This window comes from Bos mutus, chromosome 1 (genome assembly GCF_027580195.1).
Source record: "Bos mutus isolate GX-2022 chromosome 1, NWIPB_WYAK_1.1, whole genome shotgun sequence".
In the NCBI taxonomy this organism is placed as follows: Eukaryota; Metazoa; Chordata; class Mammalia; order Artiodactyla; family Bovidae; genus Bos; species Bos mutus.
In genome coordinates this window covers 126,835,728-126,907,816 of record NC_091617.1, presented here as the reverse complement: position 1 = coordinate 126,907,816, position 72,089 = coordinate 126,835,728, and the positions used below count along the sequence as shown (strand labels likewise).

The following is a 72,089-nucleotide window of genomic DNA, read 5'->3' as shown; positions in this document are numbered from 1 at the left end:
CTTGCAGGTGAGTCAGCAATGGCCTCCCTCACACTGCCCTTTTCAGAGGGCCTCCTGGTGACAAGACTCTGTGCTGGACATCCTAAGGGGCTGATCAAATGTGACCTGACATTGACACAAATTGTTTATTCACAAATATTCACAAAAGTCCAAGACATACTGAGTCTCTGCTTTCCCCGGCAACTTCCCAGACAAGAAAGAGAACAAAACTCAAGTCATGTTCCCATAGGGGCTCCTACTTGTGTGATGCCCAGGCCTGAAAGACTCATCAAGAAGGCCTGGAGAAGCCTTCAAGAAGGTGGTCCAGGTTAAGAATCCACCTGCCAATGCAGGGGGCATGGGTTTGATCCCTGATCCAGGAAGATCCCACAGGCTGCAGGGCAACTAAGCCTATGTGCCACAACCACTGAGCCTATGCTCTAGAACTGCGGCACTGCAATAAGAGAAGCTACCACAATGAGAAGCCCACGCACCGTAACTAGAGAGAAGCCCCTACTCACTGCAACTAGAGAGAGCCCGTGCGTGGCAACAAAGACCCAGTGCAGCCATAAATAAATAAGTAATTGGAGGGGCCTTCAGTGTTGGCTGGGACCCATTGAGAGTGGACGCAGGACTTGTGGGTAGGAGCATCCCACAGAGTTCAATCACTCCTGAAATTTCTCTCCAAACCTGACCCCTAGAAACAGAATCTCAATGGGATTATTTGGATTCATTTCCACAACACCCCAAACTTTACCCAATAAGGCTAGTTTCTGTATGACATTCATTAAAAAATTTACCAAATGCCCAATGGTTTCTTTTACATTTATACACTCATCTGTTCTTCCCAACCACCCTATGAGGGCTAGAAGAGTTATTGTTCCACTGTAGAGAAGAAGAAACTAAAGCTCAAGGATATTAACATGACTTGGCTAAGAGCTCACCACTGGTGACTGGAGGAGCCTGGACCCAAACCTGGACCTGTGCTCCAGGGTCTCATATGATGCTCATTGGCAGGGAAGGCTGTCACCACCCTGGGTAGGACTAGGCCACTCATAAATGCCTCCCCCACTGGCCTGTCCCCAGTAGTCAAATTTGCACCCCTAGAGAGTCACCCACTTTGAGTAACATAGCCAGGTTGTTGTACATGGCTGGTGTGAATTCACTTACCATATCACCTCCTGAGATCACAGCAAGGATGTGGGCACCTTCCAGAAGGAAAAGAAGGTACAGACAGGCCCCAAGTGCTTGTGGAAAGGGGAGACTTGCAAAGTGGGCCCTCCTGGGAGACTGAACTCCTTAGGACATGGGGATTCTGAGAGGAGAAGCAGAACCTGCAAAGGGATGGTGAGAGTTCCTTCTAGCTATGTCTGGATTCTCTCCTCTCCAAATAGGGTCAGAGGTCAGAGGCAAGCATGACTCCTCTGTGCTTGCTGCTAAGTCGCTTCAGTTGTGTCTGACTCTGTGCAACCCCATAGACGGCAGACCACTAGGCTCCTCTGTCCCTGGGATTCTCCAGGCAAGAACACTGGAGTGGGTTTCCATTTCCTTCTCCAATGCATGAAAGTGAAAAGTGAAAGTGCAGTCGCTCAGTCGTGCCCGACTCTTAGCGACCCCATGGACTTCGGCCTACCAGGCTCCTCCGTCCATGGGATTTTCCACTGTGCTTATCAACCTGCAATCCCAAGTGAACATGAGAAAGGACCTCTATATGAGGTCATCACTGACTCTGGTTCTCTTCCCTAAATTCACTGACTTGACTCTGTGATGATTTTAAAGATATATAAATATTCGCCGTGCTTCCAGCCATCCATTCATTCATTTAAACACCATTGCCTAAGCACTCCCTGCTGGCTTCTAGAGAGCCAGTGAGACATGACCATATTCTCCAGGTCACCACCGATTTTCCAGCTTCTTCCCAAAACCCCAAACTCCCTGGTCAACTTGACCTAGAGTTTCTTAGCCTAGGATCCATTGACTCTTAGAAGCAATTAGTGGAAACCTTGTGTATTTTTTATTTATGACTATGAATTTTTCTGGGGAACAGTCCCTTCTTTGGCTTCATCAGAATGCCACAGAATGACCCACAGCTCAGGTTATGACCTGAGCAGTGCTGCAATGTTATTTTTCTGTGGAATTTTCCAGCAATGCACAGTGTGCTGGAGATCCTTCCCATCCACAAGAGCTGTTCCTATACAAGGAATGGGCACCCTAATGAACAAGCCCTGTAATTCAACTTTATATAGTAAGTTCCTTCTTTAAATGAGGACAAATTTGATTCACATTTCGTAACAGGAAGCTAAAGCTGTCAACACAGACATTTATACATGTCACAGAGGCCCTAAAATAGCACCTGAAGCCAGCCACTAGATTCCATAAAGCTGATGCCTTAATGGAACCATTCTTCTCTTATTGCAAAACAGTCTCCATGTTGATAAACATGTTGTCAACTGTGACAAAGAAATCTAAGTTGGGTTTTATTTTGCTTTGTTTAATAGTAGCACTTCTGTCTTGCAGGGAGACATGTTTATATTTTCAGATTAATACTACGCTGGTTTATCTGAAGCTGAGTTTTAAAGGATGAAAGCCTGTTTTCCCCTGTAGAAGTCGAATTAATTCACATTGTTTTAAAGAAATGAATACAAACTGGTTTGATAGCTACCCTGCTAGTGGCTAGCTGTACTGAGAGTTTTAGCAGTTACTTTGGAAACCCAACAAAATCATAGCAAGTGAAATAAAATACAACACTTCACATGCAGAGATTTCTGATAGCATCTATACTTAGCTACTCATTCCTCCTTCTCTTTTCTTCACCATCTAAAGTCTTCTGAGCTCAAAGCATGGAATTTACTCTGTAGCCAGCTTCCTTTGAACACTCAGTATCTTGAACAAATGTCAAGTAAGAAAAGACAGAATCTAACTGTGAAGACAGGACTGACACAAAATAAATAGGAAGTAATGTCAAATGATAGGTAATTAAGCGTGATGAAGTGCTGACTGAGATGTTATCTGAGCTTAGAGAACAGAGAAGGCAACACTGGTTTGATTATGGTGATAGATTTAAAGTAGAGATAAAAATTTGAGTTGGACCTTGAGAGAAGATGGTAGTGATAGGACTAAAACCAGTACCATTAATAGAAAAAATATAGTGCCAAGTTTTACAACCTACTGCCAACAAACGCTTTGTGTGAATTATCTCATTTGATCTTCAGAGTAAGCCATTTCACAGGTGAGAAAACAGGGCCAGCGAGGTTAAGGACCTTGACCAGTGAGGGAATCAGGCTTGCCTGCAATCTAAGCCTCTGTTCTTTTCACCACACTGCATATACCACCTCTCCAAGATGTGGGCAACAGCACCCTTCCTGTTCTCTTGAGGAAAGCTGTGTTTTGATATTTTGAAATGGTAAAATCAAAGCAATCAAACTTAATAAGATCCATCCTCTGGATGCTAGCCATCCCCTAGACTCTCAAAAAGTAGTCAGAGAAAATCTGGTCATGCATCTGACTCAGCATGTCCTAAACCCCCAAAGAGTAGAGCGAGAAGTAGGGATTTCTACAAACTAGAAACAAAAATGAGAGGCCAAAAGGAAAGCTTCCACACCCCAAGTAGGAAGAGGCAAGGAAATGTCTAGTTTTCTAAGAGACTCCAAGTGAAAATAAGGGGCCTCAATGAAGTCACATGGATGTCTGAGAAACTAAGTTTACCTGCTACTACACCTAAGATAACAGGTGATGCAATCCAGTTTAACCATAGGATATGTGATACCCAGCCTCCAAGATGGCCCCATTTATCCCATCTCCTAAATGCAGTCTTGTGTATTTACATATTAATATGTAATGCATATTACACCAAGGTTGTACTGTGTGATCAAAAGCATGTGATAAAAGTGATGGGATGTGTCTTCTGAGATTAGATTACAAAGACTCTGACTTCTTTCTCTACTGCTTTCTCACTGAAGCTCACCAATGTATTATCCATGTTATAAGCATCCCTCTGGAGAGACCACATGGTGAGAAACTAAAGTTTGACAATAAGCATGTGAATGATTTTGGAAGCAGATTCTCCAACCTGAGTCAAATTTTCAGATGACTCTAGTCTGGGATAGCTTCACTGCCACTGCATGAGAGATCCTGAGTCAGAACCACTGAGCTCAAGCTGCTACCAATTCCTGACCTCAGAAACTCTATGTGATAATAAACGTTTGCTGTTTCAAACTAAATTTTATATTACATCTTAGATAGCTAATCCAGGGTAAAATGGGCCTTGCAAATGGATGGAAGAGTGGCTCCTGACAAATATAGCCCGAGAAAAAAGCAAGCTCCTGCCTCTGAAACCAAGCAGGAACCTATGGGGCTCCTAGACACAGAAGCCTTTCCGTGTCTCCCATTTCTTGTTTGTAGGGAACAGACTCCAGTCTCCAGGACCTTTGCTGTGTCCCAAAGGGTAGATTCAAACAATTGCTAATCAGGAAAGGGAGAGAGGGCAGAGACAAGGAAAGAATATCCAAGAAGCAAGAGTGCAGCCTTGGGGCAGAGTTCTGATTCCACCTTAAGCAATGTATACCACAATATTTTTAAGCTCTCTATAGAATTAAAACACCCAACAAATGGAAGCTGTCAGTCTTGTTAATTCCAGAAAAGACCACCTAAGGCCAGATTAAAGGAATCAAAGAAGCTCCTCAAAAGATTACCTAAGGGGGATTCCCTGGTGGTTCAGTAGTTGGGCCTCCATGCTCTCACTGCAAAGGGCCTGGGTTCAATCCCTGGTCAGGGAACTAAGGTCCTGAAATCCTTGCAGCCAAAAGCAAACAAACAAACCTGAGACCAGGGAATTCCCTGGTAGTCCAATGATTAGGACACGGTGCTTCCACTGCAGGGGGCATGGGTTCAATACCTAGTCAGGGAACTGGGATCCCACAAGCTGTGAGGACAAAAAAAAAGGCTACCTGAGACCAGATTAAAGGAGAGCAGGCCCTGCATGACCCTAATCTTATCAGCATCCGCACCCTTGAAGTATTGCTATAAAGTTCCTCACCAAATCCTCCTGGGTTGGGACACACAATTTTCAAGGGTAGGAGCCAGCTATATCCCCCTTTGCCAGGCATAGCAATAAAGCTACTCTTTTCTGCTTCACCCAGAACTCTGTCTCCAAAATTCAATTTGGCACCAGCGCACAGAGGCCAAGTTTTCAGCATCACCTCCACATTCCAAAGCTCACTCCCGTTTCACGCCTCCACACAGGCTATACCTTCTGCCCGGGGCATCTTCCTGACAAGGCTTTCTGTCCACCTTTCAGATCTGGGCTCAAACATCACCTCCTGTGGGAATCTGATCCTTTGATCTCCTCAGCTGGGTAAATCATGCTGTCTTCTAGGACCTCACTGTTCCTCCCCACCCTGTGCTTCCCTTTATCACAGCCATGATTTGTTATAGCCTGTTTACTTGACTGACTACCCCCACTAAACTGTGAGCAACTTAGGGCAGGGCTGACCTCAGCATCTAGCTCAGTATGGTAGCTAAGTACATAGCAGGTACCCAGAAAGGTTAAGAAGGATTTCTGGGAGCTCCGATCTGAAACAGGAGGGAAGAAGGCAGGGAACAACTTTAAAAGAATGACATAGCCACAGGACATAACTAAAAACTGGTTAGAACTAAGTAGGTCCAAGATGCAAAAGATTCAACTTCCAGTAGACCACGAACCTCATTATATGCTCATGGGTAATATATTAGTGTGTTAAATGACACCCATCAGTGCCAGGATAGTTCCAAGCTAGTCATAAAAGGCCAAAACATGAGCGATGGCCCAACTCCTGGAAGTCCCCATCCATTCCCTGCAATAGTTGGAATAATCCTGCCACTCATTAGCCTATGAAATTACCCAGGCCATAAATACTCACCATGCCATATTTTAGGGCCTCTTGCCTTCTGAAATGTCCCACACTCTGCCTGTGGAGTGTGCTTCTCTGAATAAATCCACTTCTTACTTACCACTTGTCTCTCACTTAATTCTTTCTGTATCGAGACATCAAGAACCTGAGCGTCATTAAGTCCTAAGACCAGGTATATGATCTCAATAAAAAGACTGTGGGTTCAAGCCCCAGTCTGAGTTGCATGGTTTCAATGAGTTACACAGTTTCAGATCCATAGCTCCTGGAGAAGAAAAACAAGCAACTTCAAAGCGAATGGTGAATGGCTTAAAGAACAAGGGGAGGATCTTTGGGACACACAGAAAAGGGACTTCCTCTTAGAGAAGCCAGGGGCCAGTGCTGGGATGAAGGCCACCATGCAGCATGCCTTAGAGTGGAAATATCAGAGTAGGCTGAGGGGGTGACTTGAGGCCCAAGGCCTGAGACCAGGAAGCCAGTTCTGGGCAGGACACAGCATCCAGCCAGGCTTGGATTGTATGCCAACCCGTTGACCTTGGCCTAGAGGCCAGGCTATCTTTATTTAGGCTTCAGACAAAGCTGCCATCAGGAAAAGGAGCCTGGGGCCAAGTGTGAGATTAGCAGGGTCAGCCAGTCTAATCTGGGACCAGACTGGTTAATCAGAAACCAGGTTTCTCAACAAAACTTAGATGCAAGGCAGTAGAGGAGGGGAACAGTGCCCAGGAGAAGTTTTCCATTTGTTTCCTTTTTAAGATTTCATTTGGGAAATTAGTCCAAACACATAAGAAAGGGATTTTTCCTACATCTTAATCAAGACACAGGAGTAGGGGAAAAGACTGGGAATAAAAATCTTCCTAGATCCCAATGCCCCCCTACCCAATCTTGATCCGCATAAATATGCTAAACGCAGGCATGTGAGATCATTTATCACCAGCAGCAGCGGCAGTTGCAACATCAGCAGCCCACTAGTAGCCTGAGACCAGTTTCATGGTGACGTTATGGTCGTATCTCAGTTTCAAGTAGGAACTTCCCAGATGGGATAGGCCCTGTTACTATAAATCATTTTCCACAGGGAACTCTACTCAATACTCTGTAATGCCCTGTGTGGAGAGAGCAGAGCAAATTAGCCATGATGGCGTGTTCAGGTGTTCATGTTTTGTAAATAATGACTGTGTAACAGCTGAGATCATTTATAGCATTGCACATGCAAATCATGAGGTACTCATTTGGATACGGACTACTTTTGTTATATGTGCTTGGTCACTCAGTCTTGTCGGACTCTTTGCAACCCCGTGGACGGTAGCCCGCCTGGCTCCTCAGTCCATGGGGATTCTCCAGACAAGAGTACTGGAGTGGATTGCCAGGCCCTCCTCCAGGGGATCTTCCCAATCCAGGGATCGAATCCAGGTCTCCCACATTGCAGGCAGGTTCTTAACCTTCTGAGCCACCAGGGAAGCCCTTTGTTATATGAAAACGTGCAAAGTAAAATTTCAGTCGCTCAGTCGTGTCCGACTCTCTGAGACTCCATGGACTCCTCCATCCATGGGATTTTTCAGGCAAGAGTACTAGAGTGGGTTGCCATTTCCTTCTCCAGGGGATCTTTCCAACCCAGGGATCCACCTAAAAAGCAGCAGAATTACTGTTGGGTCACGGCTGTATCTGTTGGGTCAACAACCACAAGTGGAGAGAATACAGCATGTCTGCTGCTATGGCTGCTGCACCATCCAGGAGAGAATAAACTAGTCTGCAGTTCCTACGGCTCCTTCCCTGCTTGCACCTTGTCTACCATGGGTTCAACGAACAGTGTACACAGTGAGATACCACAAGACAACTGGCGTCACATACAGGATCATCGATTCAGCCTACATGGGGAAAAAATATCTGAAAAAGAATAAATATATGTATATGTATAACTGATTCACTTTGCTGTATACCTGAAACTAACACAACATTGTAAACCGAGTATACCTCAATAAAATTTTAAAATATGTATGTATGTATGTGTGTATATATATATATGTCATTTCCTCCAGGAAGCCAAGCCCTTCACAATTAACCTAACACAACTGCAATCACCACCCATGATTATCAAAACATGTATGCCCTTATATCCCTTACCAGGCTCAGTTTTGAAACAATATTGGCTGTCTCAGGTGGCACAGTGATAGAGCATCCACCTGCCAATGCAGAGAGCAAGAGACGTGGGTTCAATCCCTGGATCAGGAATATGCCCTGGAGTAGGAAATGGCAACCTATTTCAGTATTATTGTCTGGAAAACTCCATGGACAGAGAAGCCTGGCAGGCTACAATCCATGGGGTTGCAGAGTCGGACACAACTTGGTGACTGAACAACAGCAACAACAGTAATTGATTTATAATTTTGTGCCAATCTCTGCTGTACAGCAGAGTGACTCAGTTATACATATATAATATAATATACATTATATTTATATGCTTTTCAAACTATTCTCATGATTTATCCCAGGAGATTGGATATAGTTCCCTGTGCTATATAGTGGGCCCTGGCTGTTCATCTATACATAATAGCTTACATCTGCAAACTCCAGCCTCCCCACCTCCCCTTGGCAACAACAAGTCTGTTCTCTATGTAAGTCTGTTTCTGTTTTGTAGATAGGTTTATTTGTGCCATATTTTAGATTCCATGGAAAAGTGAAATCATATGGTATTTGTCTTTCTCTTTCTGGAAGTCTCATATATTTTAACATTTTTAGGGTTTCATTTTTTAAATCACTTATACTGAGGTGTATAATTTACATACAATAAAATGCACCAATTTCAAGTATACAGTTCAATCTCGTTTTGACAAATACATGCAGCCAAGTAACCAGCAATACAGTTAAGAGCACTTCCATCACCTCATTGATTGAGTTCCAGTCACTGAATCCCCTCCATTGTGTTTCCATCCCCTTTACAGTCAATCCCACCTCCAGCGCCCACCCCAGCAACCAGGCATCTGCTTTCTCTCCTTCTAGATTAGTCTTGCCTATTCGAAAATGTAATATTGGAATTGTATCTGGCTTCTTTCACAATGTCTGTGCAATTTACTCATGTTATTGTGTGTACCTTCTTTCTTTTTTATTGTTCAGTAGTATTTCACTCCCTGGATATTTTACAGTTTTTTGGTTATTATGCATAATATGCTTGACTCCACTTTTTTGTTTTGTTTCTGCTAGCTTCATTTTTTTAAGTCTTTATTTTTTAGAGCAGTTTTAGGTTCACGATCAAATTGAGTTGAAAGTATAGAATTTCCATTCACTCCCTGACTCCACACATGTACAGCCCCCTTAATATCAACATCCCAAGCAGAGGGACACATTTGTTACCTGTGATGAAGCTACACTGACACATCTTTGTCACCCAAAGTCCATAGTTCACCTTAGGTTTCTCTTGTGGTGGTGTACATTCCATGTGTTGTGACAGATGTGTAATGACCTGTATCCACCACTATAGCATACAGAATAGCCCCACTGCCCTAAAAACCCTCTGTGCTTGGCTTAGTCATCTCTCCTTCCTTCAACCCCTGGCAAACACTGATCTTTTTACTGTCTCCATAGTTTTGCCTATTCCAGAATGTCATGTACTTGGAATAATATAGTACAGATCCTTTTTAGATTAGCTTTTTTTACTCTTAGTAATTATTTGTTTCAGGTTCCTCCTCCACATCTTTTCATGGCTTGATTATTATAATATATGTGTTTTGCAAATACTTTCTCTCGGTATGTGGTTTGTCTTCTCATTCTTTTGACCTGGCTTACATTTTTGTATTTAAATCTCTGATCCATCTGGAATTTATCTTGATCTAAGGAGTGAGTTTAGAAGTCCAAGTTTTGTTTGTTGCAAATGGGATAACCCAGTAATCACAATATGTTTTATCAAATAATTCATTTGCCTCCACTAATTTGAAATGCCACTTTTGTACCAAATTCTCATATGCATTTGGATCTAAAAAACAGAATTTTTTTTTTTTTTATGTTTAGGTCAATTCATCTTTAGCCATCCAATTTTTTTTCGACATTAAAAAAATTTTTTTTTAATTGAAGAATAATTGCTTTACAGAATCTTTTGGTTTTCTGTCATATATCAACAAGAATCAGCCATAGATGCACCCATGTCCCCTCTCTCCGGAACCTCCCTCCCTTCCTTCTTTCTCCCCATTCCACCCTTCAGCCTGTCACAGAGCCCCTGTTTGAGTTCCCTGAGTCATACAGCAAATTCCTTTTGGCTATCTATTTTACACATGGTATTGTAAATTTCCATGCTACTCTCTCCATACATCTCCCCTAAAAAACAGGGTAGCTTTTAAAGTCTGTGTCTAATGGTTACTTCTTTGAGCCCCTCTTTTGGCTAGGGGTGGGGGGAGGCAATAATACTGGAATGGGTTGCCATTCCCTTCTCCAGGAGATCTCCCTGACCCAGGAATTGAACCCGGGTCTCTGGCTTTGTAAGCAGACGCTTTACCATCTGAGCCACCAGGGAAGTCAAATGCTCAAAATTCTCCAAGCCAGGCTTCAGCAATACGTGAACCGTGAACTTCCAGATGTTCAAGCTGGTTTTAGAAAAGGCAGAGGAACCAGAAATCAAATTGCCAACATCCGCTGGATCATCGAAAAAGCAAGAGAGTTCCAGAAAAATATCTATTTCTGCCTTATTGACTATGCCAGAGCCTTTGGCTGTGTGGATCACAATAAACTGTGGAAAATTCTGAAAGAGATGGGAATACCAGACCACCTGACCTGCCTCTTGAGAAACCTATATGCAGGTCAGGAAGCAACAGTTAGAACTGGACATGGAACAACAGACTGGTTCCAAATAGGAAAAGGAGTACATCAAGGCTGTATATTGTCACCCTGTTTATTTAACTTATATGCAGAGTACATCATGAGAAATGCTGGGCTGGAAGAAGCACAAGCTGGAATCAAGATTGCTGGGAGAAATATCAATCACCTCAGATATGCAGATGACACCACCCTTATGGCAGAAAGTGAAGAGGAACTACAAAGGCTCTCGATGAAAGTGAAAGAGGAGAGTGAAAAAGTTGGCTTAAAACTCAACATTCAGAAAACTAAGATCATGGCATCTGGTCCCATCACTTCATGGGAAATAGATGGAGAAACAGTGGAAACAGTGTCAGACTTTATTTTTGGGGGGCTCCAAAATCACTGCAGATGGTGATTGCAGCCATGAAATTAAAAGACACTTACTCCTTGGAAGGAAGGTTATGACCAACCTAGATAGCATATTCAAAAGCAGAGATATTACTTTGCCAACAAACGTCCATCTAGTCGAGGCTATGGTTTTTCCAGTGGTCATGAGCGCCGAAGAACTGATGCTTTTGAACTGTGGTGTTGGAGAAGACTCTTGAGAGTCCCTTGGACTGCAAGGAGATCCAACCAGTCCGCCCTAAAGGAGATCAGTCCTGGGTGTTCTTTGGAAGGACTGATGCTAAAGCTGAAACTCCAGTACTTTGGCTACCTCATGCGATGAGTTGACCTATTGGAAAAGACTCTGATGCTGGGAGGGATTGGGGCCAGGAGGAGAAGGGGACGACAGAGGATGAGATGGCTGGATAGCATCACCGACTCGATAGACATGGGTTTGGGTGAACTCTGGGAGTTGGTGATAGACAGGGGGGCCTGGCATGCTGCAATTCATGGGGTCAAAAAGAGTCGGACACGACTGAGCTACTGAACTGAACTGAATGGTTACTTAAAACAAGAGGTGTCTATATGTCAACTAAAACTTCTTCAAATGTGACAAAGTACCTAAGTTATTTTCATGCAAGTGTTCACCATTTCCTGGACTTTACTGGAAATAGTGGTTGTGTAAACTACATTGGAATTTGCCCAGGGACGAATTAGGAAGCTCCCTGAGAACAGAGATCATAAACCTGGGTGGGACCTCCTGTCTACTCTCCTGTCTACTCTCTCAGGCGGTCCATTCCCTAAGGGTGGTGATTCAGTTACCTCCTTTATCAGCAGGCCATCACAGAATAAGATACTTTTTCCTCTATGGGGGGAAAAGACCCTTTTGCTACTACTATTAAGAGGAGTCCCTGGTGGCTCAGACGGTAAAGCGTCTGCCTACAGTGCGGGAGACCTGGGTTCGATCCCTGGGTCAGGAAGATCCTCTGGAGGATATGGCAACCCACTCCAGTACTCTTGCCTAGAAAATCCCATGGACGGAGGAGCATAATAGGCTACAGTCCATGGGGTCACAAAGAGTCAGACACTACTGAGCGACTTCACTTCACTTCATAAAGATGAGAACGCCCCAGGGCAGAGGCTGAAACATCTCTGAAAATCCCTGGCTACCCAGCCTACATACTAGTCACTGCCTTCTTGTTGACTGTTGCTTAAAACAGCTCCTAGCCCTGGGGCCCCCGGAAGAGAAGGTGGCATTGTGTGCTGTGAGCTGAGTACAAATAAAGACCATTTCTGTTTGGTGTCCGTTGCTAACATTCCTCATGGCCAACAGAAAACCACTTGGGGGCGGGCGGTGACCTTGGCTCAGGCTCGCTACCCCTGCACCCCCCACCCTGTCAGTGGTCCACACAGGAAGAGGTGGTTCACCTTGACCTCTCCACACCCTATACCCCATCTCCGACTGGAATGCTTCTGTTTTCCCAGCAGTGGCAGCTGCTTCCCTTCCCACCGTGGGCTTCTCCCTCTCTTTCTTTCTCTGTAAATATTTCATTTTCCTTTTCATAGAATAAATGGGACAGAAAAGAGGATCATGAACTGGAATTCAGCTCAGAAACCAAAACTCATAGAGAGTGGGGATGGGAGAGGGCTCAGGACTCTGAACACTGCCCTAAGTCAAAGTTACACACTGCTCCCCAAACTTTGTGTTAGCAGGAGCTCATAATTAACATTTCATAGGAAATAAATTAATAAATTGTGCCATTAAGTGTTTTTATCAACTCTATCTCATTAAAGGCCCACAGCCACAGGTCTACGAGGCTCACTCTGCTGGCAGGTCTGAGCTGGGCTCAGCTGCTCAGAGAAGGTGGAGGAGCCAGCAGCCCTCCTCTGAGCCCCACAGTGAACAGTGAGCAAAGCATCTTGGAAGGGCCCAGGGCAGAGGGAAAAGCAGGGTTCTGGGGGTTGGAGAGGATATTTCCTGATCTCCCATGGTTTCACTAGAGCCTCTGCTCTCTCATCTCTAAATAATGGTGGCAATTCCCTCTCAAGGGGTTCTAATGAAGATGAGAAACTTCACACGCACGTGAAACTACAGGTAAAGCAAGTTATCTATCACACAACTGAGGCTCAGTGAATGGCACTATTCCAATCGAATTATCCAAGACTCTTTGAAATGACTTTATTCATGGAATTCTTAAATTAGCACCTTTTACTCACTGTGATGATGAATCTTGTTTGGAAATTACATTTTAATGAAACATATCATAGACTTTCTTATTCCTCCCCATTCACCTATTTATCCCCGCACTCCAGCCAACTCATTATTCCCCTGAGAGTAGTCAGTCCAAGCCACCATCTGCAATTCCCACTAATGCATCTGTTTCCTTTCTTACCCACCTTCCATCTAGCCTCCACACATTGCCAGAGTGATCTTTCAAAACTGAAAACTTTACCCTCCCTTACCATACACACACTACTATATATAAAATAAACAAGGACCTACTGTATAGCACAGGGAACTATATTCAATATCTTGTAATAACCTATAATGGAAAAGAATACATATGTATGTGAGTGTGTATGTGTGTGTATATATATATATATATGTTATGCTATGCTTAGTTGCTCAATCATGTCCAACTCTTTGCAACCCCATGGACTGTAGCCCGCCAGGCTCCTCTGTCCAGGGGATTCTCCAGGCAAGAATACTGGAGTGGGTTGCCATTTCCTCTTCCAGGGAATCTTCCCAACCCAGGAATCAAACCCTGGTCTCCCACATTGCAGGCAGACTCTTTACTGTTTGAGCCACCAGGGAAGTCTTATATATGTATATGTGTGTGTGTATATATAGGCATTGAATATATATACATATATATAGGCTTCCCTGGTAGCTCAGTGGTAAAGAATCCACCTGCAATGCAGGAGCCACAGGAGATGCAGGTTCAACCCCTGGGTCAGGATAGCCTGGAAGAGTGTATGGCAACCCACTCCAGTATTCTTGCTTGGAGAATCCCAAGGACAGAGGAGTCTGGCAGGCTATATTTCACAAGGTCGCAAAGAGTCAGACAAAACAGAAGTGACTTAGCATGCATGCATATATATGTATCTGTGTGTGTGTGTGTGTGTGTGTGTGGTATCTGAATCACTTTGTTGTATGCCTGAAACTAACACAACATCGTAAATTAGCTATACTTCAATTAAAAAATGGTTAAGAGAAAAAAAGAAATAAAATACAATTGATGTTTTTAAAAATCTATAGTTTTCAAAATTATTTGATATATATTGATTATGAAACCCACTGGCATCATTTTGGGGGGCTACAAAGACCACTGGTACCACAGTCCTTTATGTCTCAGTGCAGAAAAGAATTCAGCGAGAGACAAAGTGACAGATAAGAAGTTACTTATTAGTAAAGGACACTTGTGAGGTTTACAAGAGGGTGAGCAGGAAATTTCATGCCCAGAAACTTACTGGGCTACAGTTTCATAATAAAAGGAAAAGTGGGTAGGTTGAGGAAAATTTCTTTGTCTTCTCAAGAAGACATCATGCTTCCATCATCAGCTCCTCCTCCAGATAAGGGAGGGGAGTTTTCCTGTCTCTATATGGTCAAGCTAAGTCCACAAATTACTGGTTTTTTTATGTGTAGAAAGCATATCCTAGGGATCATTAACTTACTGAGTTCACTGGGCAGGATGTGGGTCTCATTCCACCATTGTTTTATTGTTTGGGGGCATGTCTCATGCTTTCGTTGCTTGGTTTTGTTGCTAAGCAAGACTGCTTGGTTTGGTGGTTAAGTAAACCTCCTTTCTTGAGTAATCATTAAATTATAGGGGTCTCCCATATTTTTTCTATTTGCAGTCCCCTCATGGTATTAACACGACTGAGTGATTTCACTTTGACTTTTCACTTTCATACATTGGAGAAGGAAATGGCAACCCACTCCAGTATTCTTGCCTGGAGAATCCCAGGGATGGGGGAGCCTGGTGGGCTGCCATCTATGGGATCGCACAGAGTCGGACACGACTGGAGTGACTTAGCAGCAGCAGCAGCAGCATGGTATTAACTATTTAGTCACCTACTTTGTCCCTTCACTCCATCCCTACCAGTTGTATATATGACCATTACTTTAGGAGGCATAATTTAAATTATCATTACGATGTAAGGTGAACATTGTTATTTCAGTTCTACAGTTGAATGAAAATGACTGTTGATTAAGTTGCTTAATATCACAAAGAAGGAGAATTCAAACCCAGAGCTTTCCAATTCCAAAGTCTAGGTCTTTATTATTTCTCTGAGTGCTCTCTTTGTATGTTTGCAGAGTCGGGCAATGGGACAGGGAAAAGTTATATAAAAGATAGTAAACTGACTATTCAAATAAAATGCAGTATTTTATTCTGAGCCAAAAAACTAAAAAGAAATTTAAAGAAAACTAGGTCCTCACATCATTGTGCTTAAAACCCTCCACTGGGTTTTCATCTCACTTAGAATATGCAGACTAAAAATGTTATCTGCCATATCAGTAAACAGAGAATGCTGCAGCCATCAAGCCATCAGCCACTGCAGTCCCCAACTGTGAACCCCAAGGGGATTTAGGATGCAGAAAAAAAGGACAGTTTTAATCTTTGAGGATCGATTTCAGTGAGCCCAGACTTGTGCATCTTCCCATACAGAGAAAAGCACTCAATTCATTAACTTGAAATGCCTGGTTTTCTTTAATTAGCAGTAATCTTTTGAAGTTCAGCTACCTGTTTTTTGTTTGTTTGAACTCCTGTACACCCTGGCTCCTCCCTTACCTCTTCGGAGCAGTCCTCCAGAGCTATCGGAGAGGCTGTGTCCCTGGCTTAAGTCCTCAGTCCGACTGCTGAATGAAACATAATTCTCTAGTTTTAGGTTGTTTGTTTTCAGGTAAAATCCTTGCCATGATCAACAGGCGCCTACATAAGCTGGCCCCTGTCCACCTATCCAACTCCATCTCCAACCTGCCTTTTCGTGCTCACTCTACTCTTACCCCTCTGTCTTCACTTTTCCTTAAACTCACTCAAAGCCTTTTCACTTGCTATACCTAGAAACGCACTTCACTCTTGTTGCAGACTGCATTGTACCCTCACAAAATGCATATGTTGAAGTTCTACCCTCCAGTACCCCGGAATATGACTAGATTTGGAGACAGGGCCTTTGAGGAGGAAATTAAAGTAAAATGAGGTCATATGGGTGGACCCTAATCCAACAGGACTGGAGTCCTTATAAGAGGAGATTAGAACAGGGACACAGACTGCAAGACAGTCATATGAGGACGTGGTGAGAAGGCAACCACTTGCAAGCCAAGGAGAAGCCTCAGAAGAAACCAAACCTGCTAACACCTTGACCTTGAACTTCGAGCCTCCAGAACTGTGAGAGAATAAATTTCTGTTGTTTAAGCCATGCAGCCTGTGGTATTTCCTTATGGTAGCCCTAGGGAATTAAGATAAGCCCCATCTTTACATGGCTGGTTCTTTTTTAGCCTTCTCAGCACTCAACACAAATGCCATGTCCTCAGAGAGAATGTCTGTAACTACTCAATCTAAACCACAGCTTCTCATCACCTGTTTTTCTTCACATTAAAATACTTTCACAGCATGAAGTTATTTTATTTGTTGATCAGCACATTGTCTATTGTAAAGTAGAATATAAACTGTATGAGAACTCGCCCCTTGAGTGTCACGCTGCCCTGCTAGGATAGTACCTGGCACAGGGTAGGCACATGGAAAATATTTAGTTAATGTCCACAGTGCCAAGTGCCCAAGAGGCTACAGAGACAAATATGGAATGGTTCCCAGCATGGGGAAGCATGGTTCCCATCATTGGCCAGGAATCCTGGCTCCCAGGGAGTACACGGGCCTTTAGAGTGGACAGGGTATGGTCTAGAGAGGCCAGCACAGACCTGGACATTTCTGAAAGCCCAGAGGAGTGAAGCAACTGTGTGAATGTGTGCAACGCCAGGAATTCAGTTGGCCTAGAGTGACCTGTGCTTATAGGAAGGGCTGAGAGAGTTGCAGGGAGGGGTAGACAGATATTTCACCATGAAGTGCCAATCTGGGGGAGTTGAACTTTTTTCTGCCTCTCTTTCTCCTTCTCTCTCTGTCTCTCTCTCTCATTTTTCTTCCCTCCCTTCATCATCTGCATCTCTTCTCTCTCCCCACCACTTCCTCCCTGGCTTCCCACCCCCTTTGTTTAAATTTAGTTGCACCAGGTCTTAATTAAGGCATGCAGAGTCTTTAGTTACAGCATGCAGGATCTAGTTCCCTGACTAGGGATCAAAACTAGTCCCCCAGCTTTGGGAGTGTGTAGTCTTAATCACTGGACCACAAAGGAAGTCCCTCCTTTTCTTATAAGCAGGAAAAAAAAACAAAGAAATCCAACTTCACAGGTGTGTTATAAGAACAGAATTATATAATACCCATGGAAGCATCCACTAAACGTCAGATTCCTAACTGATAAAAATGTGTTGAATAAAAGTTAGTTGCATAACTCTAATAAACAACTGCAGCAGGGAAACCTTAAATTAAATAAACAACTGCAGAAACTATAGTAACTGTGAGCACGTGTGTGTGTGCTTAGTCATGTCTGACTCTTTGCGACCCGGTGGACTGACTGTAGCCCGCCCTTCCTCCGTCCATTGGATTTTCCAGACAAGAATACTGGAACTGGTTGCCATTTCCTGATCCAGGGGATCCTCCTAACCTAGAGATCCTAGAGATCGAAACCATATCTCCTGCATTGGCAGCTGGATTCTTTACCACGGCACCGCTGCTGCTGCTGCTAAGTCGCTTCAGTCATGTCTGACTCTGTGCGACCCCATAGACGGCAGCCCACCAGGCTTCCCCGTCCCTGGGATTCTCCAGGCAAAAACACTGGAGTGGGTTGCCATTTCCTTCTCCAATGCATGAAAGGGAAAAGTGAAAGTGAAGTTGCTCAGTCGAGTCTGGCTCTTTTTGACCCCATGGACTGCAGCCTACCAGGCTCCTCCGTCCATGGGATTTTCCAGGCAAGAGTACTGGAGTGGGGTGCCAGGGTCTTCTCCGACTGCACCACTTGGGAAGCCCTAAAAACTGCCTGAAGTTCTGAAGTGAAGTGAAAGTTGCTCAGTCGTATCCGACTCTTTGCAAACCCAAGGACTATACAGTCCATGGAATTTTCCAGGCCAGAATACTGGAATGGGTAGCCTTTCCCTTCTCCAGGGGATCCTCCCAACCAAGTGATCAAATCCAGGTCTCTCCCGCATTGCAGGCAGATTCTTTACCACAAGGGAAGCCCTAAAAACTGTCTAGGAGCCTGGATATTCAAAAGCACAGAATGCTTCCAGCTTCTTTCATCCCGAATTCACCTCAGGGTACACTGGCACTGTTGCTGCTGCTGCTGCTAAGTCGCTTCAGTTGTGTCCAATTCTGTGACTCCATAAACAGCAGCCCACCAGGCTCCCCGGTCCCTGGGATTCTCCAGGCAAGAACACTGGAGTCGGTTGCCATTTCCTTCTCCAATGCATGAAAGGGAAAAGTGAAAGTGAAGTAGCTCAGTCGTGTCCGACTCTTCTCGACCCCATGGACTGCAGCCTACCAGGCTCCTCCGCCCATGGGATTTTCCAGGCAAGAGTACTGGAGTGGGGTGCCATTGCCTTCTCCGACACTGGCACTGTGGAATGTGCCAAATGCGGCACTCAATTCTTTGTGTAAGTGGACATTGAGCAATGCTCTTTATTCTTTTTGTTTACAGTTCTATATATTTTGCCTGGATTTTCATGATATTTCTGATCCCTCATTATTTCACCTTGTTTGAAAGTGAAAGACTTACATAGCCAAACTTATGGAAAAGTTGGGAAAACAACCTTAAGTATTTCCCAATCAATAAAGAGGGAAAACAATGTATTCAGCTGTGGCCAAAAATTGGATGGTGACGGTTTCATCGACATCTTGAAGGAAGACACTAAAGGATTAACTGAGGAGCAGAGAGAAACATTAAGTACAAAAAGTTCTTAGTATCTCATACTTCTGGGAGATAGAAAGGTTTTTCCCAAGGCAATTCTGACTATGGAATGTGGAGCTTTCCCTTCCAGCACTGATCTTTGACCTAAGGTCCTGTTCTGTTTCTCTTCTGTTCACGCAACTCCCCAGCAGGGTAAGAGGGCATGGCCTGAGGTCAAGGCTGGGGAGAAGATGGAAAGCTGCTAAATCGGTTCTGGGTGGGGGAGAGGGTGGAGGTGGCATCCAGCCTCAAGGGAATCGGCCACTTACGAAATAAAACTGTTATCACTCTCTTCCCCACCAAATATTTGCAAAGTGCTGCTTTCCCACAGCATTGCTGCCAAACCAGAAGTCTATCCTTTTAACATTTGGCCCTTGACTCTGAGTACTGATGCAGTGCGAATTTATTGCCAGATACCAGCAAAAAAAAAAAAAGATCAGCTATACTTTTTGGTTTCAGAGCTGAAAGACCCAAATGAGCACTTGTGAAACCATTAAATAACACTCCAAGGGTGAATTCTAGTTATTCATTTCCAAGCATAAGAGGCCCATATGGTACTCAGCACAATGAATGAAGAGACTCCACCATCAACATGGTACTCTCTGAAATTTCCCAAAACCATAGAAGAAAGACCCTAAAAGGTTAAAAGAGAAAATGAAAAGAAAACACATGCTCTGTAGAAAGACCAGAGCTACAGATAGAGTCAAGCTTCTCCATAGTGGGCCTGAATGCTAGAAATCAATGGGTCGGTGACTTCAAAAGTCAGAGAGAGGGACTTCCCTGGTGGTCCAGTGGTTAAGAATCCACCTGCCAATGCAGGGGACACTGGTCCAATCCCCGACTTGGGAAGACCCCACATGCCAAAGAGCAAAAAACCCCAAGCAACAAAACTATTAGTCTGTGCTCTAGAGCATGGAAACACAAACTATTGAGCCCACATGCCACAACTACTGAAGCATGCTTTCCCTAGAGCACGGCGACAAGAGAAGCCACTGCAATGAGAAGCCTCAGAACCACAATGAAGAGAAGCCTCCCAACCCCCTGCTCACTGAAACTAGAGAAAAGCTTGAGCAGCAATGAAGACCCAGCACAGCCAAAAGTAAATAAATTATATATTTATATATATATATATACATATATTTAAAAAAAAAAAAAAAAAGAATATGCCTTGGAATGCAGGGGATGAGAGTTTTGGTCCCTCATCAAGGAACTAAGAGCCCACATACCACAGAGCAAATAAGCTTGTGCACTACAACTAGAGGGTCCTTGTCCACAACTAAAACCTGATGCAGCCAAAAAAAAGGGAAAATTATTTTCAATCCAGAATCCCACTTTTCCCATCAGGTGACCAAAGTATTGGAGCTTCAGCTTCAGTATCAATTCTTCCAATGAATATTCAGGGTTGGTTTCCTTTAGGATTGACTGGTTTGATCTCCTTGGGACTCTCAAGAGTCTTCTCCAGCATCAATTTGAAAGCATCAATTCTTCGGCGCTCAACTGTCTTTATGGTCCAACTCTCACGTCCATACATGACCTACTGGAAGAACCGTAGCTTTGACTATAGTCATTTTTGTCAGCAAAGTGATGTCTCTGCTTTTTAATATGCTGTCTAGGTTTGTCATAGCTTTCGTTTCAAAGATCAAGAGTCTTTTAATTTCATGGCTGCAGTCATTGTCCGCACCGATTTTAGAGCCCAAGGAAATAAAATCTGCATTGTTTCCATTGTTTCCCCAACTATTTGCCATGACGTGATGGGACCGGATGCCATGATCTTAGTTTTTTGAATGTTGAATTTTAACCCAGCTTTTTCAATCTCTTCTTTCACCTTCATCAAAAGGCTCTCTAGGCTCTCTCGTTCCTCTTTTGGAGAAGGCAATGGCACCCCACTCCAGTACTCTTGCATGGAAAATCCCATGGGCGGAGAAGCCTGGTAGGCTGCAGTCCATGGGGTTGCTAAGAGTCAGACATGACTGAGCAACTTCACTTTCACTTTTCACTTTCATGCATTGGAGAAGGAAATGGCAACCCCCTCCAGTGTTCTTGCCTGGAGAATCCAAGGGACAGGAAAGCCTGGTGGGCTGCCATCTATGGGGTCACACAGAGTCGGACACAACTGACGCAACTTAGCAGCAGCAGCAGCAGCAGTTCCTCTTTGCTTTCTGCCATTAGGGTGGTATCATCTGCATACCTGAGGTTGTTGATATTTCTCCCAGCAATCTTGATTCCAGCTTGTGCTTCATCCAGCCCACCATTTCTCATATGTACTCTGCATAGAAGTTAAACAAGCAGGGTGACAATATACAGCCTTGACATACTCCTTTCCTAATTTGGAACCAGTCCACTGTTCCATGTCCAGTTCTAACTGTTGCTTCTTGACCTGCATACAGGTTGCTCAGGAGGCAGGTAAGATGTTTGGGTATTTCCACCTCTTTAAGAACTTTCCACAGTTTGTTGTGATCCACATAGTCACAGAATTTAGCGTAGTTAATGAAGCAGATGGTTTTCTGGAATTCCCCCCCTTTTTCTGTGATCCAACGGATGTTGGCAGTTTGATCTCTGATTCCTCTGCCTTTTTTAAATCTAGCTCATACATCTGGAAGTTCTTGGTTCACAGACTGTTGAAACATAGCTTGGAGGATTTTGAGCATTACCTTGCTAGCATGTGAAATAAGTGCAGTTGTGTGGTAGTTTGAACTTTCTTTGGCATTTTCCTTCTTCAGGATTGGAATGAAAACTGATCTTTTCCAATCCTGTGGCCATTGCTGAGTTTTCCAAATTTACTGGCATATTGAGTACAACACTTTAACAGCATCACCTTTTAGGATTTTAAATAGATCAGCTGAAATTCCATCACCTCCATTAGTTTTATGAATAGAATCCCATATTTAGCCAAATTATCTAATATGAAGATAAAGTAAAAGCATACAAAATCTAATGATAATAATACCTCCTATGCAACTTTTCCTTGGCATCTGCTGAAGTACTTCAGCAGTATGAAGTAGCAAATAAAGAAGGAAAAAAAAATACACGAGGTCCAGGATATAGGTAACAGGATGTAAATCCCAGGATGACAATCATGTAGCCAAGAGAGTACCTATAACTAATCCAGGTTGGAGCAGCAAGATAGAAGAATCCAAGAGGAAGGCTTCTAGAGTGAGGGAAAAGAAGTAGGATTGATAGACTGATATTAAAACATTTGGAAAATAATATTTTTAGGCCATTGATAGATATGATGTAGATATATGGTGTACAACTTGTATATCAATTGGCTTTGTAGTGGACAAAATCTACATAGTCTTGATAAGATAAATAATTGTCAATTTAACTAATAAAATGTGATACAACTATTGGGAAGATGAATCAGGAAAAATGAGGAGTTTAGGGGTGGAATAAGAACCCTAAATCTGCATCTCTTATTACCCAAAGGGTAATGGATAACATTTGAAATTAATAAATCAAGAGAAACAGCATGAATTGCTATAATTGAGAAATCTAGAACTAAAGAAAAAGTTGAAAGTGGTTACCTCTAGGAGCAAAAATGAGGATGACAGTGAGGAATGAGGTAGGAAGTCTGAAGTAATTACTAACTTTTCTAATACTATATATTTACTTTTTTACAGCTATGTGTATTGCTTGTAGTACTTTTTTATTCTGGTAAAATTTTCATAACATAAAATTTACCATTTTAACCATGTCAGAGTGTACAATTTAGTGGCATTAAGTACATTCATATTATTGTGCCACCATACATTATCCATCTCCAGAACTTTTCCATCACCCCAAACTGAAACACTATCTCCTCAATCCTCCCTTTCTCAAAAGCTTAGGAACCACTGGTTTACTTTTTTTCTCTATGAATTTCACAATTCTATGTAACTCATGTTTGGGAAATGCTACAATATTGGTTGCTTATCAGCATATTTCACTTTAGTATAGTGTCTCCAGGATTCATCCATGTTACAGCACGTGTCAGAATTTCCCTCCTTTTTAAGGCTGAGTAAACATTCCACTGCATGTATATATCATATTTGGTTTATCCGTTCATCTGATGCCTGACACTTGGGTTGTTTCCACCTTTCAGCTATTTTGAATAGTGATTCAATGAACATTGATGTGAGTATCTGAGTCTCTGCTTTCAATTCTTCTGGGTATACACACTTAAAGGTGCAATTACTGGAACACAGGATAACTGTTTAAGTTTTTAAGAAATCGCCATAGGGTTTTTCATGGTAGCTGCACCACTTTACCAGAGAAGGCGATGGCACCTCACTCTTGCCTATACTCTTGCCTGGAAAATCCCCTGGACGGAGGAGCCTGGTAGGCTGCAGTCCATAAGGTCGCTAAGAGTCGGACACGACTGAGCAACTTCACTTTCACTTTTCACTTTCATGCATTGGAGAAGGAAATGGCAACCCACTCCAGTGTTCTTGCCTGGAGAATCCTAGGGACAGAGGAGTCTGGTGGGCTGCCATCTATGGGGTCGCACAGAGTCGGACACGACAGAAGCGACTTAGCAGCAGCAGCACCACCACCACCACTTTAAACAAACTAGGGTTCCAATTTCTCGACTTCCTGGCCAACACTTGGTATTTTCTGATTTTTGTTTGTCTGCTTTGTTTTGCTTTTATACTAGCCATCCTAATTGGCATGAAGTAGGATCTCACTGTAATTTTGACTTGTATTTCTCTAATAATTAGTGATGTTAGGCATCTTTTCCTGTGTTATTTGCCATTTGTATATTTTCCCTGGAGAAATGTCTATTCAAGTTCTTTGCCCATTTTTTTGGATTGGGTTTTTTGTTTGCCTTTATTCCTTTGAGATAGAAACGAAGCATCGAATTGTGGTGCTGGAGAAGACTCTTGAGAGTCCCTTGGACTGCAAGGAGATTAAACCAGACAATCCTAAAGGAAACAGCTCTGAATATTCATTGGAAGGGCTGATGCTGAAGCTAAAGCTCCAAAACTTTGGCCACTTGATGCGAACAGTGGACTCATTGGAAAAGATCCTAATGCTGGGAAAGATTGAGGGCACAAGGAGAAGGGGGCAATAGAGCATGAGATGGCTGGATGGATTATCAACTCAAGGGACATGAGTTTGAGAAAACTCCAGGAGGTAGTGAAGGACAGGGAAGCCTGGCGTGCTGCAGTCCATGGGGTCGCAGAGTCAGACACGACTGGGCGACTGATCAACAGCTGTGGTATCTGACGCTTTCTGATGAGTTGACCTATAACTAGAAGCTCTAAGGCTCTATCTCCTGCAGCAACACGCTGTCTCCCAGCCTTCACATTCCCCTTGCTCACTTTTAAGGAGCTATTTTTCTGTGCAGTCCCCTAGCTGCTGCCCACGGGAGGGGACTGTCGTGCTCATTGTACGTAAATGATGGCGCTCACACAAGTGGTGGGAAAAGCAAATCAATGGTTTATTTCACTTTGGGGTTGTAGGTACAGAGTATAGGAAGTGGCGTGTCAGGGCCGTGCAAACATAAGAGGGTTTTTCCTAATAGGAAGCCTGCTACGATCCAGAGCAAGGGTTGAGGAAACATTAATCATGGGCCCAATTCAGCTTGCCACCAGTTCTTGTAACGGACTGGACCATGGTCACAGGTGTTTGTTTACATATTCTGTCGCTACTTTCACGCCGAAGTCAGGTAGTTGTAACAGAGATCACATGACACACAGATTCCAAAGTATTTACTATATGACCTTTTGCATCAGAAAGTGTCCCAATCCCTGGTTTTCAGTTTGTTGAGGAGAGGAAACGAGGCTTCCAGCAAAGCCTGGAGAAATTCAGGAAGGCTTCCTGAAGGTGTCTGCTGCTGCTGCTAAGTCACTTCAGTCGTGTTGGACTCTGTGCGACCCAATAGATGGCAGCCCACCAGGCTCCCCCGTCCCTGGGATTCTCCAGGCAAGAAGGTGTCTAGCATCCTTTAAAGTGTCTGTTCTGGATGCGTGAGATATGAGTGATGGTAGCCATATACCATGGAGAAGGCAATGGCAACCCACTCCAGTACTCTTGCCTGGAAAATCCCATGGACGGAGGAGCTTGGTAGGCTGCAGTCCATGCGGTCGTGAAGAGTCAGACACGACTGAGCGACTTCACTTTCACTTTTCACTTTCATGCATTGGAGAAGGAAATGGCAACCCACTCCAGTGTTCTTGCCTGGAGAATCCCAGGGACGGGGGAGCCTGGTAGGCTGCCGTCTTGGGGGTCGCACAGAGTCAGACACGACTGAAGTGACTTAGCAGTAGCAGCAGCAGCCATATACCAAAGTAAATCTAAGTGTGTGTGACTTTGCCTGCATATGACAGCCTGAGGGAGGCTCCTAGTTGTCTTGTGCCCATTGTTCCCCTCCAAGGGATGCTATGCTCATAGGAAAGGATAGAAACAAAAATGATATTGTAATATTAGAAACAAAAAAACTTTGTGATTATATGCATCTTTGTGAAGGTTTTAGGGTGTCACAGTATTTGCTTGGTGACACCTCACAGGACATAATGAGGCCATAAACTCTTTGACCACCCATCCCACCCCATTTGTAGGAGTTCAAACACCCTTGGCAGCCCCAAGGTCAAGAAGCACAGCAGAGCTGTGGACTGCCACATTCCAGGACAATCCACAAAAGCCACCACATTGGGAGAGTAAGTGATGCCTTCCTTGTTGTTGGGTTTCCGCCCATTCATCCCTGGCCCTGGGTAGAACAGCTGAGGCCACACTGTGCACAAAACTTGTGGTTTATTTACAACGATCAACTGTACCTGCAGGAGCATCACCAGGTGTGCTGTACCTAAGAAATTCTCAAGCACACAGATTTGGGACACAGTTTTTTCCTTACAACCCAAGATTATTCTCCACAATTGTGGTGTATTCCTCGAACAATGGTAAAGAAAATGTACTTGAAGCTTGAAAATAAGGCAAAGATGTAAGATGTCCTTTCAATGGCTAACAGGCTCAACCAAAGATTACTTAATTATTTATGAAAATGTTCCTGTGTTTTGACTTTTATTAGAATCAAGACATTTTAAAATTACATGCTGATCTTTCCTTTGAGACAAAAACAAAGCAACGAATTGTGGTGCTGGAGAAGATCTTTACCATCTGAGCCATAAGGGAAGCCCTGGAGAAGACTCTTGAGCATCCTTTGGACAGCAAGGAGGTCTACCCAGTCTATCCTAAAGGAAATCAAACCTGAATATTCATTGGAAGTACTGATGCTGAAGTCGAAGCTCCAATACTTTGGCTGCCTGATGTGGAGAGCTGACTCATTAGAAAAGGCCCTGATTCTGGGCAAGATTGAAGGCAGGAGGAGAACAGGGTGGCAGAGGGTAAGAGGCCTTCCCAGGTGGGGCTAGTGGCAAAGAATCTTCTGCCAGTGCAGGAGTCATAAGAATGCAGATTCGATCCCTGGGTCCGGAAGATCCTCTGGAGGAGGGCGTGGCAATCCACTCTAGTATTCTTGCCTGGAGAATCCCATGGACAGAGGAGGCTGGTGGGCTACAGTCCATAGTGTCACAAAGAGTTGGACACAATGAAAGTGATTTGCACAGCACAGAGATAATGAAGAACAGAGGAGCCTTGTATGCTGCAGTCCATGGGTTTGGGAAGAGTTGGACACGACTTAGCAACTAAACAACAAGAAAACATTAAAAGCAATATTCAAATGCCAACAAGCAAGTGGGGTTTCAAAGCAAGGATGCTTAGATGGTTTCTTGTTTTTGTCTTGTGAATCTTAGTTCCTGACCAAGGGTCAACTCTGGGCCCTCAGCAGTGAGAGCACAGAACCTTAACCACTGGATGGTGATCCATCCAGTGGAAATTCCAATGGAATTTCCCAATAGAAATGAAAAATTTCCAAATGGAATTCCCATCCAATGGAAATTCCCTAGATGGTCTCTTAAATGTGAGGCAGGGCACAACTTCTGTATTACCACAAACTGTGAGGTTCCAGGCATTGTCCATATGAAGTGTATTATACACCCTTATCTCAAGAAAATCTCTGGATTTCTCTGCAAGGTCTCACTACCCTCCTAAAACTCCTGTCTTGCAGGATAGAAAAAGTCATTTTCTGTTTTGCGGGATTTTTCTCCAAGCCTCCTGGGACACATTACTAAAATACTCCCTGGAGGACAGTGTTTCCAACAAGCTAACTGAATCCTTCTGGGGGAAGTCCGTTTCTACCACCTCCTTATCTATTTTCATCCTAGCTCTGCTTATCACCTGTGTAACTAAGGAGAGCCTTTAACCATGACCGAATAGAAATGTGACACAGAGTAAGTGATGCTGCTGATGGGAGAGGTGGCTCAATGGGACCTGAAACCCGCATGAGCAGCTGCCCTCATGACCCGGTCTGGGTTCAGTATAAGTGTACATTTCATCCTCTTGACATCACATCTCCTTAAGTTCCTTCAAAGGTCATCCCCCTCCACTTTTTTATGAAATTATTGCTAGTATTCTCAATCAACCACTGAACAATTGAGATGGTGTGGAATAGAGGATGAGAGTACAGACTGTAAGGGGCTTCGTTGATGGCTCAGACAGTAAAGAATCTGCCTGTAATGTGGGAGACCCAGGTTCAATCCCTGGGTTGGGACGATCCCATGGAGAAGGGAATGGCTACCCACTCCAGTATTCTTGCCTGGAGAATCCCATGGACAGAGCCGCCTGGTGGGTTACAGTCTGTGGAGTCACAAAGAGTCAGACACAACTCTAAGCATGCACGCACATATATACTCTGAAGCCAGAGTCCTTAGGTTTCCATCCAAGCTCGGCTATGTGTTAGCTGAGCCACCTTAACAAATCCTCTAACCCCTCTGTAAATCGGTCTGCTCATCTGTAATATGTCCTTCATTAGGTTCTGAAGTTAAATACATGAAAAGCACTTCCAACAGTGACTGGTACTTGGTGAGTACTGCACACACCTGAAGCTCTTTGAGATGATTACTATCATGGCATTAAGTACCCAGAAGGGTGCTTAACCAACACTTGCCAATGATGTCCTCTGAGGAGCAGGATTTAGGAAGGGAGGTTGTTGAGGTGAGGGTTTTAATTTCTAACTCATGCACCTCTGTATTGTTTGAATTTATTACTTTTTATTAGAAGCAACATAAGGAAAACAATTTTAATGGCATCTGGCTAAGAGAATATAAAACAATCTCTCCAAACCTCCAAACCTAAAAGCTAAGAAGACACAAACCTTTTTTAAAAAAAAAATCCACTCAAATATTTAAAACTAATGTTACCAATCTAAGGTTTGGAACCTGTATGAATTTTCTGTATCTACAAGACCAATTGAGGCAAAGTGGGGGAGGGAAATGGTATCACTGGCCCATCTGTGCTCCACTTCCCAACAAATAGGTACTCAGAACTTCTCAGCCTTTAGCAATGAAAATTTGAGCTCAGTACCAATCAGAAAACAGAGTAGCAGTCTCCTCCACTTCACAATGAGCTTCTTTGTTTTGAGCCAAGCAACCAGATGTGGCCATGCTTTCCCCATCAGCTTCTCTTTCTACATTCAGTTTAAAGCTACAGCTCCCAGAAAATCCCTCAGTTGGAATGGGGATCTGAAAGAGGTACAGGTATACCTGACAACAAAGCAAGGTCTCTGCCCCACCCACCCTACTTTAATATTCTGGAAAAGTACCTGGAAACTTGTTTGTTTAAGGGGCAAGGGCTCAAGTAACCTCTTCTTTGTGCTGGTCCTGTGTGAAGCACTTGAAGACGTTAGAAAATAGGAATGAGGAAGGAAAGTTATAAAAGAGCTGGCAGATGACACAGGGCAGTAGAAACTCAAGAAACAGGACAGCCAATGCAACCCCAGAATCCCTGCAGGAATGACAGCCTCAGCAACCACACCCCAGTGGCTGACCCCCAGGGCCACTAGTCAGAATGTGCAGGGGACAGAGTCTCCTTCCATGATGGCATCTGAAGGTGGATCCAAAAGAAACAGTCACATTATGAACTGCTATTGCTCTTGTCGGAATAATTTACTGCACCTAAGAACTCAGGCTCCCTCCTTACCAGTTTCAGAACCTTCATTAAATGTAATCACCACAGTACTCACTATGCGAAAAACATGGAGCCACAGTTATTGTCTTAAAGAAAATGCATCATAAATTGATGCAGTCACTTTGGAAAACAGTCTGGCAGTTATTGAAAGCATTAAACATCAAGCTATCATATGACCCAGCAATGCCACTCCCAAGTACATCCCCAGGAGAACTGATAATATACATGCATGCCAAAACTTGTACACAAATATTCATAGCAGGATTATCCATGACAGCCAAAAAGTGGAAACAATCCAAATGGCATCAATTGAGAATAAACAAAATGTAGTACAGTCATACGATGGACTGCTATCCTATCATAAAAGGGAATGAAGTACTGTTGCTGCTGCTGCTACTGCTGCTAAGCCGCTTCAGTCGTGTCCGACTCTCTGCGACCCCATAGATGGCCGCCCATCAGGCTCCCCCATCCCTGGGATTCTCCAGGCAAGAACACTGGAGTGGGTTGCCATTTCCTGCTCCAATGCATGAAAGTGAAAAGTGAAAGTGAAGTCGCTCAGTTGTGTCTGACTCTCAGCAATCCCATGGACTACAGCCTACCAGGCTCCTACATCCATGGGATTTTCCAGACAAGAATACTGGAGTGGGTTGTCATTGCCTTCTCCGAATGAAGTACTGATAAGTGCTAAAACGTGAATAAACCTTGAAACCATTATGCTTAGTGAAAGAACCTAGACACAAAAGGACACATACTGTATAATTCTATTTATATGAAACGTCCAGATTAGACAAATCCAGAGAGATAGAAAGTAGATTAGTGGTTGGCAGAAGATAGGAAGAGAAGAGAATGGGAGTAATTGATAACAAGTATGAGAGTGAGGAAATGTTCTTTCAGGATAAGGAAAATGTTCTAGAATTAGGTAGTGGTGATGGATGCTGGGAATGATGCTGGGAATGATCGAGGGCAGAAGAAGGGGACGACAGAGGATGAGATGGTTGGATGGCATCACCGACTCAATGGACATGGGGTTGGGTGGACTCCAGGAGTTGGAGGGAGGCCTGGCGTGCTGCAGTTCATGGGGTCACAAAGAGTCAGACACGACTGAGCAACTGAACTTAACTGAACTGATGGTTGTGCAATCATCAGAATATACTAAAAACTACTCACTATACTTTAAAATGGGTGAATTTTATCTCATGTTTTATGATACCTCAATAAAACTCGTATATTAAAAAAAAATCTACCCACCTACCCACAACACCACCACCAAAAGCTAACACAAAGGTTTGAGGGAAGTATGGCCAGGGTGTCAATTTTTATTTCTACTTCTCTAGGAGTTTTGTTTTGTTTCAAAATTTCCCTCTCTGATGTGCAGCTATTACTTTACCAACTGAAGCACTGAGATCAGAGAGACTCTGCTGGATGATTCAAATCCAAACTCTTTCTGGGTGAAAGAGAGAATCTTGGGCAAGTCAATTATTCTATATCTCAGTCTCCTCATGGAAAAAGTGGGGGGTAAGATCACTGACCTTGCAGGGTACTTGTGAGTTTAGCAAGAGAATGCTGTAAAGGATTTAGATCAGAGCCTGGCATATTAGTAAGTATTCAAGAAATATCAGCTGCCATCATTTTTGTTATTAGGAATACAACACAGTAAAATAATACTACTTATTATTACAGGTAGCACTTACACAGACTGTTACAGCGTTTTACATTATCTTAAGGTGTTCAGTCCTCATTACTGCCTTGTGAGATAGGTACTCCTATGCCCACTTTACATATGAGCATTTACTGTGAAGTGCATGAACTCTTGACAGTGACGTGCAATCTGTACACACATTTTGTGGAAATTTAGGAGCAAGTAAAGAGCATAGAGAGCTGAGGTAATCAGGGAGGACTTCATGAAGTAAGTGACCTTGAAAGGGTGGGAACGTGTGGTGAGGGCCTTGAAGGTGAAATGGAAACTGCCAAGAGGTGGAAAAGATCAACATTTATTTACTGTGAGCGACAAATAGTTTCAGTGTTATGTTATATTCTGCACCTCAGAAATAACTACTAATTAGGAAAATTTTCAAATATTTAATCATCATATTCTAAAGGGATAAAACATTTTCTTTCCCTCAGTCTTTGACCTTCTTACGTATACATATAAGAAACAGTTGCTAGTTAGAAAAATTAGTAAATAATAGTTTTCTTTCTCCTTTCTAAAATAAACCTTAGTGTTTTAATTCCATTTGCCTGTTTTAGTTACTACACCTTGGACATTTTTTTCCACATTGATCTACCGCACCCTTTGTTACAACTGCATAATACTCCGCAGTAGGAATATTCTGTGACTCATTTCTCCATTCTCCTACTGATCAGTTTTCCACTATTAGAAGCACTGTTTGTAAATACAGTACTGTTGTTTGTGATCAAGTAGTAGTATCTTTGTTCGAGCCTTTTCTTGGATTGTTTCCTTTTGTTTTTGTTTGTTCTTTCATTCTTGGATTGTTTTGAGTGCTACTCTGAGGTATCAGTTGGAGTAGGAAAAGGCAACCGTCTTCAGTATTCCTGACTTGAAAAGATTCCAAGAACAGAGGAGCCTGGCAGGCTACAGTCCCTGAGGCTGTAAAGAGTCGGACAGGACTGATTCCACGCATGATGCCACAACTGAGATATCAACAGATAACAGGAAGCGGAAATGCTGGGTCATAGATCCAATTATTAAAACGCAAATCAAGCAGGAGGCAAATGGAAATTTTCTGTACCTTCGTTTCAATTTTGTTGTGAATCTAAAACAGCTCTAAAAAAAAAAAAAAAAAAAAAAAAACAAGCAGTCCTTAAATCAAATCAGAGATTGGGCCGGCTCGCACCCCCACTCCGCTTGCATACCAGGAACCCAGACCGGGAGCCGGGGGATCGAGGAGCTCGAATCCGCTAGGCTGCTCGGGTCGAGACCGCGCCGGGCGCAGCCCTCGGAACAAACGCTGGAGGTGCGAGGACACCGTGACCTACTACCCTCTGTGCACGCGCTCTGGCCCCGCCTCCCGGCCCCTTTCATTGAGAAACGCCTTAGCGATCACGTGAAAGAGGCATGCCGGCTGCGTGACGTCATGCAGCGCCGACCAATGGTAGCTTCTGTTTATGTCGGGGGGGCGGTGGTCGGAATATTCTTTCCCACTTCACTGCCGCCGCGCTGCCCTCTAGCGCGGGTGGTGAGCGCTGAGCGGGAGCGGGAGGCGGCCCGGCTGCAGCGCTACGGGGAGGGCCGCGCCGGCTCCTTCTGCAGCCGCGTCTCCGTCAGCTCCCCTCGCCGTCAGTGGGGCGCCGTGCTGCTCCAGGCCGGGGCGGAAGCTGTGGCCTTCGCGGGCGGCCGGATCCGCGTCCCGCCTCAGCGCCCGGAGGACATGCGGCAGAGAGAATGAGCCAGAGGGACACGCTGGTGCATCTGTTTGCCGGAGGGTACGTTGCAGCCGGGGCTTGCGGACTGTGGCTGAGGGCTCCGGGCTGAGGCCGAGGGCCGTGGCCTGAGACTCAGGCTAAAAGGGTGGGGGATGCGGCCCGGAAGCGCAGGGGTGAGGGGACTGGAGCTGGGAGCCGAAGAAGCCCAGAGGGCTGAGGCCCAGGCGGGGAGGGTGGGAGGGCGAAGCCGGCTGGACGTCAGGCTTTGGGCCCGCGGAGCCAGAGCGAGGCCTGGGGAGTGGCTGGCGGCGCTGGGGTCCACATAGGCCCAGTCCACTCGCCGCGGCCTAGCGGGCGTCGGGGATGCGCGGCCGCGGGAGGACAGCAGCTGCAGGCCTCGCGTAGGTTGCCCGGCCTGGTCGGGGGCGGAAAGTGCGGAGGCCGAGGACAAAATGGGCGCCGCACCTCCTCCTTCTTCCCTCCCTGGCGCGCGGGCTGCGGCGGGGCCTCACGTAGCTCACGCCCCTCCTCGGACCTCGCGCGGCTGATTTCCGGGCCCTAGTCAGTCCCGGTGAGTCGTCCTGGGGCTTCCGGCTCTAGCGGGAAAGCTTTGGGGTTCGGTTGCTCGCAGTAGCTGTATGTTTCGAGCTCAGAAAATTTCCTTCCTGAGCTTTTCCAGGTTGCGAGGTGCTGTCTCAAAGCGACAGTGCGTCCGGGGTCAGATTCTTTTCCTGAAAATCAACCCTCTTGCACATCCACTGCTTTTCGTCCGCTTAAAGAAGAAAAGTGGGGGTAGGGGAGAGGTCAGAAGCTTTGACAATGGTTACTGTTTGTACAAGGTTAAGACTAAATGTCTTCGTTCCTTGTTTGCCAGCCTGAGTACTACAGATCTTTTGTTCAGCCAATTTAGTCTCCTTTTTTAGGTTGTTTTTTCCAAATTTGGAGAGGCATAGCAATTTTAAATTTAGGAGTTACTTCTTTTTTGCAGGGTCATAGTCTTATCAAAAATGGATACGACGAATTATGCTGAGGTTCTTTTCTGCCTTTGTGACCATATAAAGTCGCATCCCCTCAAAGCATGCAATTTGTTTCTAAATCAGCTACTTTAAGAATATTAAACTAATACATACGCGGTTCTGTTCGCAGTGGCTTCGTTGGAGTTAGACGTGTGGACTCTATCGCCAGTGATGACCATGCTTTCCTTAGCTTAGCACGTTAACTCGACAAACACTGTACACCGCTTGTGGACCAGGCACTGTTGTGAGATTAAAGTAGTTTTCATTTAGTTTGCGAGACTAAGTTTTGGCAGGGTTTGCTTTCTATATTATATGTTTACCAATAATCTTGGCAAATTAAATCATTTTTAAACCCATTAGCCATGTAGGTATTCTTGTAAAGATGTCTTGTGCAAATAATCGGGTTCCCTTCTGTAATTAGATCATAAGGTAATTCATGAAAGTTAGACACATCTACTTCTGGCCACTATTTTAATCTGAATGAGAAATGGACAAACTCTTTGATCTCAGTTGCTTCATCTCTAAAATGAGGACGTTGAGACCGTTTCTAAGGCCCTGATCTAGGTCCTAAAATTTTTAATGCTCTACATATTGTTAAGTTTTGTTTAAAGTGTGCTCAGTCACATCCGACTCTTTGTGAACCTATGGACGGTAGCCCTCCAGGCTCCTCTGTTCATGGGATTTTCCAGGCAAGAATACTGGAGTGGGTTGCTGTTTCTTCCTCGAGGGGATTTTCCCCACCCAGGGATTGACCCCTCATCTCCTGCTTTGTCAGGCAGAGTCTTAACCACCGAGTCACCTGGGCAGCCTTGTTAAAAATAGGGCATATTTATTTGCAATGTTAGCTTGATTGCACTAACTTCCCAGTTTGGGAGCCCCTCTGCCTGTCCATACTCCAGTATTTGGCCTGGAGAATTCCATGGTCTGTATAGTCCATGGGGGTCACAAAGAGTCGGATACGACTAAGCAACTTTGACTTTTCAATAGCCCCCAAAAAAGAACTTAGCATGTGCAGGTTATTTAGAGTTTTAAATGAAGTATTTGTTTATAGTACCTGACATAAGATAGATATAAATTCTTCCTTTGCATCCTGTATCCATTATATGTTTATATGTAGTTGCATAAGTTATTTCAGTAAAATTTGGCTTATCTTTCTTAGAGAAACGTTAGAACTAGGAAGGATGGTAAAGATCATCTGACTTAGCTCCTTCAAAATATGGGGAAATAGCAAGGTATAAAAAATGTGCTTATCCAACATCAAACAACTTTTCATACATGTTGAGTGAAAGGTAAATAATCTCTAAGGAACCTTCCAGCTCTGTCTTAAATGAAATCAGTGCTGTGGAATGTTCTGAAAATCTGTATGCTAAGCATTGTAGAAATGCAAATTGACTTGTGGGTAACATTGTTCTTGGTTGAAGATGTCTGGATGGTTCACCTGGTAAATAATCTGCCTGCCATTGCAGGAAACATGTTCCATCCCTGGGTCGGGATGATCCCCTGGAGGAGCAAATGGCAGCCTTCTCCAGGATTCTTAGCTGGAGGATCCCGTGAACAGAGGAGCCTAGTGGTCTGCAGTCCCTAGGGTGGCAAAGAGTTGGGCACACCTGAGCATGCACACACATGGTACATCTCAAGTCGTGTATTTAGTCGATCATTTCTTGGACGTTCTTTATAGAAAACTAGATTTCATTTTTTTATCGTGATAGAATTATGTAAATTAAGAGTTAGGGAAATGTATTTTTTCCTTTAATAATAACCAGATAGAGAAAAGGAATTCTTTTTATTAGCTATTGTGCAAGAACCAAAAACCTTTCACAGTCACATTTAATCATTAGACAAAAATCATTTTAAGATAGAGCCTTTGAATTGTTTTCTTGATGATTATAATAGTATTTATTCAAATATGTGTTTGCATCTTAGATTTTTTAGGAGCCTTGTAGTGATCTTATTAAATCAGAAAATTGTAAAACATTCTAGCACTGGAGAAGGCAATGGCAACCCACTCGAGTGTTCTTGCCTGGAGAATCCCAGGGACGGGAGCCTGGTGGGCTGCCGCCTGTGGGGTCGCACAGAGCCGGACACGACTGACGTGACTTAGCAGCAGCAGCAGCACTGGACCTTGGGTCTGAGTGACAGCCTCACATGTGTAACTCGTGCTTTCTTTAACACACCCTTTGGTCCCATTAAGTTTTTGTCAGGGTTAATATTCAGAGTCAGGTCATCGGTTAGGTTGATTGTATTAACGGAGGCCGCTCCTGACAGCCTGCAAAAAGGATGTAAATACAATTTTATTTTAGCTATACTTTTAATAACAGTGTTTGTGTATGAAGATTTAAGCAGTATGTTTTTACATTCTTTGATAGATCTACATTGTTTACTTGTGTGGCAGTTGGGGGGTTTTTCTATTTGAGAGAGAGATTGCCTCAAATGGGAGGAATAAATCTCCCAACGTAGGTGGATGAATTTTTTTCCTGTGTAGCTCCTATGACAGTGAGAGCTTAAAATATACAGTGGGCAATCTCAGGCTATCTAAGATTGTTTCTTTTTATATCCTGGAATTAACCCAGTCATTTATTAAGCCGTTTATTAAACCATTTATTTTTCATTTATTCAGTAAGAATCTCCAGTGGGTGTCAGATATCTTGTTTCTGCAGAAATTTTGTCATAATATTTGTTAAATGACTTCACCTGTTTCCTTGTACGATCTGGGCAGAAGTAGAATACTTAAAAGTATAATTAATGTGCTTTATATACAGTTTACTTTGTCTACATTTTTGCTTAGCCTTAATTTTCATGATTTTTACAACTTTTTCTCCTTAAAAATACATTCTTTAATTCTGCCTAGTAGATCGTAAGACTAAGGTAAGTTGCTTATCCTGATGTAGAATATTCTTGAAGAAACTTATATTCCTGTAAGGAGATTATTGTGGTATAGCATTGTAGGTCAGGAACCCCTGGGAGTTCCCAAGAACTTTTAGTGGTCTGAGATGTTAAAGCTCTTCTCATAAAAATATTAACACAGTATTGCCTTTTCACTGTTGATGTTTGGACCGCTGGTGCAAAAGCAGTGATGCCTTAGCATGCGTCAAGGCAGCATCCCCAGACTGTCCTGGTGGTCACTAGCACTTGCACTTTAAAAACACAGGTTCACTTAAGAATGTTTTTGAAACAGTAAAAATTAGTTTTGAATCTTGACGCTTGTGTATACAACTTCATTTTATATTCTGCGTGAGAAAATGGGAAACATGAATAAAGTACTTCTGCAATTTTTGCAGCCTCAAACTGAACTAGCCTCTTTTTTCATGAGAACCACTCAACTGTGACTATTCAGTCTTGAATATTTGGCAAATACTTTCTCAAAAAAAAAATGAAAGAAGTGGGCCTGTTGCTTCGAGGAAAACCACTGGTAGCATTTGTTGCCATGTGATAAAATCGGAGATTTCAAACACTAATTGGAACTTTGGAAATCTTGAGTAGATAGGGAATATAATTTTTAAGATATTGTATAATAAAATGTATCAGCATTTGAAAGACCTGTATAATCCAGTGAACCAGTATTTTTTAAATGACCAATACATGATGTTATAGAGTAATACATAGGTAAAGGAGTCAGAACAGAACATAAAGCAATGGATTTTAATGTAACAAAGTGAAAGTTTATTGGTGTAGTCCAGATTCCATATTGCAGCTAATTTCAAGAGCCTACCACATGTCCAATTTTAATGTAATATTGAAAAATGCCCACAATTATCTGAAAAGAGGGGATTGAATTGTTATGCTAAGTAAATTATATCATTAATTAAAAGGTTTCAGTGCCATGGTTGAGGAAAAAATGGAACAGGATAAAAGGGAATAATGGGGGTGGGCAACACTGTAGCTCCAAGTAGGGAGTCTTGGTGGAGTCCTAACTGAGAAGGTGACTTTTGAACAAAGACCTGGAGGGCAGAGAGTTAACTATTTAGGTAGACCAGGCAGTGAAAAGGCCCTTGGGTAAGTATAGCCAAAGTAATAGAGCCGTATTAGGCCATTTGGCTTTTTTTCCTGAGATGGGAAGAGTCACTGCAGGAGTTCTCAAGGCTGACTCTGGTCGCCATGCACAGAGTAGACTGTACATGGGGCAAGGCCAGAGGTGAGGAAGTGATGTGGCTGTTGAAATAATCAAAATGAGGGGCAGCAGTTCTTCAAAGAAGGTTGTAGTCTATGTGACATGTGAAGAAAAATTAGTAACTGCAAGATTTTTAGTTTGGGTACCTGAAGGGGAAGAAATTATTGTTAATTGAAATGGGCGAGATTGCAGATGGAATAGGGCTGGAGTGGAGGAAGATAAGTATATAGTTCCGTTTAAGACGTAAGTTTGAACAGGATGCATGTATTAGGCGAGCCCAGAAAGGAGGTCTGGACTAGAAACACATATTTAGTAATTAATGGTATATAGATGGTGACATGAGCTTACATGATGTCACTAAGGGACATAGGGCGAAAGAGAGGACCTCTGGAAATTTCAGCAAAACGGATCAGAAGAAGAGGAACCAGCAAAGTAGACCACAAAAATGTGCTCTGAAAGTCAAATGAAGAAACAGATATATACAATATTAGGAAAGAGTGGCTGATTAGTTGTCCTATGTTATTGTCTGTTACGATGAGATCTGAGAGTTCTTAATTACTGAATTTAACAGTTGTGGAGACCTTTGGTTACTGTGATTAGCAGTTTTCAAGGCAGAGCTGGGAGTGGAAATCTGATGGAAGTGGGAGAGAAATTAGACAGTAAATGGAATTTTGAGATTTGTTGCTGGGGGGAGCAAAGAAACAAAGCAATAATGGGGGGAGGGAGTTGTTATTTTTACTAGACCTATCTCATACCCTCAGTATATTTTGCTTCTATAGTGAATTTTAATCCTGATATCATTGTTTTTCCATATTTATCTAAGTTGTTGGTTAACGTCTTTTTTTTTAATGTTATTAGTGCTTTGATTTTGCTTTAGCATTTTGAAAAAGCCTAGCTTGTTAATTTTTTTCCTGCATGAGAAACACTACAGATACCCACCCCCACCAAGTACCATTATTCTCAACCACATCTCACATCTGTCTGACTTTTCATAAGTTATTCTGTCAAGTATATAGAATATGTCTTTCATTCTTCAAGAATTTGTATCTTGCTCAAACATTAAAGCTTCAGAATAAGTACCTCTACAAATATATTATCAGAGAAAACAGTTTCAGTTAAGACTTACTAGAATTTCAAAGATAGGCTACATTTTTGTGATTGCAAAATTCTGACATTTTAATGAGTCTTTTTCTTAGACATATTTCTTAATTTGACTAATGTCCTAATTAGGAAATTACAAGGGAGTGTTACCTACAGCAGAGATAACAAAATATTTTAACCTATTCACTTTGCTTTCAAAGCTAAACACTGCAGTTGTTTAACAAAATAGGTTTGCTTAGTGTTAACAAATATATTTCTAAAGTACCTATTGTATATACGTACATACATATAAATATGTGTGTGTGCCTACACATCAATATTGTGGACCCAAGCAGAATAGACTTTGTCCATTTATGAACTACCTTGCCTAGTAAAAGCAAGTGTCCTGATCCATACATGCTCAGAAGGTCAAAATCAAACATGTATGTGTAACAACCACAGTCTTAAATCCCATTGCTTTTTCATGACCCATCCTTTCCTTGGGGCTTCCCTGGTGGCTCACACAGTAAAGAATCTTCCTGTAGTACAGGAGACCTGGGTTCGATCCCTGGGTTGGAAAGATCCCCTAGAGAAGGGAATGGCAACCCACTACAATATTCTTGCCTGGAGAATTCCATGGACAGAGAAGCCTGGTAGGCTGCAGTCCATGAAAGAGTCAGACAGGATTGAGCAACTAACACTTTCACTTTTCATCCTTTCCTAAGCAGAAACATGGGACACCAGTTAGATTCCTCCACAGATACGTCTAGTAAAAGTCTCTAAACCCAGGGAAACTGAATCTAGTGATTCAGGCCCTTGAGGCTGTCCTGATGATGGCGTTCTGCATATGCACTGACCCTAGGGATTTATGACTCTTGGCATCTTGGCTGAAACTGATAAGCTTGTTACTCATGTTAGTGAATAATTTCTTTTTCCCTTTCCCTGTCTTCCCCCAGCCTCTCAAGTTTCTGATTCCTGTGTTGCTGTAACTTGGGTGTAGTACTTTAAGGCCCTCAGAGGCCTTTCTCTTTCTTAAAGACCCATTTTCCCAGATTTTTTTGTGTTTTGTTTTTTAACCAGTTTCTTGGTTACATTGTGCCTAGCTTCAAGGGGGAAAACAATTCCATTCTAAGCAGCTTTTAGCCTTTGCTTTACTCTCAAGGGATCTGTAGGCCCTTGAGTAGTTAGAACGTCTGACATGTCAAAATTTTTATCTTCATTATATACTATAAACAAGTAGAAGCAACAGTGGAAAGTTCTGAGACATTTACACTCCCAAATTACCATAGGCTAAAAATGTGTCTACAATCCAGTAAATTCCTGGGGTGACTTGATTTACTTATTGTATAATTTCTCAAACATCATGAAAATAGAATAGTTTTAAACGTCTTGTAAAGATGTTTATTGATAACCAGTATAATATCATATATGAAATGAGTCGCCAGTCCAGGTTCGATGCATGATATTGGATGCTTGGGGCTGGTGCACTGGGACGACCCAGAGGGATGGTACGGGGAGGGAGAGGGGAGGAGGGTTCAGGATGGGGAACACGTGTATACCTGTGGCGGATTCATGTTGATATATGGCAAAACCAATACAATATTGTAAAGTTAAAAAATAAAATTAAATTTAAAAAAATATTCTCTAAAATCAATTCATAGTTACATGGTAAGCTCTCACCAAGCAGCCTTGCCCTCATATGTTCTAAAGGTGTGACATTTGCCTTTGAAACTTTAAAATGTGCATTGATCCAAGGATTCATAGTTCTAAGAGAATGTAGTTGAAGTTTTTTAACCTGGATATAACAAAGGTATAGTTACATTTAAGTTTTACTTGCTTAGAAACTACCCTTGCTAGATTTTTGACATTGCAGAATAACTATATGCTCTTTTGCTGTCAAAGTTGGCTATTCTCTCTTTGGAATTGTTTACTAGTCAAACCTTTTAAAGCAAATGTTTGAGACACTTTGAATTATAACAGTAAAGCATCCAACTTAGTACTTTCATTAGTAGCAAATTACATTGGTGACACCTTGCAATCTTAACTCAATGGCCACATCACTGAACCACAGGGACTCAGGACCAGTTAGAAGATTAGACATGAAATGAGGCTCTGCTTTAAGGCACTGCAGTGGAGATGGTCAGGGGAAATATGAAAGGAAGTTTAGAATGTAGACCATGTGAGACGTGAAGATAGTCAGTTATCAGAAAGCCTCTGTGTCCCTTTAACTCCCTTTGAACTGATGCTTGTCCTCCAAAACCACAGGAGCATGCTTGATGTGTTAAATTCTAAGAATTAGAGCAGAGGTCAGTGTGGTCAGAGCAGAGTGAGAAGGGAAATAGATGCGATTGTGTAAGCTCTTATAGGCCATTGTGAGGACTTTGGCTTTTTGTCTGAATGACTTAGGAAGTCTTTGAAAAGACTTGATCTGACTCAAGATTTCAATGCAGTCACTTTAGAGTATATATCGGAGGGAGTGGGGCAGGGGTAGAAGCAGAGAGACACTAATTAAAAGGTTGCTCCAGTAACCTCAGTACAATATTGTGCTTAGACCAGGGTGGAAATGGTGAGAGGTAGGTCATGATTGCAAATTTATTGTTGAGTTCTGAGTCATAGACATTTGCACAAACACACCATTTTTCATGGAGTCCATTGAGCCCCAGAAACGTCAACCACATTCTCCAGTTAAAAAAACCCTTGCTGTTTTTAAAGGACACTTGCTGCTGAAATTTTGATTAAAAAATTATTTGAAAATAAAGATGTATACATGAGGTTTTTAAAAAGGCTGCTGAAAGATCATGAAAACCAACATTTCCCTGCTGCCTTACCCCATGTCTCCCTCCCAGTGGGAACTTCTTATTTTATCTGTTTAATCCTTAGGTTTAGAATTCTAGAATAATTTACCTTCTGCAGTTGTTGCGAAATCTGATGGGATTATGGCTTCTTTATGTATGTGATCTTTTGTTCTTTCTAGAAGTCTCTGCTTCTACCCTTGCCCCACTCTCTCCAATGTATACTCAGTATTTTGAGAGATTGCAGTATTGTAACTTGACATGAGTCTTTTGGATGCATTGTACCTGTTAAACCTGAACTCAGAGTTTGAGTTCATTTCTTCAGAGAATTAGGCTTCTGCTCCTGGAAACAATTTTACCCACTGTAGGTGGGGGAGGGAGAGAATACAACCTGGGTATCCCACTTTGCTTCATTACCTGTTAGCGTTCAATTCTTTGCCTTATCTCCATCTTGAGTACTTGGTGCTCTTGGTCTTTAGACCTCTAAGGGGTCACAGTCGGAGAAGGCAATGGCACCCCACTCCAGTACTTTTGCCTAGAAAATCCCATGGACGGAGGAGCCTGATAGGCTGCAGTCCATGGGGTCGCTAGAGTCGAACACAACTGAGCGACTTCACTTTCGCTTTTCCCTTTCATGCATTGGAGAAGGAAATGGCAACCCACTCCAGTGTTTTTGCCTGGAGAATCCCAGGGACGGGGAGCCTGGTGGGCTGCCATTTATGGGGTCGCACAGAGTCGGACACAACTGAAGTGACTTAGCAGCAGCAAGGGGTCACAGCAGGGCAAAACTGTTACTACTCTTGGTATTTCCTTCTGCGGGCCTTTCTTCCTCTTTGTCAAGACAGTTAATCCTTCCCATTTGCTTCATTGCTTGAAACCTTCCTCCTCTCTCTGTCTTTGTGGCGTTTTCCTTTAGACAGTGGCTGCTAAGTCACTTCAGTCGTGTCCGACTCTGTGCGACCCCATAGACACCAGCCCACCAGGCTCCCGTCCTTGGGATTCTCCAGGCAAGAACACTGGAGTGGGTTGCCATTTCCTCCTCCAATGTGAAGTCGCTCAGTCGTGTCCGACTCTTAGCGACCCCATGGACTGCAGCCTACCAGGCTCCACCGCCCATGGGATTTTCCAGGCAAGAGTACTGGAGTGGTGTGCCATTGCCTTCTCTGTTAGACAGTGGAGAGGAGCTAAATCTAATGTAGTTATTCCTGTTTTCACAGAATAGGGATTTTAAATGTTTGTCAACAGCAATAGTTTTGTTCTCTACATCAATTAATGATGATTTCAGTGTACAAAATAATTACTTTAAAATAACTTAAAGCAGCGAGAGAAACACTGGAGTATTACTCTTGTACTGCATACCTATTGCATTTTATAATGTAAAACTCCTTCAGGACAGTTCAAGTGTTTGTGTGTATACCCACTTACACTTCACCCCCAGCTCTGTACAGTTCAGATCCTCGTGTATTTTATTTATTGAGGGTTTTTTTTTAAGGGATCATACTGTATATGTCTAGTTTGTGATCTGGCCCATTAGTAATAGTTCTGTTAAAAACAAATTTAATTGCTGGTATCTGTAATTGACACTGACAAATTTTTTTTTTGATTTATGTAACTATTGGGGAAAAAATCAGATACTGGCAGAACTATTAGTTGATCACTCATCCATTGATCCATTGCATCATTTATTCAGTGCTTTATTAAACTGTATTGGAAGATAGATTAATCTACTAATATCTCCAAGCCTCCTAACAACTTAAATGAAGGTTACAAAATGTTTGAGACCCTATTTTGGAAGAGTCGGACATGACTGAGCAACCAGCACTTTCACTTCACTTTTCTTTGGAGCACAAAAGGCTGTTTGACTTCCAATTTCCATTCTCTGTAGAAGAACAGGTCACTCCTTTGTTGACATGCATAAAATAATATCACATTTTCAGTTCTACTGATGCTATAAATTCAATAGTAGTTTTCCAGCCACATCAGTTATGAACATAAAGTATATTATGTAACCTCAAATCTTTTTAACCATGGAAGGCTTAAATAAGAATGGATGTTCTTAGAATAATGCTGCTTCCTTTGATTTGACAACTCAGCATCCATCTCAAGGAGAGGTAAGAAGGCCTTCCTCAGTAATCAGTGCAAAGAAATAGAGGAAATCAATAGAATGGGAAAGACTAGAGATCTCTCCAGGAAAATTAGAGATACCAAGGGAACATTTCATGCAAAGATGGGCTCGATAAAGGACAGAAATGGTATGGACCTAGCAGAAGCAGAAGATATTAAGAAGAGGTGGCAAGAATACACAGAAGAACTATACAAAAAAGATCTTCATGACTCAGATAATCACGATGGTGTGATCACTCACCTAGAGCCAGACATCCTGGAATGTGAAGTCAAGTGGGCTTTAGGAACAATCACTACGAACAAAGCTAGTGTAAGTGATGAAATTCCAATTGAGCTATTTCAAATCCTGTAAGATGATGCTGCAGAAGGTTTCTGCTGGTCATAAGGAGCAGTCATGACCATGAAGGATTTTAGTACTTTTCTGGATATAAGGATGGAGAAGGCAATGGCAAGCCACTCCAGTACTCTTGCCTAGAAAATCCCATGGATGGAGGAGCCTGGTAGGCTGTAGTCCATGGGGTCGCCACGAGTTGGTTGTGACTGAGCGACTTCACTTTCACTTTTCACTTTCACGCAATGGAGAAGGAAATGGCAACCCACTCCAGTGTTCTTGCCTGGAGAATCCCAGGGATGGCAGAGCTTGGTGGGCTCCTGTCTGTGGGGTCGCACAGAGTCGGACACAACTGAAGCGACTTAGCAGCAGCAGCAGATATAAGGACATCCAAGAATTGGGTTCATAAAATCAGCTCCTAGAAATACCTATCTGAAGACCTGTTCTGCCAGTTTTTCGCCAAGCACAGAGTGCCTCATTTCTGCTCTCCACCCTGAACTCCTTTCAGGGAGTATTGAAAATCAGCAGCTGCAGCAGCACATTATTTAATCCTTGTAGAGGTAGATGGCAAGGGTCAGTTTGTAGTTGACAGGGTCCCCTCGTGGTCATAAATTCAACCACACTTTGGGAGGTATTTTATGACCATTTTGTCCCGTGGTGCTAGGAAGGCATTCCTAGATCTGGCAGAGATTTCGCTCATAGGCCACTTGGTGTGCTGTGACTTGACTGGGTCTTTTCAACAGTAACCAAAGGACTCTGTACCACCTGTTTTACTAATCTGTTATGATCCAGGGGGAAATGTCCTCTTATCTTCATGTATCTAGAGTTAGGATCATAACTCATAAAATTATATTTTTGTCAGATATTCAGTCACACATTTGGTAATGCAAGAAACAATAATCTTGTAAAATAGCTAGCAGTATTATTAAAATCGTAAGAATTAAGCCAAGATCTTGCACTCGGTGCGGCCCAATACATCCTCAGGTTGTCAAGACTATTTCTTGAGTATTGAAAGATAGGGTAGGAGTTTGATAAATAGGATATATCTCACATAATTGTCTCAATTTTAACACAAGTACTATCTGGACAAGGAATACTAAATAAACCCTTATAACCGTATTTAAAGCTGTGATGTGATATACCAATACATTTTAACAGTAGCACCCACTGTTTGGACTCTTCAGCTAATTTTTCTTGCTAGGTAGATAATAAACTGTTACTTTTAGCTTCTAAATGTTTCTGTGCAAATACATGAAACATGTAAAAAATTATTTAGTCTCCTAAATACAGAAATTGTAGATTTTAGTACCTTCTCAAAGCCCCAGTTGCTCATTTTATTGCACAGCTCTGTGCATGTGTACTAATTTATGAATTAAGTAGAGTTTTGTTCTTTGTACTTTCTTGTAGATGTGGTGGTACAGTGGGAGCTATTCTGACATGTCCACTGGAAGTTGTGAAAACACGGCTGCAATCATCTTCTGTGACACTTTATATCTCTGAAGTTCAGCTGAGCACCATGGCTGGAGCCAGTGTCAATCGAGTAGTGTCTCCTGGACCGCTCCATTGTCTAAAGTGAGAGCACAATATTCATTAATTTGTGTTGTTGTTGATTTACCTTAATGATAGCCTTGTTGTCTTATTTATATTCTGCCATGTTTAAAAAGGTTTTACAGGCTTAATGACAATTACTCTCACCTGTTCAGTAGAAACAGCGATCCCTAATGGAGAGAAAAAGCAAATTGGATAATATAAAATGTAATATTATTTCCAAATTATGTACATTTAAAATATTTTTTACATTTATCCATTTGATTTATTTTCTAAAGATACATTTCAGAAAGATATCAAAATAAACTCATACTTTGCATTTATTTTGTTTTGAATTATGAATTCTAAAACAGTTTAGTTTTTGAAATGTGATAATGTTTAATACTAATTCTTGTGTGTGTGTTTTTAATTTTCAAAGTACTCACACATCAGATCAGATCAGATCAGTCACTTAGTCGTGTCCGACTCTTTGCAACCTCATGAATTGCAGCACGCCAGGCCTCCCTGTCCATGACCAACTCCTGGAGTTCACTCAGACTCACGTCCATCGAGTCAGTGATGCCATCCAGCCATCTCACCCTCTGTCGTCCCCTTCTCCTGCCCCCAATCCCTCCCAGCATCAGAGTCTTTTCCAATGAGTCAACTCTTCGCATGAGGTGGCCAAAGTACTAGAGTTTCAGCTTTAGCATCATTCCTTCCAAAGAAATCCCAGGGCTGATCTCCTTTAGAATGGACTGGTTGGATCTCCTTGCAGTCCAAGAGACTCTCAAGAGTCTTCTCCAACACCACAGCTCAAAAGCATCAATTCTTCGGCGCTCAGCCTTCTTCACAGTCCAACTCTCACTTCCATACGTGACCACTGGAAAAACCATAGCCTTGACTAGACGAACCTTTGTTGGCAAAGTAATGTCTCTGCTTTTGAATATGCTATCTAGGTTGGTCATAACTTTCCTTCCAAGGAGTAAGCGTCTTAATTTCATGGCTGCAGTCACCATCTGTAGTGATTTTGGAGCCCAGAAAAATAAAGTCTAACACTGTTTCCACTGTTTCCCCATCTATTTCCCATTAATGACAGTCTGATTTTTAAACAGCCTAAATATAGCCAAGATTTAAAGCAGATTTTAAAATGTAATTTAGTGTTTAGCATTTCTTGGTGGTTTGAAAAAGATGTGTTTTACATTCTGTCATACTTGATTATATTACAAATTAGGTTTGAAATTTCAGAACTGTTGAAAATGGGGGACTTGCCTGGTGGTCCAGTGCCACAAGACTCTGTGCACCCCAAGCACAGGCCCCGGGTTTGATCCCTGGTCAGGGAACTGGATCTCACATGCCACAACCAAGACCCAGTGCAGCCAAATAAATAAGTAAAAAAAAATTTTTTTTTTTAACTATTGAAATTGGATTTTACATGTTTGAACTTAAGTGTTTAACTGAATGGGCTTCCAGGGTGGTTCAGTGGTAGACAATCTATCTGCCAATGCAGGAGACGTGGGTTTGATCCCTGGGTTGGGAAGATTCCCTGGAGAAGGAAATAGCAACCCACTCCCATATTCTTGCCTGGGAAATCCCACGGACAGAGGAGTGTGGTGGGCTACAGTCCATGGGGTTACAAAGAATTGGACCCAGCTTAACGACCAAGCACAAGCATGGGTAACTCAAGGCCTGTGTGTCTGTCTTATCGGCTCACTTGGGACATAATCTGTTTGAACTTAGTACAGTAGTGTTTATTTTGTGGTAGCAAGTAAACTCATACTTTGTGTTTACTTTCACTACTAAAAGGTTTCATCACTTTTCAAACTTAGCTAAATACTTGAGTAGGCAGAATAAAATTGTTAACAATTTCAGGTTAACATTGCCATAGTTACAGATAAATACTTCTATGTGGTTAATGATAATCTTTTAATACCATGATTTTGACATTACCGCTGACTTCCTCTTCTTAAAATTCTTCCTTTGACCTTTTTGACAGTACTATATTTTTTTATTTCATTTTTCAGTGGTTTTGCCTTCTCTGACTTTCCTCAGAGGAACTAATAGGAATCCCTCTGGTTTCTGTTTTAATTTCTCAGTTTTTCAGGAACTGTAACCCACCACGCTCCTCCATCCATGGCATTTCCCAGGCAAGAATACTAGAGTGGGTTGCCATTTCCTTCTCCAGAGGATCTTTTCCAACCCAGGGATCAAGGCCAAGTCTCTTGCATCATCTGCATTGGCAGGTGGATTCTTTACGATTAGTGCCGCCTAGGACTCCCCCACGTACAAAGTCAGTTTAATGTTTCACCTATCATCAGTACCCAGATGACTTCCAAGTCTGCATTTTCTTGCCTTAACCTCTCTTCGTATTCCCATATTTTCCCCAATCAATCTGTTTTGTGGCTTCTTCCTTTTTTCCCATCATCTCTATTCAGAGATAATTTACATATTAGAAAATTCACCCATTTAAGGTGTATAGTTTAGTTGTTCTTAGTATATTATATTCACAGAGTTTGCATTCACAGAGTTGTATATTCACATCACCACATTCTAAATTTAGAATATACTCATCATCACCACAAAAAGAAACCCTTTCCTGTTAGCAGTTACTCCTGTTTTCTCTTTTTCCTCGCCACCCCCTGCTCCACCCCCCGCCCTAGGCAACAACTACTAATCTATTTTCTGTCATTAAGGACTTGCATATTCAAGGAATTTTATGTAAATGAGATTATGTAATATGTGGTCTTTTGTGCCTGATTTCTTTCACTCAGCCTGTTGTCAAAGTTCATCTATGCTGTAGCAAGCATCTCTTTATTGCCAAATGTTGTATTGTGTGGGTATGTACTACATGTATTTATCCTCCCATCAGTTGATGAACATTTGCATTGTCTCCCCTTTGGGAGTATTGTGAATAATGTCATTATAGAAACCTGTTTTCTTGTTCATGTTTTCTTTTTTGGGGGGATATATACGTGCTGCGATTCATGGGGTTGCAAAGAGTCAGACACGACTGAGCGACTGAACTGAACTGAATATTGTATTAGGAGTAGAATTGCTGGGTCATTTTAACACTTTGGGGAACTGCCAAACCATTTTCCAGAATGGATGCATCATTTTACATTCCCACCACCAATGAATGAGGTTTCTAATTCCTTGCCAAAATATAAAATAAAAATTCTCACCAGCCTTTGTTTTACTCCATCTGTTTTTATGTAACCATCCTAGTGGGTATGAAGTGTTTCATGGCTTCTAAACCAGGTATTTTGGGAATTCCCCCTTAGGTTCTGTTAGTTTCTTAGGGACTCGTGGATGAACTTCCAGAGATCTATAAATTAGGTTGAAATTGTGTGCAATATTGTGAGTGTTTGCAAATGTTTGTTTATTTTAAAGGACAGTTACCTTTCTTAACTTCTCAAAAGAATTTATCACAGAAGGGAGTAGCAAACACTGAAATTTATTAAATGTGTTCTACAATTTGTCATTCTTAATTCTGCTTCTGTCTAACCTAGTTTTATCTAAAGTGTTCTGTATCACCTATATCAGTCATCTGGCAGCATGGTAAAAATGCAAGTTGCTAAGCACTGTCCTGTACCTATTGAATCAGAATACTTTGAGGGTGTAATCTAAGAAATTTTAATTCTGAACAAATGCTCCAATAATAATGATAATATTGAGGTTTATCAAGTGTTTAAGCCTGGTACTCTTTTAAGCTCTTTTTTTTTTAATTAACTTGGGTTTCCCAGGTGGTGCTAGTGGTAAAGAACCCGCCTGCCAGTGCAGGAGACATAAGAGATCTGGGTTTGATCCTTGGGATGGGAAGGTCCCCTGGAGAAGGGCATGGCAACCCACTCCAGTATTCTTGCCTGGAGAATCCCGTGAACAGACAAGCCTGGCGGGCTACAGTTCATAGCATCACACAGAGTCGGACACAACTGAAGCGACTTAGCACATAGCACACATTCCTCATAGTAACCACCACCCTACCTCCCCCCTGAAAATATTGTTTTTCTGTTTACTGTTGATGAAAAGCAAGAATAAGAGAAAGGTCATTACTTTATGTTTCACAACTAGTCAGTTACCAGAATTGGGCCTTATATTAAGGCCCCACAATTCAGACCCTTAATTATGCATTATGCTCAACTGCCTTTCAAGCAATCATTCTTAAGCATATAGGTGCTTCAGAACCACTGGCCTAGTCTGTTAACTCTGAGTTAAAATACCTACACTTCATCAATCTATGTTTCTTACCTCCACATCTCATTTAATAACTCACCTTCAGAAAGCCTTCTATAACTTGGACATGCCTCTCTGTTCCTCTCCCTGCTGAGCCTGTGTTTGGTATTTACTTATTAATATGCTCTGTTAAATTACTTACTTCAGCCTAATTCTTTTTTCCACAAATGGACAGCAGATTTCTCAGTGGCAGGGTCCTTACCATCTTTTCTATCTCCTCACTGTGTTTAGTTTTTACACGATAACTATTCAGTAAATGTTAACTGATTAGAGGGAGAAAGAGTAGCAGACTAACCATTTTAGTACCCTGAAGAATGTAAGGGTACTAACATTAGTAGATTAATTAGTAAATTACTAGTAGATTAGTACTATATTAGTAGGTATTTGCCGTTTCACTAAAATGGTTGGATAACATACTGCTGCAGTGGGATAGCGTTCAGTATCAAGGGATCTCCAATACTAGGAAGCAACTGCATTTCTGATTGGGAATTGAAGTTGCTGGTAAAGATAGTAAAATGGAGGAGATTAAAGAAAAGAGTAGCATGATCATATGAAAATGTAGAAATCTATATCGATGATTATGTCTCTGAAACTTTCAGGAAAGAATCTGAATGGAGTTTCACTAGTAAATCTGTTATCAGTCTTTATTATATGCTTTGTCAAGGAAAGCACGTTTTCATAAGTGAGGTGAGGAGTACTGACGAGCAGTTATAACATAGTACAAACATAGGAGATTTAGACTTTTATATGTTCTGTATAAATAAAGTACCACACTTTGAAGGACATTCCTTTCTAAATAATATTTTTCTCTTTCAGGGTGATCTTGGAAAAAGAAGGGCCTCGTTCCCTATTTAGAGGATTAGGCCCCAATTTGGTGGGGGTGGCCCCTTCCAGGTAAAAAAATACATTTAAGTTAATTCAGTTGCGTCAGTCAAGTTTAATGAGAGGAGATGCTGACGAGAAGTCAAGATGATAAGGATGGAGCACTGTGACAGATGGATGTCAGTAACCATCCAAAAGGATGGGCAGATTGTATCATGTGGAGTGTGAGGACTTCAGTGGTCATTGTCATGTATGAGATTGTCATGAAGCAGTCTTTGCACCAAGTCAAAAAAACCAAAAAGGCCTTAATATTTTGTCTTTTTTCTCTGATACCTTTTTATCTTAGGTTGACTTTTTCCATGATAGAACACAGCAGAGTTCACATTCAGAAAATGTGTACCCAGGTCTCTGTATCCAAACAGTGTAGCAGAACCAGATCCCATTATTCATGGGATTTCAACTTCTTGTGGGCTCTTTCTTTTTAAAACCTGATCCAAAATTCATTCTTATTGTGAGGTCTAAAAAAATGTGTAGCGTAAAGCTTGACACATCACCTTAAACACATCCCCTCTCACCCAGCGTACCTTTCTACACACAGTTAGTCTGCCCTGCCCATAGATAGATAGCTATGATAAAAGTCTGGTTTAAAGTCTTCCTTTATTTTTTTCTGGCTAATTGTGTACATGAAAAGCACAGTATATATGTTTATTATCATTTATATAAATTGAATCGTATTGAACTATTTCACCAAATTTGTCTTGAAGCTTTTTCCATGAAAATAGCTGAGTTTTTTAAAACTTGTATAGTGTGATTGACCCCCTTATTTGTAAACCTTTAGATTTATTTCCAGATTCTTGCTGTTAAAAACAATGGTTTTGGAAACATAGCTGTGCCTTTATCTGTGAGTACTTAAGCAAATATTTTTCTTTAGGATAGTTACCTAAAAGTAGAATTTCTGGACAGAAGGGCATATGAACATTTAAAGTTAGCGAATATTGCTCAGATCCCTATGAAAAGGCATGCCATCCTTTTATTCTCAAGTAGGGAATTAGTTGTTCTTTATCCACATATTACAAATGTTGGCAACTCTCCATGTATTTTAATACTTGCCAAATAGACTAGCCATGATTTTCACTGTTTTAATATATGTTTTATTTTGGTGCTTTCATGTCCTCCTCCTCGTAACTGTTTTTCATTTGTATCTCTCTTCTGTGAATTACATATGCATATTCCTTGCCCGTTTTCTCATGAGGGTGCTTTTTTTCTTATTCATATCTAGTAATGCAGTGTTTATTCCTCTTATTACTTTGATATCATTCAGTGTATCCTTTTTTTTTATGAAATAGAGTATTTCATCTTCAGTTTTATTGACTTCCGTATTTTCTTAAGCACATTAAAGAAACACACAACAGTGACATTTGCCCCATTTTTACTTGTTTACTCTTTCCCTTCTTAGACAGAGAATCAGGATTGTTGGAAAATAACAAGATATTTGATACAGCAGCAAGTAACTCAATGCCCGGAAGGCTATGAACAGTGAGGAGGTAGTTGAATGCGTAAAGTCACAATAAGTTAGCAGGGAAAATATTTACAAATTTAATTAAGTGTTTACAAATGTTAGAATACCTGATATGACCCAGTGTGACTGATTTCTTTTGCAGTTGTTCTGTCGGTTTAGGGATGCTGTAAACTACTCTCTGTGTAGCATAGATTGTTATGTAGCTCAATGTGTCAAAATTGTTGAACATTCACTTTGATTATTTGTCAGTTCTGCCTTCCTCTCTTCAAGAACAACATAAAATACCCATATCACATCTACTTAGGTGTATTTAACTTACCCTTAGTGCTGCATAGGCCTTTCAGCCTATTCATGTGTTTTTCTGATCATCAAAGTCTTATACAAACAGTTTTTGTTTCAGTCAGTTGCTGTTAAAATATTGGGATATGAGCATCTGTTTGAGAATGCTTTACATTTAAGTTTATCTTTAACGAGTCAATACAAAAAATACTTTATGGTCTTCTTTAAAAATATGTAGATATTACATGAAAATTAAATAATAACTTAAGATTATGTTTTTAGATTTCTGGATTTTGAAATAATAAAGATCAATTTATATGCCATTTAAATCTTATGAATTAAGCAACATGCTTATTGACAAAACTTAAATCTTTATTTTAGAGCCATATACTTTGCTGCTTATTCAAACTGCAAGGAAAAGTTGAATGGTTTATTTGATCCTGATTCTACCCAGGTACACATGATTTCAGCTGCAATGGCAGGTATGAATACATGATATTAAAAAACAAAATTTTCTGATACCTAGAGACTTAATATTGCTTTTTGATGAATTTAACCTTGTAAAGTTAAGGCAGTGTGCTTTCATTGATTCACATCTGCAAGCATGATTTTTACATTTTTTAGTATACCATAAATTTGATTAAATAGTATATGTAAAATCTGTTGTCAGTTGGCATTTATGTATTTAGAAGTTTGTAATACATGCAGGTAATATAATATTTACATTGTCTTGTGTAGTTTGTGATCACTTTTAACTGTTTTAAGAATCCAACCATAATTATACTTAAAATTACAGAGCTGTAATTTACTCTTTTCTCCTCAATTTCTGTTAGTGCCTTTTCCTTTTTTGCTGCATGTTTTGGCTTCTGTCTGAAATGTGCCGGCAGTTCTTGGTAAAGTATTCATTTTGTCCTGTGCTCAAATGCTGAAATTTTTGCGAGTGGTGTATTACTGATAACTCCGTTGTTATAATGTATGTATTAAAAAATATGTTTAGCATTTCACATAAATCACAGTAAGATAGCACTGAAAATGTAGCTGTGCACCAGATGTGTGTGCAAGCTTGCTCTAGAAATGTTTCCAGGAACTCTTTCATCATCATTCATGAGAATATGATTGTGAATTAAAACAGCTAGTCCTGGACCTCTGCACTGCCATTAAAGATAAGCTGGGAGATTGGTTTGACCAATGTGGTTCTGAAATCATTTGCTGCCATGCATGTTAGACAAAGCCATGACCTTTATTTCTCATCAGAAAATTCTCTATAGTTCTGAGATTTGTCACATATTTAATCATGCCTCACATTTCTAAATTATGCTGTGACTTTATAAAGCAAATTATAACTACCTTTTTCAACTATTGATTGAGAAATTGAATGTCAGGTGTTTGATAATGAGTTAACTATTTTCTGTTTAGAAATAAATTGGATCCATTTCAACCACATAATTAATGAACTAAGTGTAAGTTTGAAATACTAATTTCCAAGAGGTCAATAGCCATACAATCTAGTACATACCTTACAAATTATTTTTATGGCTTTTTATATTTAGTTTATTGTTGACTGACTCACAGAGTTTTAAAACTGGAAAGTAAAGCTTTAAAGATCAAGATGGTGAAATACTCTTTACCAAAGAAAAGAAATCTTAGGCAAGTTAGGTAGTTTATGTGACTCTCCATTACCGTATTCTTAGAATGAGTGGGTTGCTCTACATAGGTTAAATTTTGAGAATCAGTTCTTTAATACCACAGAGATCATCTAGTTACAGTTAGATTTTTTTAATGTATTTTGATAAATGTTGGATATGAATATATATGATTTTTCCCTCCAAATTTGAGTCTATAAAGTTAGTGGCTAATTTCAAACTATATAACCACTATGTTAGGGTCTTTAAGAATATATTTCTGGATTATCAGTGTTCATGTTTTTGTTTTTTTAACCCCAGAAAATTGTAAAGAAATGTTAATCTTTCTTTTTTGAAAGACTTGATGCCAAGAAAGTAGGTAAGCAATTATTTTAAGTTGAGGATAGTTGTTAATATATTGAGTATTGCCAATTTAGGGTTTCAGAAAACCAATTCCCACTGGAACATCTTTCATTAGACTATCTCATCAAAATTTATTACTGTATTTGTATCATATTGCAAAGATTTTCAGTGGAATTGCCATTTTGTACTTTTTCTCAAATGTGTACAAATATTAACTTGTAGTTCTGTTTTATCTATGTGTTGATACTATTTCCCAACTTGAATCTCTTGAATTTTGGTAAAGTGAAAGACTTACATTGTTCAGAGAATGTTGTACTACACGCTTGTGTAATTTGAAAATACTTCTTCCATTTGTTTGCAGTTAGATTTTTCTGAGAATTACACCTTCAGAGCTCCTTTGCACCTGTTCATGAGCAATAATATTTAGCTTTGCAGTTTTTATAGGTAGCTACATGGTTGGTGAAACTGAATGGTCCCGTGCAGACTTGTTAAGGTAGCCTTTGGCCCCCTTCACTCTTGTAATAATGTAGACTGGTTTTTCTTCAGGATCATTTTTAGAGGTCTTCAAAATATGAACTTGGGGTGCAAAGTGCTTAGAGGCAGCCATTTGAAAATTTGTTTTCTTACTATTCAAAAAAATGCTAACCTTGTCACTTTAGTATCAAAAATGTACCACTGTTGATAATGCCTGCAAGATTTTGCCACATCACATAGTATATGCCTTAAGGGTTTAGTAATCATGTACATAATTTTTATTCCAAGTAACCTCTTGGTTAAGTTGCCTTTTGCATTCTATTCATAGAAATTGAATACTAAGCCTATTTAATTTAAAGGACAGTTTATTTAAAGGCTGTCTTATTTTCATTTGTTTTAGTGTTTCAAGGAAATAATGTAAGAATTGGTAAACTCTCAACTTGAGCTATAAATTTTCATGCATTAAAAATTTTTTTCTAGTTGTGAGGCTACTTAATCAGGTTAAGTAATAGTAACTTTGTTTTACTACCTTCCCCCCTCACCCCACATATGACCTTTGGCAGACTAAATATATCTTAATCATCAAGGGTATTTATTTTCTTTAGGGTCTTTGTGTGTTTTTGTTTAAATGAGTTTGCATATCCCTCTGTATACACCTACACAACAAAGATGTGTATACAGAAAGAATAGTATTAAATTTTTTTCTTCTGTAGTAACTCCCAATCTTCCAAAGTTTTTATCTGGGTTATATATACTTTTATATACAACAGTATAGATTTAAAAGAAATGAATTCTGATTTTTATTGGATAATATATTTACACAGTAATTGCTTAATTTTTTAAATACCAATAATGTAATCATTTAACATTTCCTAGATACTAGTGGGTTTTATTTGTTTGTGTTAATAGTGTTCAAGGTACATTTTCTATTTGACTTAAAGCTTAATGTTAAATTTTTACTCATTAAATAGAAATTTTGTTTTACATTATAAAATATTTTTTAAAATAATTTATCCCTGGCAGTTTATTCAGCTAGATGGATGGTTAGATGTTTTGTGTGTTTTCATGTAAACATTCTTCCTGTTTTTGTTTTTAAGTAGAGCACAAGAAACTGAATACAAAATATTTCATAAAAATGGATGTGCAATATTACTGATCATAGTACAGAAAGTGAAAAGGTACTATTGTAGCCACCTATATGTTACATTTTTTAAAAATTATAGTTATAAAATGAAGTTCCTTGAATTTTCTATTTTTTTAATTTTTACTTATTTTTTTAATTTAATTTAAATATTTTTTGGCCATGCTGTGTGGCTTACAGAATCTTGATTCCCTGACCAGGGATCAGAGCTGGGCCCATGGCAGTGAAAGTGCCAAGTCCTAACCACTGGACTGCCAGGAACTCCTCTGGGTTTTTTGTTGTTGTGGTTTTTAGATTTACCAAATAAGCTGATTGTTAAAAAACAGAAAATTTTGTGATTTCAGCTCTGAGCATGGTAAATACTAATGGTAGGAAAATGGGATATGACAGTCTGCTCTGAATATTTTCTTAGATTTCCACTTTGACAAGGTTAGCATTTTTTCATTAAGGCAGAATTGATCTTCTTTTGGGTAAGTATTTAGACTCTCGAAACTGCTACAGATGGCAGAATTTTCAGTACTCGGTACTTTAAAAACAAAAACATTATGGCCCATTCTGATATTCCTTTTTCTTTTTTAACTTAAAATTTTCAAAAGTTAGATCTCACAGTAAATATTTCTCAAATCCTTCCAATGGGATTCATTTTGTACACGTGTTTCTGATGAGGTCACTGCTTGTTGTTATGATACAGAAAAGCCTGTGTCTATTTTAGGCATTTACTGTACATTTCTCCCGAGAAAAGAGTGAGATCGTGTCATCTCATGCTCCCCATCCGCAGGTCACTTCCTGTAGAAATATGGACTAACTTAAACCTCGTGAGTACTGATCTGAGCATCTCTTGCAGCCTCTAGTTATAAGAAACACACCCTGGGAATTTATAATAGCTGTTGAATAGAAGGCGGGAAATGAATTTTTATTTCCTGAATTTGTGTGTGCATTATCTGAGTATTTCATAAAACTTTAATTCTGATTCCTTGATAATACTCCTTCTAGAAGGAAGAATGGAGTAACTTTTCAGTTATTGTTAATAAAAGCCTGGGGTCTTTAGCTTGGCCATAATAGCCTTGACCTCCAAAGAATTCCTTAATAGTATTTAAGATTTACATAGCTGTAAATGGTATCATACCATCTGACAACTTTTAGAAAATAGTAGTTCTCTTTGTTTAGTATAACATGTTTTAAAAGCCTAATACAGTGCTTTCCATTCTTGTCTGTTGATACTTGGCTTTCTACTTTCTTGCAAAAACATTGATCTTGATACCTACCATTACTTTTCAAATACGGGATAAGAATATATGGGATCTTATTTTAGTTTTAATTAGTTTTTTGTGTTTTGTTTTGTTTTGTTTTTAATATATTTCTCTTCAAAGGTTAGGTGGGCTTTGTTCTTACAGAAGTTAATAAAAAGTACTGAAAATGCAATACTACAGGTATCACTCACTTAATGAAATAGACATTTTCAGCAAGTTTATTATGTGGATTTCTGTTGTTCTGGTTTTTAATTGGTTTACATTATCAAATAGAATCTTAAATGAAACAAAACTTTAAAAATTACATTTAAAAGGTTTCTTAAACTTTCTAATAAAATATTAACCATATTACTAATAGTATGGCCAGTATATTGCCATTTTGCTTTTATTGACTGGAGCAATATTGATTCTTTTTAACCTACAAATAGATAAGTCAGTTTTAATATTTAACAGGGTACTCAGAATATTAATATGAAATAGCATATTATCAAAATGTCACAAAATTTTAATGCCAAAATAAAAGTAATAGGAAATGTCTAAATTTCAGGGGAACCATTCCCAGTAGCTTTGTGTATGTTTATCTTAAAAGAAGTAGGAAGGTGTTTAACTTAAGCTGTTTGTCAGCTTCAAATCACCTTACCATATATAATTCAAAGGTAGTAATAAATTTGTTTCTTCCTGCTTGTTTTTTTTTTAACTAATAGATTATGTTTTCTAGATTTCATTAGCCTAATATTGTCTCTGTAATTTATTAGAATGTTTTCAGTTAAAAGAATGTAATAGGACCAGAGCTGGTAAAGGAACAATAGCTAAAAAACCTGTGGATTATATATCGATTATTTTCTTTACGTTAATGGTTCGCTGACAGTGAGGCAGTGTGTTCATTGAGCTAGCTTTTTACTGGGCGAGGGAGTCCCAGCTGTAGTAAGCTCAGACTCTTCAGGAACAAGATGATGTCATTCTTTCACTTAAATTTTAGTGTGTCACGTTCCATAGGTGAGTCTGTATCTGGAAATGAATTTTAGTTAAGTGAGAAATACCTGTTGTTTGCTTCCTATCATTGTTTATTAACATGTACAAAGCACAATTAAAACTTAATTATGGATAATTAAAAATTTATCCCTAGTAATAATTACAAATATGTATTATAATATTTTTAAGTTTTCATATATGGGGTTTTTTCAGCCTCTAATTGAGGAATTTGAGACTTGGAAGAGTGTTCATAAATTTAGGTACTCAGTTTATATTTTTAGACATAGAACTTTATTTTTTTAGAAAGCTTTGATGCTTAAGTTTGATACCCAGTTTTAGGCTTTCAAAGTTTAATAAAAAGCAAATTTTTTTCTTAAAATTTCCACAGAGTAATTAATAAAAACTATTTTGAGTAATGCAGAGTATTTTGTTGGCTTGTGCTGCTTAGCGGCCTTTTGTTGATAAACTCCTAATATTACTGTACAGACATTTAGCTAATACAGATATTTAGGTTTAAAATAAAGAATTATTAAATTAGGGATATGATCAGAATTCTGATGTCAGGTTCACGTTTGCTTTAGAATGTAATTTAAATATACAATGTAATTTAAATATCTTTAGTTTGACTTTTTCACTTAGAAAAATGAGATTCAAGAGACTTTATCCTTAATTAAGCCAGGCCATGCACAAATCTATTCCAAATAAAATATTTAAACTGATCTGGTTTCATAGTTTTCTTCTCTTTCCTTTTATCAAGAATATATGCATGAAAAGAACCTTTTAAAACATCTTCCTGACACCCTGTTCAGCACATTCAATTTTTATTGTTTTGGTATTGGCTGATTCTTACAAAATTGTTGATCCCTTTCTAGTTTTATATGTATGTATGTAGCATTAAAAGCACTTAAGAGAAATGGAGACTATATAATCATTAAAAAATTATTAAAGGAGTTATTAAACCAAACTTTTGCTTCATTTATCTTAGTTGATAATAGATTCAATTTGAGCATCTCTTTGTGAAACATCTGGCTATTTCTGCAGTATTAATATAGTGGTTTAAAGGAGTACAATTTGAGTTAGCTAATGATCTGACATTATAGAAGGGGAAAGAACCTGTGAGACTAAATTCCAATTAGTAAACAATGTAGTACCACAGCATTTTTGTTCCTGAAAGTACTTTACTAATATTAGTGTGCTGATTATATTTCAAAGCCTTTCTAAAAATAATGTACTTGACCTGCTAGTATTTGATAGAAAGTATTAACAGTTAAGATCCTTAGACATTTTTGCATGTAAGTTTTCACTGAATTTAAAGGCCAATTGAATAAATGTAGGTTGATGAAAGGTAATTCTATGAAATTTGTGTAGCAGCTAATCTTAAATATTTCAGAAGCATTATATTATGAAAACCCTGTTTTGTATAGATGAGGCAATCTTCATAAATTTCCATCATCAAGATTGCATTTCATGTGCTATTTTTCCGTAGCTCTAGGAAGATAGCAAGTAAAAGATACGCACTAGCCTAGAAACATAGAAGAGATCTTAATTTACTACCTGAAATGAGCCACCTTAGGGGACCACCCTTCCACACTGATAGTTAATACATAGTACTTTAGTTTTAAAGTATAATAAAACTACCTTCTACCTTCAGTTTCTCTCTTCAGTGTCTCAAAGTGAAAGGGAAGTTCTGATTTGTAACTTTTTGTATGTTTAAGTTTTTGTATGTTTTTAAGTGGATGAAAAAATAGATCTGCCCTTTTTAACTCTTTAACAGAAACCATATCTCTGTGATACCATTATTTTAACAGTATTAATAAGTGTATGGTTACATAAAGTATTCATAAGGCCAAACAATAATTCTTTCGTCATATAGTCAACTTAAGATCAAATATTGGTAAATGCTGACGTTTATGTAGACTCCATTTTGAACATAGTGATTTGTGATGTTAGTTGGACCCCAAGTAGCTGTTGTAGAGTTTGCATGCTAAAAAGCCCTAGAATACACAAAATTTCTATGTGTCTGCAAAAATGGGTTTCTAAATTTAGAGAGTAGAGGGTGCCCAGAGGGTATTCTGAATGTATTGGAAGATGAATTATATATAATCAGATTTTGTTCTTAAAAAATTTTTTAGTTATGAGTCAGAATTTGAGACTAAATTGAAAATAAAGTATAAATGTTCATGGTTGTGAATGGATTTGTAAAACAAAAGTGTAAAGCATCCATCAGTTTATAGGTAAATATTTATATGCATTTTTTAAAATATAGACTTACATAAAGTTTTAAAAAACCTTGAGGTTAATAGTGTGTTCTTCATTTTTACCAGAGTTCATTTTAAACATGTTTGTTTAGGTTTTACCGCAATCACAGCGACCAACCCCATTTGGCTTATAAAGACTCGATTACAGCTCGATGCAAGGTATGTTAATTCATTAAAGTTGGCTTCAACAAAATTTTTTCTATAAATTTATATCAGTGAGATTTCAGTGCCAGGTATCCAACCATGTTTTTGCCCTCATTTGCTGCTGAATTTGTTTTATTTGGTTTTGAAACTTAGGTGTACCATCAGATGCAAAAGTGATGTTAATTGCAGGTATGAGAATTTCTAGGAAAGAAAGTATATTATGCATTGTGTTTTTCAGTAAAAGAAGAAAAAGGACCTCTTGATCTAGCTTGAGCAGTGATACTTTCATTCACCCCATGTTTGATTATAATCAACCCTTCTAAATACCTAAATTAACTAACTACATGATCAGTGAGTCTAGACTGAGTCTTTGAAGATCATTGCTCAAACTCAAGAACCTTGTACAGCAGAGTGTTCTAGCATGGAATTTAGCTCTCATGTATTCATGAACTTCATCTGTTACCCCAGTCACTTTATGGCAGCAAGATTCATTCATTCAGTGTATCTGTAATGAACAGGTACTGGTAGGTTCTAGAGATATCTCTGGAAACAGTGAGGACCAATTTTAGTGGAATAGTCAATGAATGGTTTTTGAACCCATTTTAAGCAGAGGCACTAGTCAGTGCACACCTCACATATCTTTAAGTTTAGTGCCTGTGGCAGGTTCTGGGAACTGAGAGAAAGGCCAGAAGCGGTATAGCTTAGAGTCCTGCCATCTCAGCTCCCATTGGCCTTCAGAATGAAGGATGGGGAGAGGGTAGCACTTTTTTAAGTAGAGAGATGATCCTGTCTGGTGTGTTGTAATAATAATAATCACATTAATAATTTTGAAACTAATTTAACTCTTCAGTCTGGAGTAGGCTTTATATAAAAGATTTTCACTGTTTCTTATATTTTAGGGTTTGGGAAGCCTAGTGTTATATCTTGTAGATTATAAATAAAACTGATCTAAGAAATCTTTTAACAATTATGCCTGCCTAAAGATATGTTTTCTGCATTTTGTCATGTGGAATTGTATGTCACTTGGAGACTTGAAATGTCTAGTCGTTGTTTCATCTGGAATAATTTTTAGTGAAACCTTAAGTACAGTGTTATGGCAAGACTCAAAGTTTATTTTGAAGTCAGAGAACTGAAAGGTAGTGGTAGATAAGATAACCCAAAGGTTAAAAAGTATGAGATGCCAGTCTGTATTGTACTATTATAAACTACCAGGGGAATGTATGCTTCAGTATTTAGAGGGTGGATTTAGGTGAAAAGTAATAGTAAAGCCAGCACAATTTTTTAGGCTTAGGAGTAGGGTTAATGAAAGGTTGATTTGAAGGTGTGCTGCCTTACAACACTGAGACCGAGAATAGGACGGATATGTTTGCATGTTATCCTTTAGGACTTAGAGCTCTCTTAACTTTCTTGTAAGAAAGAGTCTGACAGCCGAAACTAATTACAGTTGGTTGCGTGGATCACTCAACCAAGAAGGTATTTATTCAGTACCATTAGTTGAGGATAGTTATTCAAGACAGTTACTAGTTTATAAAGTTGGAGGTTATCTGTAGGTTATCAGGTGGGTGTCTTAGTTGTGATTTTATTTTGTTACATCATAAGCAGATTGTATATAATTTATAAACAGTCAACTTTTCTATTTCTTTCCCTGTGGGTAGAGTTTAAACCCATTTATTACAGATAAAGTTCTATTGAGGGAATCATAGTGAAGGTAATAAATATTTTTATGAACTCAAAATTATATCCAAGAGTAGATGCTGCACCCTTAAGCAGCACTAAGAAAGTTGTCTTGGGCACAGTGCTCAATAAATACTTGATAACTGTAGAAGTCCTCATTCACTATTTACTGAGGTAAAAGAGACAGCCATTACCTTCAAAGGATCATAGAAAATTTAACTTAAATTCACCCAGTGACTTTTGGGGAGAAATTGGGTGGGCTTGGAAGAATCCCTCAGGTGCACTGAAATTACCTTAATTGTACTTCTTAATATTCTGTTGTCAATGGTGTCTCAGTCATTCTTTTTATGTGTTATTAAATGCTAAAGAAATCTTCTCAACTTAGAACTGCATTTAATATAATGTGAGGGGTTTTTATTTTGTTTTTCTCTTGAGCTGCAGTCATGGTGGATTTTGTTGCTTATTCCTACAATACAAACTTCAATGAAACTGGAGATTCAATGTAGTGTGTTTTGCATTCAGTAAAATAAACTACCTTATAAGTTATCTGTCTGATGTGACAGATTTGAGACAAAAGAGTAGGAACTCTAGATGTTTTTAAATTCTCATTTGTACTTCCTCATGAATTAAAGAGGGTTACTCTTGACTATAGTGGCCTCTTCCTGTATATTGTATTTACTTTATTTAAAAACCTGTACTACTTTATGTTAATAAGATTTTTTTCCTTTTTGCTTTTCAGGAACCGTGGGGAAAAGCGAATGGGTGCTTTCGAGTGTGTCCGTAAAGTGTATCAGACAGATGGACTTAGAGGATTTTATAGGGGCATGTCTGCTTCATATGCTGGCATATCAGAGACTGTTATCCATTTTGTTATATATGAAAGTATTAAGCAAAAACTACTGGAATATAAGATTGCTTCTACAATGGAAAATGAAGAAGAGTCTGTAAAAGAAGTGTCCGATTTTGTGGGAATGATGCTAGCTGCCGCCACCTCAAAAACATGTGCCACGAGTATAGCATATCCACACGGTAGGAGGACGGGATGATGTATGTTGTTACTCAGTTGCTCAGTCATGTCCAGCTCTTCGCATGACTCTCAGTCATGTCCAAGTCTTTGTAGCCTGCCAGGCACTGCTTTCCATGGGGTTTCCCAGGCAAGAATACTGTTCAGTTCAGTTCAGTTCAGTCGCTCAGTCGTGTCCGACTCTTTGCAACCCCATGAGTCGCAGCACGCCAGGCCTCCCTGTCCATCACCAACTCCCAGAGTTCACCCAGACTCACGTCCATTGAGTCAGTGATGCCATCCAGCCTGTAGTGGGTTGCAGTTTCCTTCTCTAGGCGATCTTCCCAACCCAGGGCTTGAACCCACATCTCCTGCATTGGCAGGAGAATTCTTCACACTGAGCCACCAGGGAAACCCTGAATGTGTATGAGTAAATCCATTAACTCTGAAATATTTTCCCACTTCAGCCAGTGGCCCATTTATTAGAACATTTTACCATTTTACTGAATTATAGTATAACAATACAGTTCATCATAATGGGGTTTAATATGTATGAGTAGCATAAGGCTTTTTTTCCCCCTAAGATTTGTTTATATTTGTTGCTGCATGAGAGCTTTCCTAGTTGTGGCGAGCAGAGGCTGCTCATGGTTTTGGTGAGCTCAGGGGCTTTTCATTGCGCTGTCTTCCTTGTTGTGGAGCGCAGGCTCTAGGTGCATATGGCTCAGTAGTTGCAGCACGCAGGCTTAGTTGTTCCTTGGCATGTGGAATCTGTCCCGACCAGGGATCAAACCCATGGCCCCTGCATTGGCAGGCAGATTCCTATCCAGTATACCACCAGGCAAGTCCTCTGTTCATCTTTGATACCACCTGTAATCTCTTTCCTGTTCTACCTTTTTTTTTAATCATTCCTGTTCTACCTTTTTTTTTTTAATCACATCTTTTCTCCCTTTTATCTATGTCTAGTATGCAGCAGATACTTTTGTTTATTCTGTCTTCTTTCATAGGTTCCATTCAGGAACCTATGAAATTTTATAATTAATATGCATGATTTTAGCTAGCTAACTTAGGAGTTTGGTGTTGTTAAAATAACTAGTGTCAGTAAGTTACATTTAAAAAAATCACTCCTCGCTTATTCTGAGCTCACGCTTACAATCTAATAAATGAAATGTGCTCAATATTAGGAGGGTATAAAGATATTATTAACATTTTACATAAAATGACTTTTTTTTCCCCCCTATACAGAAGTTGTAAGAACAAGACTGCGTGAAGAGGGAACAAAGTATAGATCCTTTTTTCAGACATTATCTTTGCTTGTTCAAGAAGAAGGCTATGGGTCTCTTTACCGTGGTCTGACAACTCATCTGGTGAGACAGATTCCAAACACAGCCATTATGATGGCCACCTATGAGTTGGTGGTCTACCTGCTCAATGGATAGCACTGCCAAACTGCTCCGCTGTAAAGAGGGAAGACCAAAAGAGAAATTGGACCATGGAGCACCAAAGCCAGCATGGCGGACAGAAGGAAAATAGCGTGGGAACATGGAACTATGCCTAAGTGGAAGTTTGCTTGTAGGAATTAAAGTAATTGTAACCACATTACTTAGTCTTTTTAGTAATGTGGGGGGAAAAAACCGTGGCTGCCTCCAAGAAAAAGCCTTTAGAAGCACTCCTTCCTCAAAATTGCCATTTTCTCTGTCACAGCCACAGGATACTATTGGCATTTTGTTGATTTATGGCAACCAGAGTACAGTGTTTATTCCATGAGCACTTTTCCAGTCTTCTAGACAAAGCCATCCGTAACTATATACTAGAACTATCCAAAGAAAGTATTAACAGTTGTAAATTTCTAACATCCCACTTCTGTATAGTTCCTATGAAATTGGAAAGTAACAATACTAGTATTTACATTTCCTTGAGAGGATTTGGCACTGTATTTTAAAGTTAATTGTTTGGTATTAGTAGTCACTGTTTTTGACAAAAGAAGTAGTATCTAAATATTGTGCTTGCTTTTAGTTTAAAAATGTGTTGGTTTCTACTGCTCACAGGTGTGTTATGTTTAGCCCAGTGTGAACACTAAAATTGCCCAGTGTATCAACTCAAATGGTAATAGATTGGGACAAAATAAGCCAGCAAAATGTTGATTCTTGGCCATTTTGACAACTTGAGCATGTTCTCTTATCTTGTCTAACCTAATGATACATGAATGAATGCAGTGTCTCTTCAGTGACTTACTAATTATGAAGTTGAATTATCACCCATCATACCTAGGTATCATTTTCTTAAAGTGAAAAAAAATGTACTGCTTCTAGATCTTTCTCTGGTTTCACATTAAGAATTTGAACCTTTGGATTATTTCTGGAAGATCTTCATACATTGCATTATTTAGTAGAGAAAATGGTAGTTTTCAGCTTTGCCTTTAAAAGGTGTTTTTCTTCTTAAGGCAACATTATATAAGTATCCAGGGCAGCATAAACATTTATAGAAGAAGGGCCTCTGTTATCTGATTGAGTGGATAGTGATCCTAATTGACTTATAGTTTTATAAATGAACAAACTACTTTGCATAAGAAATTTATTCCATCCTAATTTCTTGAATGGTAAATCATAAAAAAATGCAAGTTAATTCAGATTAAGTGTATTAACAAGAGATAGCTTTTACATTTTGCTGTTGAGATCAACTGCACCTTTTAATACTGTATTATATGTATGGCCCTTGTGAAGATACTTGCTGTAAGTCTATAATATTAAAGACTTTTGCTCATGGTTGTTGCTATACTGGTGTATGAAGCTTATACCATTGAACTTCAGTGTGGTACTCATTTCAGTATACATGAACTGTGCATTGTGTGCAATGGCTTTATCTTAAGAATGACTCTTTGTGAATGCACTTTGTGGCCTTTTGGGAGGTTGGGGGGTAGGGGGTGTGAGTAGGAGAGGATTCCCATGTTGGATTATTTTTTTAAAACGTTGGTTAATGTATTAGGCAGAAACAGTATTCATAACATTTTTTTCTGGGATTTAGGTATATTGTTTGGGGGATCTTTAATATAATAAATGTTTTAAGTATTCTTATGTGTACTCCAGTGCCCCTAACATAAAAAAACGTAGCATGTCATTGCAAGCTTTCTCTGCTATCACCAGTGAAACGCAGTGCCCTGTTAAATTCCTCCACCTTCTTAACTTCCTTGTAATCAACAGTAACTGGATGTTTTTGAGGTGCTTCAATTGGAATTAGTATTCCAGTCTATTTGGAGACCAAAGGCAAATTCAGTTTCATTACCTTTGGGATTATTCATATCTTTTATGGTGAATTTCAGCTTTGACATTTATTGTGAGAAACATGCCAAAAAAAGAAAGCAGTAATAGGGTTTATAACTTAAATCTGTAGTGAAAGTGTCAGCCTATAGTGTTTTGATTTTCAGGTGCCGCTTATACTGCCTAATACAGTGCCATTTGCCTTGTGAAGATCTGTAAACATTAGTTGTATCGAATGTACAAGAGACTCAATAATTTAGTGATCTGAATACCCACAAATGGTTAAGAATGATATGAAAACCAGCAACTAAGGAACATCTTATTTAGTTGTAGCAAATTCATAACAAGTGTCCTTCAAGGATGAACTCATATTCTGTTCCTGTTTGTGTTTGTATTGACCTTGACCTTTTAGTGCATTGTGTTCAGCTTTTAAAAGTGAGTATATTTCTGTGCTGGAAGAAAAGGATCTTAGAGTCTCAGACTTTGTTTCTTTGTGCAACAAATGGAAAGGAGCGATGATGTTTAATTGTTTTGTCCCCCCAAAAGTACAATCTGCTGCAGTTTATGACAGAGATAATTTAACAAAATATATATATATATATATATATAAAATTGTATATAAAGTCTGTCTGAAACATTTCTTGGGAGGTGTTTTTTTTTTGGGGGGGGTGTAGACATTTAAAAAGAAAAAGCATTGAAACTTTTTTTTATTCTGTGTTTTATTTTCATCTATCAGATAACTTTATTACTGTATAAAGGTAGTCAGCACTCTTCAAATTGGTATGTACTTTTATTTGAGAATCTTCTCAGAAAATGGAATTGATCCTTTCAGTTTAAAGCGGTACACACTGAAGAGCATATTCATAGAGCAGCAGATAAAACTCTGGTACTTCTGGCTCACAGAAACAGTTTACTAGATTTCAAAGTGCACATCTGAGAATCACCAACCTGTGATTGTGGGGTACCACACAGTGCTTTTAAATCCAGGGAAAAAAACTGTCACCAAAGCTTGGTTTTCCTTATGTGTGTTACTTTGCGGAACCAATCTTACTAGATGGGACCCCCAAGTAATTGGTTTTTTTAAACTGACACCAAGAGAGAATATCATTTACATTATTTAACTATGTCTCTGTCTCCTAAAACCAAATGCCCATTATGAAATAGCATGGTTATATTAGGACTAGCTGAGTTTGGGTTATTAAGAATAATGAGTGTTTACTCTTTTACTGGAGTATAAATATGTCAGCATTTTTTAGATTGTTTTAGATCACTGAAAATACTGATTTGACCTTGAAAGAATTAAGTGCTAGGAATCAGTTTATCCTGTAATCTTCCGGCATTGTCTGTGCTGTCTTTTGTTGTTTACATGCCCTTCTGCCCAGACTGTTAGTACTATCAGGACCCCTTTGGGGCTGGTGGATGTAATAGTTCAGCCTTTTTCTCTAGTATTGATCATGACTTCAACATTCCTAAGAATACAGATATTTCTAAATGATTTAAATTGGAAAGGGATTTTAATTAAAAGTATTTAATACAGTGTACAGACTTTCAGCTTACACAAATCTCTTCTCCATTGTGCCCTTACATTTCTCAATCTATACTCTGCTTTTTATGCTACTCCTTTTAGAAACTGAAGATTCCTCTTTTACTCGGTTTTTGTGTTAATAAACATTTTGAATGTGTACCCCTGCATATGTGAACATTTAAATTATGACCTGTCAGTTGTAGCTAAACAACTTCAAAGAGTTGATATTCTTTGACCATTTATGTGAGGTTTGCTATTGCATTCCTGTTATGTGGCTGTAAATTATGTGCATTTACTCTGTATTTATGTTGACTAGCTGAATTTTATTTGAGTTGTTAAAATTCAAAAAATTAAAATATACTTATGAAAATCCAATGTCTCATTTTTTAGTTTCATATAATGTATCCTAATATTTGGTATGGTAAGAATATAATCATACTTTCTTATGATTATGTGTAGAGCAAAAGTGCATTGCCTTTTTTTTTTTCCAATTGTTAGTGTCCCACCTGCTAGACTTAGTGATAGATGTCTCTGGCAATTAAAAGGTCAAGTGATCCCACTCTTAGTTCAGGAAGAAATTTCTAGTTTCATCCTTTGAGAAAACTAAGAATATTAAAAATTAAACTCGAAAAGAGCTGGAAACTTGTTAGAATAGCTGAATGAATCCACATGTGGTAGATTGAAGTACATTTGTAAGTGTTTGTAGTGCCTATCCACTTTATGTTTTGTCTGTTTTGGTTTTTTTAGATTTTCCCAAATTGTAGCAACCATCAAACTTCACCTAATTTTTTTGGTAAGGAAACCAGGAAAAATTTGCCATGTTCCTTTTCTCAATTTGCCTAAAGCTGGCATTGTTTAGCCTCCTTACAGTATTCTTTGTGGAAACTGAAATAGTATATAGAGTGAAGATATTGGCAAAATAATGGTTGAAGTTGGTATGACTTAGCTCAAATGTCTCGAGTTTAAATGTGAATGTGTGTTCACTACCAGTTACCAGGAGCTGTGATAGAGGAAGAATCTGAATTTATGATTTTTTTAATATGAATTTATTTATTTTAATTGGAGGTTAATTACTTTACAATATTGGTTTTGCCATACATCAACATGAATCCGCCACAGGTATACACGTGTTCCCCACCCCTAACCCCCCTCCCTCCTCCCTCCCCATACCATCCCTCTGGGTTGTCCCAGTGCACCAGCCCCAAGCATCAGTATCATGCATCGAACCTGGACTGGTGATTCATTTCGTATATGATATTATACGTGTTTCAGTGCCATTCTCCCAAATCATCCCACCCTCTCCCTCTCCCACCGAGTCCAAAAGACTGTTCTATACATCTGTGTCTCTTGCTGTCTCATTTACATGGTTATTATTACCATCTTTCTAAATTCCATATATATGCGTTAGTATACTGTATTGGTGTTTTTCTTTCTGGCTTACTTCACTCTGTATAATAGGCTCCAGTTTCATCCACCTCATTAGAACTGATTCAAATGTATTCTTTTTAATGGCTGAGTAATGCTCCATTGTGTATATGTACCCCAGCTTTCTTATCCATTCATTTGCTGATGGACATCTAGGTTGCTTCCATGTCCTGGCTATTATAAACAGTGCTGTGATGAACACTGGGGTACACGTGTCTCTTTCAATTCTGGTTTCCTCGGTGTGTATGCCCAGCAGTGGGATTGCTGGGTCATAAGGCAGTTCTATTTCCAGTTTTTAAGCAATCGCCACACTGTTCTCCATAGTGGCTGTACTAGTTTGCATTCCCACCAACAGTGTAAGGGTTGCCTTTGCTCCACACCCTCTCCAGCATTTATTGCTTGTAGACTTTTGGATCGCAGCCATTCTGGCTGGCGTGAAATGGTATCTCATTGTGGTTTTGATTTGCATTTCTCTGATAATGAGTGATGTTGAGCATCTTTTCATGTGTTTGTTAGCCATCTCTATGTCTTCTTTGGAGAAATGTCTATTTAGTTCTTTGGCCCATTTTTTGATTGGGTTGTTTATTTTTCTGGAATTGAGCTGCAGGAGTTGCTTGTATACTTTTAGGATTAGTTGTCAGTTGCTTTGTTTGCTATTATTTTCTCCCATTCTGAAGGCTGTCTTGTCACCTTGCTTATAGTTTCTTTTGTTGTGCAGAAGCTTTTAAGTTTAATTAGGTCCCATTTGTTTATTTTTGCTTTTATTTCTAATATTCTGGGAGGTGGGTCATAGAGGATCCTGCTGTGATGTATGTCGGAGAGTGTTTTGCCTATGTTCTCCTCTAGGAGTTTTATAGTTTCTGGTCTTACATTTAGATCTTTAATCCATTTTAGGTATATTTTTGTGTATAGAAAGTGTTCTAGTTTCATTCTTTTACAAGTGGTTGACCAGTTTTCCCAGCGCCACTTGTTAAAGAGATTGTCTTTAATCCATTGTATATTCTTACCTCTTTTGTCAAAGATAAGGTGTCCATAGGTGCGTGGATTTACCTCTGGGCTTTCTATTTTGTTCCATTGATCTATATTTCTGTCTTTGTGCCAGTACCATACTGTCTTGATGCCTGTGGCTTTGTAGTAGAGCCTGAAGTCAGGCAGGTTGATTCCTCCAGTTCCATTCTTCTTTCTCAAGATTGCTTTGGCTATTCGAGGTTTTTTGTATTTCCATATAAATTGTGAAATTATTTGTTCTAGCTCTGTGAAAAATACCGTTGGTAGCTTAATAGGGATTGCATTGAATCTATAGATTGCCTTGGGTAGTATACTCATTTTCACTATATTGATTCTTCCAATCCATGAACATGGTATATTTCTCCATCTATTAGTGTCCTCTTTGATTTCTTTCACCAGTGTTTTATAGTTTCCTATATATAGGTCTTTAGTTTCTTTAGGTAGATATATTCCTAAGTATTTTATTCTTTTCATTGCAATGGTGAATGGAATTGTTTCTTTAATTTCTCTATTTTCTCGTTATTAGTGTATAGGAATGCAAGGGATTTCTGTGTATTAATTTTATATCCTACAACTTTACTGTATTCATTGATTAGCTTTAGTAATTTTCTGGTGGAGTCTTTAGGGTTTTCTATGTAGAGGATCATGACATCTGCAAACAGTGAGAGTTTTACTTCTTTTCCAATTTGGATTCCTTTTATTTCTTTTTCTGCTCTGATTGCTGTGGCCAAAACTTCCAAAACTATGTTGAATAGTAGTGGTGAAAGTGGGCACCTTTGTCTTGATGCTGACTTTAGGGGAAATGCTTTCAATTTTTCACCATTGAGGATAATGTTTGCTGTGGGTTTGTCATATGTATCTTTTATTATGTTGAGATATGTTCCTTCTATTCCTGCTTTCTGGAGAGTTTTTATCATAAATGGATGCTGAATTTTGTCAAAGGCTTTCTCTGCATCTATTGAGATGATCATATGGCTTTTATTTTTCAATTTGTTAATGTGGTGTATTACATTGATTGATTTGCAGATATTGAAGAATCCTTGCATCCCTGGGTTAAAGCCCACTTGGTCATGGTGAATGATCTTTTTAATGTGTTGTTCAATTCTGATTGCTAGAATTTTGTTAAGGATTTTTGCATCTATGTTTATCAGTGATATTGGCCTGTAGTTTTCTTTTTCTGTGGCATCTTTGTCAGGTTTTGGTATTAGGGTGATGGTGGCCTCATAGAATGAGTTTGGAAGTTTACCTTCCTCTGCAATTTTCTGGAAGAGTTTGAGTAGGATAGGTGTTAGCTCTTCTCTAAATTTTTGGTAGAATTCAGCTGTGAAGCCGTCTGAACCTGGGCTTTTGTTTGCTGGAAGATTTTTTATTACAGTTTCAATTTCTGTGCTTGTGATGGGTTTGTTAAGATTTTTTATTTCTTCTTGGTTCAGTTTTGGAAAGTTGTACTTTTCTAAGAATTTGTCCATTTCTTCCACGTTGTCCATTTTATTGGCGTGTAATTGCTGATAGTCTCCAATCCCAAAGAAAGGCAATGCCAAAGAATGCTCAAACTACCGCACAATTGCACTCATCTCACATGCTAGTAAAGTAATGCTCAAAATTCTCCAAGCCAGGCTTCAGCAATATGTGAACCGTGAACTTCCTGATGTTCAAGCTGGTTTTAGAAAAGGTAGAGGAACCAGAGATCAAATTGCCAATATCCGCTGGATCATGGAAAAAGCAAGAGTTCCAGAA

At 39.9% G+C, this 72,089-nt stretch overlaps 1 protein-coding gene across 2 annotated transcripts; it reads left to right on the top strand.

Moving 5' to 3' along the window:
- The first annotated feature begins 32,221 nt into the window (after positions 1–32,221).
- SLC25A36 (solute carrier family 25 member 36) lies at positions 32,222–68,289 on the top strand. 2 transcript variants are annotated; one of them, XM_005906446.2, is made up of 7 exons: positions 32,224–32,471; positions 45,270–45,434; positions 50,436–50,513; positions 52,621–52,721; positions 60,412–60,478; positions 62,877–63,166; positions 64,383–68,289. In XM_005906446.2, exons 1-7 carry the CDS (start codon positions 32,431–32,433, stop codon positions 64,574–64,576), a joined length of 936 nt encoding a protein of 311 aa, XP_005906508.1. In that variant the 5' UTR covers positions 32,224–32,430; the 3' UTR covers positions 64,577–68,289. The 2 variants fall into 2 exon arrangements, with proteins under 2 accessions (XP_005906510.1, XP_005906508.1); XM_005906448.3 differs by lacking the exon at positions 50,436–50,513 and having other exon boundaries at positions 32,222–32,471.
- The last annotated feature ends 3,800 nt before the right edge of the window (positions 68,290–72,089 follow it).

Excerpts from the sequence above, each read along its gene's own strand:
- SLC25A36 (XM_005906446.2), top strand. The coding sequence starts at position 32,431 with ATGAGCCAGAGGGACACGCTGGTGCATCTGTTTGCCGGAGG. Across the intron at positions 52,722-60,411 it reads GATTTCAGCTGCAATGGCAG|GTTTTACCGCAATCACAGCG; the intron begins GTATGAATACAT and ends ATGTTTGTTTAG. Across the intron at positions 60,479-62,876 it reads CGATTACAGCTCGATGCAAG|GAACCGTGGGGAAAAGCGAA; the intron begins GTATGTTAATTC and ends TTTGCTTTTCAG.